The 72089-nt window shown below is 34.5% G+C and overlaps 1 protein-coding gene across 1 annotated transcript; it reads left to right on the top strand.

Moving 5' to 3' along the window:
• The first annotated feature begins 7211 nt into the window (after positions 1-7211).
• LOC142340268 (mpv17-like protein 2) lies at positions 7212-35165 on the top strand. The gene is made up of 3 exons (XM_075390837.1): positions 7212-7807; positions 31598-31730; positions 34905-35165. Exons 1-3 carry the CDS (start codon positions 7543-7545, stop codon positions 35116-35118), a joined length of 612 nt encoding a protein of 203 aa, XP_075246952.1. The 5' UTR covers positions 7212-7542; the 3' UTR covers positions 35119-35165.
• The last annotated feature ends 36924 nt before the right edge of the window (positions 35166-72089 follow it).

Raw genomic sequence — 72089 nt, forward strand, 5'->3', positions numbered from 1 at the left:
GCCAAATCCTCACGCACCTTCAATCAAGCTAAAGCTAGCCTCACTAAACAGTGGCTAGATACTAATAGAGCCAACCGCTCGCCGTTCGTTTGAGAGCAATTTGCCCGACGTTAGTCGGTTATGTTTTCTCTATTGGTTATTGGCAAAAAGCAGTGTCGCGACTGGTCTAGTTTTATTTTTGATATTCGAAATTAACTCTGACAAATTGCTCTCGAACGAAGTTTTTGGCAATTATTTTAGTTCTGCTGGTCTTTTTATGCAGCGTTAATTATGCAGCAAATTTTGTATGCGTTATACAATTTTTTGGCTAATTTTTTTCTGACAATTTGACTTTTTCTTCCTCGAAAACTGGATAAACAGACGGAGCCTGTAGGGCGTTGAGTTGCCGACCAGTTTTCTTAGAACCGTACGCCATACAAGTCTCCGAAAATGCAATTTTCCGAAATTATTGAGGGGACATTTTCCGAAATTATTGAGGCGTGGAGCGCATTTCATAGAGTTTGTCAACCCAACTTTCCTCTCCCGCTCGAACCCTCCATGATATCCCTCATCCAGCGAGCTTCACCTCATTCGACCCTTCACACCTGCACACGCTTGACCCCCCCCCCTCCGCCCACTCCACTTTACCACTCAACCGAAGGACCCTTAATAACCCCAAACTGATCACCTTAACTCCTCATCACCCAACCCCTCCACCGCACTACTCAATTCTTTTAATTAAAAGCTAGCCTCTCTATGGTGGAGTTTGCCACTGACAAAGCCAACAGCTTGCCATACGACTGAAATCAACTTGACCGATGCTAAACGGTTACGTATATTTTTAACCATGTTATACGCTTTTCGGATCTTTTCTGTTCCGCCCCCAGTGTTTTCTTATCCCTAGTTACAAATTATATGTTGTTATATAGCACGTTACTATGTAAGAAAATAGCACGTGCGCCTGGGGTCATAAAAGATTTATGCTCACTAAACAGGGGGGACAGAATAGATCCTGGTTTTCTTCTTCTTCACTTTTTGTCGGCAAAAAACAATTCGGAAAAAATAGCGGGACCAAATTCAAAAAAGACGTTTTCTCTCTAAAAAGTTATTGTGGTCAGAAATATCAATTCGCTAATGGGACAGACTGAGTAAAGGACTTTTAGTAGAGATAGAGTACGCGTGTCGACATAACCCTGCCTCTTTGCCCCAAACTGATGTAACAGTAGCGGGTAAAAGCCTATGGGGGTAAAACGATGTAAGATTAGGAGGGTAAAGGGGGTAATGGGGTGTAATTGGGGAGTTTTAAATTTTACCGCTCGAAAATTACCCCACAAAATGATGTAGGATTGGGTGTAATTTTAGGGGGGGAACGATCTAAGATAGTGGGGTATGGGGGGTAATCAGGAAATTTTAGGTTTCTCCCCAAAAAGATTTAAGATTTGGGGAAAATTAAGGTCTTTCCCATTATAGCCACCACCCCCCCCAATGAAAATATAGCCCCTATTATGTTATATTTACCATGATTGGGGGGCTATATGTTATCTGACCACTGAGCTGGGGGGCTATAATGGGAAAAACTCAAATATTTCAGGGGGTAAAACTATGCAAGTTTTGGAGGTAGTTTAAGGAGGGTTAAAACGATGTAAGATAAGGGGGTAATGGGGGTAAGGGGGTATTGTTACATTTACCCCGAACTATTACCCCCAGAGCGATGCCCGGGTAGTGAGCAATTTTATGGGGTAAAACGATTTAAGATAAAGGGGTAATAATGGGAAAGTGCAGCAAGGGGGAAATGTTAGAATTTACCCCCCCCAAAAATTATGATCAAAAAATCCAGCCTTACGTTTCGTTCAGTGTTATAAATTATCACTTATCATTGATGTCATAGTGATAGTCTGATAAATTTTAAGAATTACTTCCACTGCAGAAAGGCACTCAGATAACATATGATTCAACTGATAATAATAAACCCCTTACCCCACTTGTCTTGCATGGTTTTACCCCCTAACTCTTACAACGTTTTAGCCAGTTACCCCCTACTCTTACATCGTTTTATCCCCCACTACAACTCTACTGTTACATCGTTTTAACTCCATTACCCCCTACTCTTACATTGTTTTACCCCTCATTACACCTCTACTTCTACATCGTTTTAACCATCATTACCCCCCTACTCCAATCGTCTGTCCCCCATTACTCCTTACTCTTATTATCGTACCCCCAATCCTAAATCGTTTTACTTCCCCAAAAACTACTCCAGTCTTTTACATCTTTTGGGGGTTTAAACCTAAAAATCCCTCTCACTCCCCATTACCCCACTAACCTTACATCGTTTCACCCCTTTTATTTATCTCAATATCTCACATCTTTTTGAGGGGTAATTTTTGGGGGGTAAAACATGAAAATCCCCCCGTTACCCCCATTATGATTAGGGGATAATTTTAGAGGGGCAAAACGACGTAAGATTAGGCCGTAATGGGAAGTAAGGGACGAATTTATAGATTTAAGATAAAGGGGTATTGAGGATGTAAGATAAAGCGGTCATGGGGAGTAAGGGGCGATTTTTTTAGACTGAACCCCCAACATTTACCCCCCAAAAGGTATAAGATTAGGGGTAGTTTTAGACGGGTAGAGTGATGTAAGAGCAAGGTGGCAAATTGTTTGATTCATATACATAGGATGGCTAATATTGGGCAAGCATCGGTGATCTGAGGGCTAAAGCGAACTGGCTCAGGGGACAAAGGTTGTGGGTTCTAGGCTGTCGTTCTGTGACTATGAAGGTAACACGATGTAAGAGTGGGACTGCCGAGGGGTTAAAACGATGCAAGAGGCAATGGCGTATTGGGGGGTAAAACAACGTAAGTGTTGGGGCTAATGGGGGAAGAAACGACTTAGGAGTAGGCGGTAAGGGGTAACACCCTATTAACCCGTAGTCTTGCGTTTTCCCCCCATAACCCCCCCCTACTCTTGCATCGTTTTACCCCCATTACCCCCTTACTCTTACAATGTTTCACCCCTCAAAACTTCCACCCCAATCTTCCACCAGTTAACCCTCCCCCCCCCAAAAAAAAATTACCGCCTTACACCCCACTCCTACATCGAATTACCCCCTCCTCCCAATAGCCCCCAAAACGATGTAAGTGTTTTGTGGGAAATTGGCTAAAAATTCTCCCGATTACGCCCCAATCCTACATTTTTCTTCGGGTACGAATTGGACACGGGTATAATAGAGTTATTTCAGCGTCTCACTGACAAGGTGGTGTTGGTTACTCACAGTTTGCACGAATAAATTTGACTGATTGGTTTATAAAGATCAGTTCTTACAAATAATTGTTCTCCAAAATAATTACATTTTTTAATTGCTCTCAAATGAAGTTTTCAGCATTTGTAACGGTCCTGTGGTCTTTTTTAATGCAGATCGTCCGATTGACAATTTTTTGTCTGACGCTGTTGACTTTTCGTCATCAAAACCGGGATAAACAAGTATAACCTGAAAGTTATTAATTTCACTAGTCTCTAAGTACCTAAGAGCGATTCACCTAAGCAGTTGTAGAGACGTAAACTGATGATATGAAGGGCGGCGCTTAAAAAATTACCCCTCCCCCATTAAGCCCCCACCCACTTTCTCCTCCCACCCGCTTTTTCCTCCCACCCGCTTTACCGCCCTTCCTCCTCCGAAATTCGTGTAATTATTTTTATTATTTTAGTTTTAGTTTTATTATTGGTTATTGTAGTATATAATAACCTCTAATGACGTCATTTGAAGACCCCTTAGTGAGTTAAGTTACTCCCCCTCTCCCGACTGAAGTGGGATGCAATAGATTCGAGCTCCTACTATTCGGCTATTCCTTCGAAAGCAATTTTTTCGACGTTAGACGGTTATGTTTAAAAACTGCTTCTCGCATATGACGCGTTTTCTTTATCTTAAAATTTGGTTAATCAGCAATAGTCTTCGCGAAATAGTTTTTTCGTTTGAAGAAATAAATGTGGTTTTTGCACTACTTTTGTGCCAATGGTTAAACGAAAATTACAATCTATGTCAGCAAATGAGGAAAAATACCGGTAGTTTTTTTGTTGTCATAAATCTTGCATTAATGGAAAAGTTTTAGTCATAAAACTTCCATTTTTGGAAAAGTTTTAGTCATAAAACTTCCATTTTTGGAAAAGTTTAGTCATAAATCTTCCATTTATGGACAAGTTTTAGTCATAAAACTTCCTTTTTTGGAAAAGTTTTAGTCATAAAACTTCTTTTTTGGAAAAGTTTTAGTCATAAAACTTCCTTTTTTGGAAAAGTTTTAGTCATAAAACTTCCATTTTTGGAAAAGTTTTAGTCATAAAACTTCCTTTTTTGGAAAAGTGTTAGTCATAAAACTTCCTTTTTTGGAAATGTTTTAGTCATAAAACTTCCATTTTTGGAAAAGTTTTAGTCATAAAACTTCCTTTTTTGGAAAAGTTTTAGTCATAAAACTTCTTTTTTTGGAAAAGTTTTAGTCATAAATCTTCCATTTATGGAAAAGTTTAGTCATAAATCTTCCATTTATGGAAAAGTTTTAGTCATAAAACTTCCATTTTTGGAAAAGTTTTAGTCATAAAACTTCTATTTTTGGAAAAGTTTAGTCATAAATCTTCCATTTATGGAAAAGTTTTAGTCATAAAACTTCCTTTTTTGGAAAAGTTTTAGTCATAAAACTTCCTTTTTTGGAAAAGTTTTAGTCATAAAACTTCCTTTTTTGGAAAAGTTTTAGTCATAAAACTTCCATTTTTGGAAAAGTTTTAGTCATAAAACTTCCTTTTTTGGAAAAGTTTTGGTCATAAAACTTCCTTTTTTGGAAAAGTTTTAGTCATAAAACTTCCATTTTTGGAAAAGTTTAGTCATAAATCTTCCTTTTTTGGAAAAGTTTTAGTCATAAAACTTCCTTTTTTGGAAAAGTTTGAGTCATAAAACTTCCTTTTTTGGAAAAGTTTTAGTCATAAAACTTCCATTTTTGGAAAAGTTTTAGTCATAAAATTTCCTTTTTTGGAAAAGTTTTAGTCATAAAACTTCCTTTTTTGGAAAAGTTTTAGTCATAAAACTTCCATTTTTGGAAAAGTTTTAGTCATAAAACTTCCATTTTTGGAAAAATTTAGTCATAAATCTTCCATTTATGGAAAAGTTTAGTCATAAATCTTCCATTTATGGAAAAGTTTTAGTCATAAAACTTCCATTTTTGGAAAAGTTTTAGTCATAAAACTTCCTTTTTTGGAAAAGTTTTAGTCATAAAACTTCCTTTTTTGGAAAAGTTTTAGTCATAAAACTTCCTTTTTTGGAAAAGTTTTAGTCATAAAACTTCCATTTTTGGAAAAGTTTTAATCATAAAACTTCCTTTTTTGGAAAAGTTTTAGTCATAAAACTTCCTTTTTTGGAAATGTTTTAGTCATAAAACTTCCATTTTTGGAAAAGTTTTAGTCATAAAACTTCCTTTTTTGGAAAAGTTTAGTCATAAAATTTCTTTTTTTGGAAAAGTTTTAGTCATAAAACTTCCATTTTTGGAAAAGTTTTAGTCATAAAACTTCCATTTTTGGAAAAGTTTAGTCATAAATCTTCCATTTATGGAAAAGTTTTAGTCATAAAATTTCCTTTTTTGGAAAAGTTTTAGTCATAAAACTTCCTTTTTTGGAAAAGTTTGAGTCATAAAACTTCCTTTTTTGGAAAAGTTTTAGTCATAAAACTTCCATTTTTGGAAAAGTTTTAGTCATAAAATTTCCTTTTTTGGAAAATTTTTAGTCATAAAACTTCCTTTTTTGGAAAAGTTTTAGTCATAAAACTTCCATTTTTGGAAAAGTTTTAGTCATAAAACTTCCATTTTTGGAAAAGTTTAGTCATAAATCTTTCATTTATGGAAAAGTTTAGTCATAAATCTTCCATTTATGGAAAAGTTTTAGTCATAAAACTTCCATTTTTGGAAAAGTTTTAGTCATAAAACTTCTATTTTTGGAAAAGTTTAGTCATAAATCTTCCATTTATGGAAAAGTTTTAGTCATAAAACTTCCTTTTTTGGAAATGTTTTAGTCATAAAACTTCCTTTTTTGGAAAAGTTTTAGTCATAAAACTTCCTCTTTTGGAAAAGTTTTAGTCATAAAACTTCCTTTTTTGGAAAAGTTTTAGTCATAAAACTTCCATTTTGGAAAAGTTTTAGTCATAAAACTTCCATTTTTGGAAAAGTTTTAGTCATAAAACTTCCATTTTTGGAAAAGTTTAGTCATAAATCTTCCATTTATGGAAAAGTTTAGTCATAAATCTTCCATTTATGGAAAAGTTTTAGTCATAAAACTTCCTTTTTTGGAAAAGTTTTAGTCGTAGAACTTCTGTTTATGGAAAAATTTTAGTCATAGAACTTCCATTTATGGAAAAGTGTCAGACATAGAAATTCCGTTTATGGATAAGTTTTAGTCATAAAACTTCCATTTATGGAAAAGTATTGGTTATAGAACTTTCATTTATGGCAAAGTTATAGTTTTTCCAATCTTTTAAAACTTTTTTGATTTAGGAAGTCAATGGTCCATAATATGAAATTTCTATGATTAAAACTTTTTGTCAACCCGGGCCAATAATATGCTATCATAGGTACTATCAATTATTATACATACGCTAACTATCGAAATGAAATCGTCTGTCTAATTAACATGGGTAATTAAGAACACCTGTTTAATTAAGGACATGAGTAATTAAGAACACATGCTTCAACATACACCATGAGATATCGTTTTTTCAAAGTTGGGCAAATTATCACTCGATGTATATTGACAAATTCGTATAACATCTGGTCGATAATGTAGGTGTCATTCAACTTAAAACATGCGCCAGCAATACACAGGACCAGTCTGACCAGGACCACGCTAAATTTAGCCTAAGTTTTAGAAAGTTCTGCCGCAATCTTCATAATAAACATTGAAGTAATTAATTGAAGGTCAGCAGGTCGGATAGAAAATAATTTTACGCGCTGGCTTTACAATTTTTGTAGTTACTGAAGTTTTGTTGTTTCTCTCGCGGTCGAGTTCGATTGAGTTCATATTGAATAGAATTTCTGTACACAATTTTACACAATTAATTTTCAAAGGTGTAAAACCAAATATTATTTAAGAGCCACTAATTAGCATGAGTTGCTCAAATGCGACTATTAAACGAGCGGACGGGACATAGTAAATTGTAGCTTAAGAAAACCTTTTAACACCTTTGAAAGCCTCAAAAACAATTATAAGACAATTAGTTGTTCGTGGCTATTGTCGAACAAAATTAATATTATTATTTACATTCTTGCTGAGAAATTCTTCGTAATAAGATAATGGTATTTTATTCACCTAATTTTGACTGCCTAAAATTTACTTGACATTGATAGCATCAAAAATATAAATCTATGGTTGGAATTGTTAAATACTTTTGGTTACCTTGGGTTTCAGAAAACACAAAAAATTCCATTGCAATATTCCATTATGATTTATAGAATAGTTATTTAGATAGTATCTGCAGTTATCAGTAATTTACATTAATTATCAGTTACTAATTAGCTTGTTTATCTATTTACAATGGCCTGGAGAAAAGCGTTTTCTGGGAAAATGCTTTGGGTCACAAACACCGCTTCCTCATTTGCACTCTACTTTTTGGGCGATGTGGTAGCCCAAAAAATAGAGTCCTACCGAGAATTGAACCCAGGTGGCCAGCTTAGAAAGCAGACGCTTGCGGTAATGGCACCAGTTGATTGGAAAAGAGCAACCCGAATGGCATGTATGAGTTTTATAATCAGCCCGTGGCAAACTGGATTTTATTTGTTTCTCGACAAAAGACTTCCCGGTAAGTTCACAAACCACTCGTTCAACAAGAGTACGTTTTAAGCATAATTATATTGAGCTCGTTGGTTTTTTGTTGTTTGGTTTTTATTGGACCAGCCAATTAGCCTTCTACTGCAGTTATTTTTTCCGCCTTGTTTCCCGATCCATACAAGATATAAGTCCAGTTGAAGCAAAGGTTGAAAACTGGATTCAAATTCGAACGCTTATTGACAGCAATACTGCAAAAACACTAATAATTAAGAACTATTGTTGGAATTGTAGTTTCTGGAACATTCAAGACATTTAAGACACTAAATAAAAAAGCATATATTTTTTACTAAAATGGTTTTAATAAAAACGGTAACAACAATCATTAGATAAACATTCAGTGAGCATACATGTAGCTAATTTTTCTTAATGTTAATTCATATGATACCACAATATTTTTATGGAACGTCAGGCCCATATATTTTGATTATTTTTTTTTTACAAAATCTCGGACTTATATTTGAGAAAAACAAATCTTAACAGAAGTTGTTAATTAAAGGTTTACCATTTTCTCCTATACTCCTGGAATATGTTGATTTTTAAATATCCTTAAAAAAGGCGGATGTTATAGCTTTTTGTTTAAGGCACTTGGAAGCCATTGAGGTATAGTTTGTACATGAGTGCCACCTACTTGTGAACTTTCCTAACTGCAGACTTATTATAAATAGGCTGAACTCAAAATTTTTCTGCGTAAAATTCAATATATTTTTTGGGAAAAAATGCAGCTTTTTTAAATTTCGTCATTGGATTTGTCTTTTCAGATGGAAGTATACGTACTGTTTAGAAAATGGTTAAGTTATTTATTTTTTAGTAAGATTACCTTTTTTTGCCAAACTTTTAAGGTTTTCTGTTCAATATCTTCTATGGTTTGACTTTTCCAGGAATATTCGTTTACTCCATTTAGACCAGGTAACTTGATACTCTACTCTTTGAAGTCATTCAAGAGATCAACATTCAACTCTAATTAAATTCGCGGGCTCTTACACTTTACAGCTAAAATTCTTTTTTACGGAGGTCAATTTATAGAACAATTCGCCCGTCAACAGTCCGTTGATTAGTAAAGAAAAACTTAAAATATCCATTTTTTTCTGTTAAGATTATTTTTTCTTAAGTACATTAATAGAAATTGGGCTGTCACGTTTTTCAAAATTGTGCTAAGCGGAATTGTGTAATGACAGCTTACATTTTGTTTCCATTTTTTTACGTGAGTTCTTATTTTATGCTATGAAAAACAAGCAGCTGTCATTACTTGTCCTAAGAACCGCTGCTATCTTTTAAACTTTCATAAGGGGTAAAATTCTGATTCCGTACCTGGTACTAAGTGACTACGGTTAGAGTCAGAATTAAAATCAAATACTTATCCATTATATAAATATTAAGACTTGTTTTTCTTTTTGATAATGCTTGCCAGAAAAAGTTTAAGGTTAGCTCCAGATCTAGACCGTGGGTGGATATGAAAATGTCATTTAATCTTTGTCTAATTAAACTGAACATTTTGTTTTTTGTTCAATACTTTCAGTTTTTATGTTAATTATAGAGTAAATCTCGGAAAAAGTCTACAACCTTATGTTTTATCATTTTGTGGAAATGTACGCCATTTTTCATATTTCCAAATTTTTAACGGGCATTTATATAATTTTACTTTCCCAATTCCCCTTTTCAAAACGCTGACGAAAATGTAATTGGCATCAAGTGTTTTTAAACTAATTGTTCCTAATACATAGAATTTTAAACATTGATTCCAATTTTATGTGTTTCAGGGTATACAACTTCTGTTAATCCAGTTTCTTTGATCTCACTATAGTTAATCTAGGTAGTCATTTTTTTGCTTCAGTGCTATGGATAAAATTTTTAACCAGGTTTTACAAAAAATTAGTATATCCGATATTGTAAATTTATGTTGTATCCCATAGACTGACTGCAGTTTAGTGGAGGTTACAAAACTACTAGACAGAGTTCAATCAAATATAAGTTTGAGAAATGTAAAAAAGTACACAAAATGATGATCATATGCATGTTTTTTTTGTTTTCCATTGTTTAAACCGTAATGGAAGTTCTTATTTTAAAAGAGCGTTAGAATTTGACTAGTAATTGTGCATTAAAAAAGATCCAGATCTTTCGCTTTTACAAATTTTTTGTAGATGTTTTGAGTGTTTATGGTTAACGTTAAGTACCTCCATTATTATTCAAGTAATTTGTTTGTCACAAATTTTTCTTCATAAGTTAGGGGTGGCTTATATTTATCACAAAATCTAAGTTGTTAGTCTTAGAAATGCTCGCTAACGATTTTAGTTTTGTTAGATTATTTTTTTTCGGTATGAGATGTTTTTTAATCGAATCTTAGGAAAACAATAAAAAGTTGTGAATGTTAGTATTTCACTTATGTCAATACATTGGTTTCATCTACAGGTTTGCAACAATTTTGCGAAGTCTTAAAATGATCATTCGTTTTATGCATACTAAGTTTTTTCGAAGAAGTGATTTTTTTCAATGCTGGTGTAGATTTGATTTTTTTTGTCTGTGTCGTAATGGTATACGTGAAAACTAACCTGCTATACGATTGATAAAAAAACGAAAACTGTTCTCTAAACAAAATTCGGTTAAATATGTTAACTGATGCTTTTTTGTAAACATGAAGTCAACTTTAGTTTGGAAGCTTTATTTTGTCAAAAAATTATTTCTTTGGTTGAAACTATCTGAGAAAATTAAGGCTGAGAAAATTTTCTTACTGGATTTCTCTCCGTTTTTACAATTTTGTGAATATCATCAGAGAGAGTTTGCTTCATATGTTTTACACTTATATGATTTTTGAACACAATTAGGAGTCAATTTTGAGAGTATTTCCTTCACGTCAATAAAGTAAAGAAAATTAGAGTCTACTACCTTTAAAGCTTCAAATTTTTTAAAACTCTCTTAAAGGAAAATAGGCCAAAAACTTGCTTAGCGCTCAACGACTTTTTTTCAGGTGGGGCTAAAGCTATACTCTTATTTAAGTCACTCTAGGTAGCCATTTTTTTGCTTCAGTGCTATGGATAAACTTTTTAACCAGGCTTTACAAAAAACTAGTATATCCGATATTGTAAATTTATGTTGTATCCCATAGACTGACTGCAGTTTAGTGGAGGTTACAAAACTACTAGACAGAGTTCAATCAAATATAAGTTTGAGAAATGTAAAAAAGTACACAAAATGATGATCTCATGCATGTTTTTTTTTTGTTTTTCATTGTTTAAATCGTAATGGAAATTCTTATATTAAAAGAGCGTTAGAATTTGACTAGTAATTATGCATTAAAAAAGATTCAGCTCTTTTGCTTTTACAAATTTTTTGTAGATGTTTTGATTGTTTATGGTTAACGTTAAGTACCTGCATTATTATTCAAGTAATTTGTTTGTCACAAATTTTTCTTCATAAGTTAGGGGTGGTTTATATTTATCACAAAATCTAAGTTGTTAGTCTTAGAAATGCTCGCTAACGATTTTAGTTTTGTTAGATTATTTTTTTTCGGTATGAGATGTTTTTTAATCGAATCTTAGGAAAACAATAAAAAGTTGTGAATGTTAGTATTTCACTTATGTCAATACATTGGTTTCATCTACAGGTTTGCAACAATTTTGCGAAGTCTTAAAATGATCATTCGTTTTATGCATACTAAGTTTTTTCGAAGAAGTGATTTTTTTCAATGCTGGTGTAGATTTGATTTTTTTTTGTCTGTGTCGTAATGGTATACGTGAAAACTAACGTGCTATACGATTGATAAAAAAACGAAAACTGTTCTCTAAACAAAATTCGGTTAAATATGTTAACTGATAGTTTTTTGTAAACATAAAGTCAACTTTTGTTTGGAAGCTTTATTTTGTCAAAAAATTATTTCTTTGGTTGAAACTATCTGAGAAAATTAAGGCTGAGAAAATTTTTTTACTGGATTTCTCTCCGTCTTTACAATTTTGTGAATATCATCAGAGAGAATTTGCTTCATAAATTTTACACTTATATAATTTTTGAACACAATTAGGAGTCAATTTTGAGAGTATTTCTTTCACGTCAATAAAGTAAAGAAAATTAGAGTCTACTACCTTTAAAGCTTCAAATTTTTTAAAACTCTCTTAAAGGAAAATAGGCCAAAAACTTGCTTAGCGCTCAACGGCTTTTTTTCAGGTGGGGCTAAAGCTATACTCTTATTTAAGTCACTCTAGGTAGCCATTTTTTTGCTTCAGTGCTATGGATAAACTTTTTAACCAGGTTTTACAAAAAATTAGTATATCCGATATTGTAAATTTATGTTGTATCCCATAGACTGACTGCAGTTTAGTGGAGGTTACAAAACTACTAGACAGAGTTCAATCAAATATAAGTTTGAGAAATGTAAAAAAGTACACAAAATGATGATCATATGCATGTTTTTTTTGTTTTTCATTGTTTAAATCGTAATGGAAGTTTTTATATTAAAAGAGCGTTAGAATTTGACTAGTAATTGTGCATTAAAAAAGATCCAGCTCTTTTGCTTTTACAAATTTTTTTGTAGATGTTTTGATTGTTTATGGTTAACGTTAAGTACCTGCATTATTATTCAAGTAATTTGTTTGTCACAAATTTTTATTCATAAGTTAGGGGTGGCTTATAATTATCACAAAATCTAAGTTGTTAGTCTTAGAAATGCTCGCTAACGATTTTAGTGTTGTTAGATTATTTTTTTTCGGTATGAGATGTTTTTTAATCGAATCTTAGGAAAACAATAAAAAGTTGTGAATGTTAGTATTTCACTTAAGTCAATACATTGGTTTCATCTACAGGTTTGCAACAATTTTGCGAAGTTTTAAAATGATCATTCGTTTTATGCATACTAAGTTTTTTCGAAGAAGTGATTTTTTTCAATGCTGGTGTAGATTTGATTTTTTTGTCTGTGTCGTAATGGTATACGTGAAAAATAACGTGCTTTACGATTGATAAAATAACGAAAACTGTTCTCTAAACAAAATTCGGTTAAATATGTTAACTGATGCTTTTTTGTAAACATGAAGTCAACTTTAGTTTGGAAGCTTTATTTTGTCAAAAAATTATTTCTTTGGTTGAAACTATCTGAGAAAATTAAGGCTGAGAAAATTTTCTTACTGGATTTCTCTCCGTTTTTACAATTTTGTGAATATCATCAGAGAGAGTTTGCTTCATAAGTTTTACACTTATATGATTTTTGAACACAATTAAGAGTCAATTTTGAGAGTATTTCCTTCACGTCAATAAAGTAAAGAAAATTAGAGTCTACTACCTTTAAAGCTTCAAATTTTTTAAAACTCTCTTAAAGGAAAATAGGCCAAAAACTTGCTTAGCGCTCAACGGCTTTTTTTCAGGTGGGGCTAAAGCTATACTCTTATTTAAGTTACTCTTATTTTTAAGTTTCAGCAATTAAAAGCCTGCAATGTGTAATTCATTACTCACCCTCTTCAAATATCTTTCTTGAAGATTTTCATAATCAGAGGCCACTTTTAATCGAGAGCAATGATTGCTAAGTTCAGTAAATTATACAGTGCTCAGAAGTTCTCATTGGAGGGGTTGAGACCAACTGAAGATATAAAATTATGAGTAAATGATAATAGATGATCTGTTTAATATTAATTGAACTCATTATTGGACAGAATTTTCGTCCAATAAACAATTATTAATTGCAAAACGAAATTTAAAGCAATGTATTGGTCTTTCTTATGCAAGATTTTTGCTTGACCGTTTTGATTCTTCACGTCTGTGATTACTTCTTTTCGCATAATCTATTATTTTCTCTTATACACAAGTGTCAGCAGCCGAACTCAAGTGGCGGCAGTTCACTACAAGAAGTGTCAAAATTGGTGTAATTCTTTGAGCTCTAATTATTATTAGGGTTATAATGATTTATAATAACCTCGTATAACTTCATTTTGAGGCCCCTCAGTGAATACAGTAACTCCCGCCTCCCCTGACCGAATAGGACTGCAACACTAGCAAACTTTTATAATGTTTTACGGTAATCATCAATCTATAAACACATATAGTAAGTCCCATAAAGTTGCAACGCAAGCGAACGTTCGAAAAGCTCGAGGCATGCAAATGAGCATCTTTTGGCCACACATCTGCATGTTTTAAAAATGAACTTTGACCTTTCAAACGTTCGATAGCGTTGCAACTTTATGGGACTGACTATAATCGTATGGTTAATCTTTTTTCCTACCGTAGCCAACAATCATCCGCGTCTATTTTAATTCCTCAATTGTAGTACGTGATACAATCCCTAAATTCAACCCGATTTTCAATTAGGTCTTCTCTTTTCTTGAAGCTGCATACGATTTAATAATAGTTCAAATAAAAGCAAAAAAAGCGCAATCTCTCGTTTCGAACAGTTGACCTTGCTTTGTTCATTTGTTCTTAAAGAAAAAAGGACAAATTGAGAGAGAATTTTAGCTTTCCTTTATCTCGTTCTTAATTCTTATAAACTTGGATACTTTTAACAACTTTGATAGATCTTAATTAAGCAAGATGATGAACCAAGAGGAGTTCAATTCGCATAATAAAAATGAACAGTACCGAGTTTATGCAGATTTATTTTTAAAAGTTGGAGAAAAAGACTCAATTATCAAAAAGTTTGTTTATTCGGCTAGTCAATTTTTGCTTACAAAAAGCAGTCAAATGATGATCCAAAGTAATCAGGTAAAATCTCGAACCAAAATAACCCCTCCATCATTCAAGAGGTTCGTGTAAGACGTTGAGAGCCAAAAGAGGTCCCCACAAAAACACGAAATCTTGTTATTGGAAGCAGTCTGGTGAAACATTTGGTGGGGGGGGGGGGGTTAGTATTATATCAGAAGATATCTGCGTATATGATTATCGAGGCTCAAAAACCTGTGAAACAAAATGAAATTGTAAAACAATTGCCCAAAACAATGATCAAAACAGTTCTCATTCAGGACGGGACGAATTCAATTCTGAAAGAAAACCATGAAAACGTTGACAAGTTGTTTGAGAAGTAAACACGTTTGGTTGATGTGACAAGAAACCCAATAACTCCTGAGAATATTGTACTAAAGCAAGTGCCACCAATTCGTAATCTGCCAAAAAACGATCATATTAATGAGCGCACTAAATTTTTAATGATAAAATAAGTGCAGGTGATGAAAATTACAAAGCTGCGAATGTGTACGACCTCATGAAAGCCATGCCAAGCTATTATAGTTTGTATTATGACGATTGGAATTTCCATTACAAACAAGGTGTCTTTTTTTAAAAAAAAATGTGTGCTTTCTCAGTTGCTGCCCACATCTAATAATTTAATAGCTCTGAATCCAACGTAATCCAAATCAAGGTAATCCAACGTAATGCAAATCAATACCCAAAATATCGCAATCGTTGGAGACAGAGTTACAAATGTATGAGAGGTCAATACTAGACGAGATAATTGTTTTGCTAAATATTCTTGGTTTCAATTGTGTTGTTTCATTTGTATTGTTACAGAATGAAGCTTCAGTTCCACAATATTTTGCTTCTTATTTTTGTGTGTAATCACATCAAAAAGAACTGTGTCTTCACTACTACACAAATAAGTCTTGAGAGGATGTTATCGTGCCTGTCTAATAATAATGCGTATCCAAAAAAGAAGATCTTAACCTGCCTGTCAAGGAATTTTTTTTACTCTTTGGCTGTCATTACATTTCTTTTGTTTTTGTCAAGTGACGTAGAATTAAACCCAAGACCACCTCTCATTTACACGGAGTTTACTAACCTTAATAATAGATAAAACGATCAAATAAAGTTTCTACATCAAAATTGTCAAAGCGTGATCGGACAAAGGATTCTTGTTACTGAGTAAATAAAAAGAGCAGCGAGGATTGAAATGCACTATCCAGCGAGAAAGTATTACGTCATAATCTCTTAACCATGTAAGCCTTACGAAAAGAATAAATGCACACAAAATACGTTCTATTTGGCATAGAAAGCTCGGAAAAAGTTCGTTAAACATAATTTTCGTTGAGCCTACTAATATACTGAACCGATTGCGCTCTTTTTAGGCTTAATATTTTTATGTTTCGAAAACGTATCGGTGACCAATCTGAGCCGAAAATTGGCTCAGACAAAATACCTGCTAGCAGATACAGCTAGATTTGCCGGGCCATTTAGATGTGCTTATTGCCTTGACGTTACGTGAGACAGCTGTTTTATACTTGTTGAATTTAAAACCGTTACATACTCGATGAATAAAATTCTGATTATCTGATTATTGAGTTTTATCAGCAATATTTTTGATGCCGCGACGGGCTGATTGATGTGATAAACTTATTGATGTGATAAGGTTTAGACAATGTTGATACCGTCTGGTGCGTTATTACTACTTTCCATTAAACCATCAATATCCTATTGAACAGAACTTAACACACGTCAGCGAACCGAGTTCTTGGCATTTAGATTTACAATCAAACAAGCTGACATATTATCATTTATCCTCTCAATTCAATTTATCTGTGAAATTGAGGCTTCCATAAAAATAGTATTTGTGCTTCAATTTGTTATTTGTTGAAATTCGTTTGTATTAGAGCTCTGTTTCATTGTTGAGAGTGCTCTACGTTGAGTTAGCGTCAAGCATCTGTGACAATATTTGACTCTGCGCTAAACATTACGAAGTATTATTGCCCGTCTTGACCTTTTTTAGCGCTTTGAGCGTACGGATTCCAATTAGCTCTTTCATTTTTTCATCTTGTGTTTTGAAAAGTTACTCGTGGTGTGTCAAATAAGAATATAGAACATTTAAATTCTCTACTGGATTTGAGTTTTGTTCGATTGAATAATTTTACATTTTGGAGAATTCGATGCAACCAGAGACCGAGTAACAACACAAAAGATATGACTATGCGATTCTGAGCAGCACATTGGGACCGAGAATAAACTGTAAGACTCATCCAAAAACTTCACTTTCATAGAAAAAAAAACTTCTGATTGTTGTCGTAAATTGATATTTTAGAAACCAGCAAATCTAGCAACCCCCCTTATTTGTTTGGTTTCATTTCCTATAATCTGATTTTTTTGAATAACGGTCACCGATAACCCACCCCTTACACTTTTTTTATTGAAAAAACATCGAATTTGAAAATTTTTGGTCAAAATTTTGGAATTGACCAAATCGCGCTAATTAATATTTATTGGAATGGGTAAAGTCTTATACGAAATAAAAATCATGCGAAGCAAGAAAAAAGTTTGAAAAAATTGACCAGATTTGAAAAAAAATGGGAAAAAATCTATCCGATCATTCTAGCATACTTATATAGTAGTAAGATAGATTAAAACGTTGTAAAAACAAGTTTGGTCTAGTTTTTCAAACTTCACAAAAAGATCAAGTAACTGATTTTTTTTTACAAATAAGCGCTTATTCTTGGTAACTCGTGAAAATCATGCATTTAACGTCAAGGTTTGGAGTTTGAGCAAAGCTCAAATCAATTATGTTGTAAAAACATTATATGGTTTTCATATTAGCTGCAAGTTCACTTCATCACGCCATAAAAACTTTGCCTCAAGCGTTACAAGACCATTATAAAAAAGGAATTTACGCATTACCGGGTCTGAGTTTTAATCCTAACGCTTTGAAAGTCCGAAAAACCGCGCAATTTCAATTGAGCCACTTCTTCCGTGAAAAAAAGAGGCTAGTTATATGGCATGATGTGGTGAACAATTCATTGTCCCGTCATCGCAGTAACAACAATAAGCCTTTAACACCTTCGCAGCTTATTGAAGTGCTTGAAAAGTATCAGGAGCGCATAGAAGCTATAGTGTATTGCCCCAGAGAGGGAACTCCTGATATTTACAATCAGCTCAAGCGTAGTACTCTAGTTACCATCCATTTAGTGAAAGACATTGTGTCTAAACGTAAACAGAAAGGTCTTAGTTTACTTAAAGAGTACAGAGCATTACACCAAAGGCCTGCGCTTGAGCTGAAAACACTCACTATAGTCTTAGCTCATAAGAACAACCTCCGGTCCTTGATAATACTCTCCCGACCGAAGAAACTTTCAAAGCGCCGTCGTAAAACGCTTCGCACCCGTCATGCTTTCGAGGAGGAGGAACTCACACAAGCCTTTGATAACCTGAATGTCACTTAGTCTTGCGCTGTTGTGGGAGTCTACCCGCTGACTGGCGGTGTGACTTAGTTAACTCACGAGTTACGGGTTAGTTTGTGGTTGGTTCTCTCCGATAGCGCTTTACAAAACGTTTCGCTCTCCCCATTCTTCGAGTTTTTCACTACCGTCCGTTTTCCGCAGGTTATTTGGTTTCATTTTCCGTTTCCGTCCTTTTGTTTCCTTGTCACTTTGTTTCCTTCTATCTCCCGTTTATCTGTTGTATGATGTAGTATGTTGAGTTTCTGCTGTAGTAAAATTTCTCTCTGCTAGGATGTTGGTTTGTTGTGTAGTCTCATTCCTTGCTAGGGTGTGACTTAAGTTCATTCTGGAGTTACGGCTGGTTTGTTTCGTGACTTTCACCACACTGGTTTGCTAGCAATTTGTTGTAGCTTTATTAATTTTTGTAGTATGCACTTTTGTTGTCTGGGTAGGGTGGTTTGCTAGGGCGTGACTTAAGTTTGTTCTGGAGTTACGGCTAGTAAAGTTCCTGACCTTTTCGACTTTTGGTTATACTACACTGTAGCCGTAAATTGTTTCATGTTTAATGTTTTGATGCCGTTGATAAAGCCCCCATAATGTTTTGTGCTAGTGTACCTGGCAGTAGCTCGTCTCCTTCTTTCTAGGGTGTGACTTAAGTTTATTCTGGAGTTACGGCTAGCTTGTTTGGTTGAGTTTGTTGCTGTGGTCTGTTAGCATCGATCTTCCCGCCTCCTCGCTTGTGGTTTCCGCCCCGCCCGCGCCAGTTTTCCCGTTTCGTCGCGCGCCATCCGCCCGACGTTTCCGCATCCGCCCGTGCCAGTTTTCCCGTTTCGTCGCGCGCCATCCGCCCGACGTTTCCGCATCCGCCCGTGCCAGTTTTCCCGTTTCGTCGCGCGCCATCCGCCCGACGTCTCCGCCCCTTCCGTGCCGTTTTCCCGTTTCGTCGCGCGCCATCCGCGCGTCGTTTCCGCCCCGCCCGTGCCATTTTCCCGCTTCGTCGCGCGCTTTTCGCCCGACGCTCCCGTTTGTCCGTCCGGTTTCCCGTTGAGTCGTGCGTTACTCGTTCGGCGTCTCTTCCCGTCCGTCCCGTCTCCCGTTCTGCCCCTTTTCGCGCTTCCTGCGCACCGTTCTTTCTTTCTTTCGCCGGGTACTATTGTACTCGACGAAAATCTTTGCTCTTTGGCGGTTTGCTAGCCAAACCGTCACACTAGGGTTCGGTATAACCCCTTTGTGTTGTGCTGTTGCATGTGTGTGTACTTTATATTAGTAGCAAATTAAACTTGTGGTTCCTTTTTTTCTTAAGATCATGACAACTTTGCAGGACAAATTCAACAAACTTTATAGTGCGAGGGCAAAATTAGAGGCTAAACTTAATAACATCTATGGTGAAATTAACAATGCTGTTGATAAGCAAGACAGGAAAGTTAAGATCGAACGTCTGCTTGTGAAGTGAAAAGACGCTTTTATTAGAGTAGTTGATAAAAATGAAGAGCTCTTTGATCTGGCACGAAAGACTGAAAATCCAGATGCTGCCTGTAAGAACCTTGCAAAATGGTTAGAGACTGTAACAAAGAAAACTGATGAGTTCATTGCTGCTGCTCGAGGGTATATCAATTCGGTCCATGACAAAGGAACAGCAGAGCAGTATACCTCTCACCATTCAAAATCAAGTTCACATATGACTTCCTCAAAAAGATCAAGTCAGCGTCAACGAGACTTAGAACTATCAAGACTAAAAAGGGAGGAACTTGAGAAACAACATGAGGCAAAGCTTCGCACTGCTAGACAACGTCTTGAAATTGAAAAACAAACGAAATTGCGGGAATTAGAAATTGAACAGCTTGAGGAAGATCATCGCAAGGAAGTAGCTGCTGCAGCCCTTGAAGAAATTGAGTTGATGACAAAATCATCAGCGGACGGGTCTGGTACAGGCAAAATGAGTGGGCTCTTTACGGAAAGAAGTTCAGTCAAGAGCAAGAAACTTGTTCAAGATTGGGTTAATTCGTCACCAGCCGGGAACATGGCAGATGTTGCAAACGAACCGAGTTTGCACTTTTCTGGTTCCATCGCCCAATCCAACCAAGCAATTGTCCAACGACCTTCTTCAGCTCAACTTCGAAACTCACACTTCAATCTCAATACACATGGTCAAGTTGAGGCCAACATCAACCTCCCTGTCCATGAACCAAGTAGTAGAACCAATGTAACCAATGATGCACATGTTGCAAACAACATCATGCAAGAGCAGCGACAGCCTCAATATACGCCTCCATCACCACCAATAAACTTTGGTATGCCAACTCAACTAAACGCCCCAAACACAGCCCGACAACTGTCTCAAGCAACAATGCACTTCGATGGTTTACAGTTAGATCATCAATTCCCTCGCAGGTCGAGCATGCCGGGACAGTTGAATTTAGTCAGCCCTTCGCGTTCACTACCTTTAAACACACTTGTTAATGCTCCGCTAGCACTTAATCCGCAACAAGCACACATAAATGTACCAGCCCCTCCATCCCCCGTTCTACACCCCGCACCACCGCATTTTCCGTTAATCCCACCAGCATTCCGCTTTCCTCCTTCCCCGCCACAAGCACTCCCACTACAAGCCACTAACCCCGTGGCGAATAATGTCAATCTGTTACCCCATTCTCCGCCTGCACCATTCATTTCCTCCGCAAACAATTTCGTACCTCAATTAAATCATCCACCACCTCCACAAAAGAGTTTTCAGCCCCAAAACTTTGTGCCCATAACCCACGCACCTCCTGTTCCTCCAGATCCAAATGTCTGGCGTTTTCCGGCAGCAGTCCCACCTAATGCATTACCACTTGTACGTACATCTGCAAATTTATACACCGTACAACCGGCCCCGTTAATCAACCCTCATATATCTACATCGCACCGCTCCCCTCATGCACAAGCAGCAGCAGGCGCTCAAAATTACGTAACATCAGACTTAATGCAAGCGAATCCATTTAGTTCTTCCACAGGTACCGCCCCCATCTTTGTCACTCCGATCATTCCGCCAACGTATGGAGCTACCGTTCCGAACCCGTTGTGATGGGGTGGCCCGCCGCATCCCACACCTTCGGCTCCTTCTTTGGACTCTGCGGATTTGATAAAGCAGTTGGCGGACGCAATTACTTGTAAGAAGAACGATCCACTGCCCGAGTGGAAGTTGTCACAATACAATGGTGATCCCCTGCAGTGGCACGAATGGTTTGGACAATTTAAAAGCGCCATAGACGCACAGTCCTTGACTGATGATGTCAAGTTAACATACTTAAAAACTCTTGTAACTGGAAAAGCTAAAACCGCCATCGCTGAGTTCGCATACTGTGGTGTAATGTATAAGGATGCACGTAAGACACTCGAACGTGAATTTGGCCAACCACAGGCAGTAGTCAGTGCACACTTAGAAAAACTCAGCTCTTTTCCACCACTAAAGATGCACAATAGTGATAACATCATAAACTATTCTGCAACAATTTCAAGTCTTGTTGGGTTCTTTAAATCACTTTCATATGACGCAGACCTTAAGAGCGCCTCACTTCTCAACACGGCTGTGCAAAAATTGCCGCCCAATCTGAAAGAATCCTGGTCACTCTTCACAGTGAAGAAACATTGGGTTAAGCCAACACTCCTTGACTTCAACGATTGGTTGAAGGAGAAGGCCGAGGCACATGATTTAATGAAACAAACTTCATCGAAGGCAAGAACTGAGGATAACACCAACTCAGTAGTAAAGACCAAAGTTGCCTCAAGAACTTTTGCTGCTAATACACAAACTAAGGGCACTCAGAGACCAGCCTCAACATCGGCAACGCCTGCAACCCCTCGCTGCATTGCGTGTAAAGGTATCCACCGCATCTGGGAGTGTAGGGTATTTAAAGAAAAGTCTCCCACTCAGCGAGCAAAGGTAGTGGCTGAAGCAAAACTGTGTTTCTCATGTTTGAGAGAAAAGCATATGTTCAGGCAATGCCCAAACCCCAGGAAATGCAGGAAGGACGGTTGCAACAGCTCCCATAACACACTTCTTCATGGAGCTGAGAGGGTGTATCCACCAAAATCCCCTTCAAACAACAACAACATTAATTCTAATGCTGGCGCAAATCAAAGTAAACTTCCTAGTGTCCAATCATCGAGTAAGACCACTACTTTGTCATCTGTGAGTAATGTGAAAGGCCTCCTTCAGGTGACTGAATTACAGTTGAAGAGCTCCTCCGGTAAAGATACCACGGCTTTAGTTTTGTGTGATACCGCTTGCAGTAACTCTTGGGTGTCCAATGATCTTGCAAATAGACTTGGTTTGCACGGTACAGCATTGAAATTAACAGTCAAGGGTATAAATACCGAGGAGGTCGTAAACACTAAGTTAGTTGAACTAATTGTAACACCACGCGACAACCAAGCATTTGAACCATTTAAAGTCAGCCCTTACGTAAAGCAAAATTTGAATGTAAGTGCCGATGTCATTAACATTAAAGCACTTCAGGAAACATACCCGCACCTAGCAGTTCTAAACCCAGTTACATATTGCTATGGAAACATCGAGATGATACTTGGACAGGATGTGTATCATGCCATCCGCCCGTTAGAGTACTTCGCTGCCGACGAGAAGTCCTCGCCCTTCGCTGTTCGCTTGCCCATAGGTTGGGTTCTAAGCGGCCCTCTACCGTCTTCTTCAGGTTTAGTCTCGACTTGTTTCAAAGCTAATATGGAGCAGGATTTTGAACTAGCTAGTCAGGTAAAATCTTGGTACGACATGGAGTCGTACGGCGCACTTAAGCAAGTAGACCCACGATCCGCCTCGGATGCACGTGCGCATGAAATTCTTGAAAATACCACCGTGCATAATGGAAAAAGGTACGATGTCGGAATGCTATGGGCTGAAGATAACATCGAACTGCCCAACAATTATTTCTCAGCGCTTGTTCAATTAAAGTCTTTGGAAAAGCGGCTCACGAAAGATCAGACATTAAGGGAAAAGTACTCGAATACCATCAAAGAGGACTTAGACAAAGGCTACGTAGTAAGGGTCAAAGATGCTCATAAGGTGGAAAGTCGCTCGGAACGAGAGTGGTACCTACCACACCATCCGGTTGTTAACCCGAACAAGCCGGGCAAGGTTCGTAGGGTACTAAACGGAGCAGCTAAATTCCATGGCGCATCTCTTAATAAGTCATTACTCACCGGACCTGACTTACTGCAAAACCTAATCAATGTACTCCTACGGTTTAGACAGCATCCATTTGCTGTATCCGCTGACATCGAGGGAATGTTCCTTCAGGTTGGAGTGTTACCATGTTATCAACCATCATTGCGCTTTTTGTGGCGGGAGGACCCCACATCAAATGTTGTGGTACACCAGTATACGCGCCACATCTTTGGGGCAAAAGATTCGCCCACCTGCGCCAACTACGCACTTCAGCGCACGGCACGCGATAATGCTAAGGAGTACCCAGAAGCTGCGAAAGCCGTCCTTGAGAACTTCTACATGGACGACTACTTGGACTCAGTGGAATCCCCCGAGAGGGCCCTCATTAGGTCGAAGGAATTGGTACATCTTCTCCATCTAGGTGGGTTCAAGCTTACTAAGTTTGTAAGCAATGTACCAGATCTGGCTGACCGAATTGATGGGTCTGCTCAATCTACTGAACCGAAGGTCATCGTTTCATCAAAGGAGGAATCAATGCACGTGCTTGGGCTTAAGTGGGATCACAACAACGATACTCTGGTTGTGAGTAGGGGTACTAACAGCACCATCACAAAAAGTTTAACACAGCGCTTGGTCTTAAGTCTTGTGTCAAAGGTCTACGACCCAATTGGTCTTGTCGCAACTTTCACTCTTGGTGCTCGGTTAATCTTGAAAGACATTTGGCGTGTCAATGGACAAAGTTGAGATGACGAGTTACCTAAAGACACAGTTGATAGATTCCTTGCCTGGTGTATTGAACTGCCGCGGTTAGCTGAGATCACTATACCGAGAAGTTACTTTTCAGGACCATTCCAACATCTTGAACTTCACATGTTTGGTGATAGCTCGCAAGACGTATTCAGTGCAGTAGGTTTTCTTAGGGCTCAAGTAACTTGCCCCTCCGGGGAGATTATAACAGAGCTGGCGTTTGTCTTGGGCAAGGCCCGCGTCGCACCTATGAAGGTAATGACAGTTCCTAAGTTGGAATTACAAGCCGCTCTCCTCGCTGCCCGTTTAAAAAGGGAAATCTGTCAAGCATTAACGGTTACTGTGGACAAAGTCTTTATGTGGACAGATAGTACAATCGTCTTGCAGTGGATAAACTCAACAAACAAACACCCCATCTTCATTGCAAATCGGGTCAGTGAAATCCTGGAGAACACCAGCGTTGACCAATGGAACCACGTCGCCACTTGTGATAATCCGGCAGATGCTGGCACGCGTGGTATGTCCGCTGAAGTTTTGCAATCAAGTAGCTGGATGAGGGGCCCTGACTTCTTGAGAACTAAGCAATTCCCTTTTCCGCCAAATACTGACGTCGTTGATAACATCAAGCTCGGCGCTGTAACCAAGGAACAAGATGATGACTCCATCTCATCTTTAGCCGCATCCGTAACCAAGCCCCCTAAGGAACAAAGCATTAATCTGATCCCGTTTGATAAGTTCAGTTCTTATCAAAAATTACTTCGTGTCACCGCATATGTGCTCCGTCTTTTACCATCTCATGAAAGTTACCGTACCGTATACGGCAGCATAGCCGACCCTGTTGAGCTTGACGAAGCCGAGCGTCATCTCCAGTACTTGGTTCAAGGAGAGTCCTTTAATACTGAAAGAAAGGATCTTCTTGACAACAAATCCGTTAAGAAGAGCAGCCGCATTGCTCAGTTTACTCCGTTTATTGGACCTCGGGGTCTAATCCGTTCCTCTGGTCGACTCCGACGGCTAGTGGAAATTGACTTGGACACTAGGCATCCTATCGTGCTGGATGCGCGTCATATTTTTGTTAAACTGTTTCTGCGGCATACTCATTTGAAGAACCATCATCAGGGCATCGACTACTTAAGGTCAAAGGTACAAGAACGTTATGCCATCCTAAAACTACGTTCCACACTGCGTTCCATCAAATCAAACTGCGTCTTGTGTAGAAAGTTCCGTGCAGCAACCATTCAGCCTATCATGGCAGACCTCCCAAAGGAGAGACTCGCATACCATTCTCCTCCCTTTACCAACACCGGGGTTGATTACTTCGGCCCATTCTACGTCACAGTTCGTCGGACTACCGAGAAGAGGTGGGGATTTCTCTTCACTTGTCTCACTACTCGTGCTGTCCATGTTGAAGTTGTACAGTCCATGGACACCAGTTCCTGTGTAATGGGAGTGGAGCGGTTCGTCTCCCGTCGGGGTACTCCTGCTATGATTTGGTCGGATAATGGTACGAACTTCATTGGAGCGGAGAAAGAGCTCCGTGAATGTGTGGGAAAATGGAATACGCTTAACATTGTCACCGAACTTGCACATAAGGGCATTAGGTGGAGGTTCAATCCACCCAGTGCGCCACACCAAGGTGGCATCTGGGAGAGGCTAGTTCGAAGTTTTAAAAGAGTACTGTACACTACCCTTGGTACGCGTCGCCTCACAGATGAGGTGTTGAACACTACTTTTTGTCTGGTCGAATACGCACTAAACTCACGTCCCTTAACGCCCGTAAGCGCCGACCCGTCCGACCTAGGCGCAATAACACCTAATCATTTTCTACTCGGTAACCAAGCAACCAGAATTCCGTCCATCGTTGGCGCCGACGAGTTTGATCATCGTAAGCGGTACGCCCGTGCACAGTCATACGCCAATGCAATTTGGGCACGTTGGCTCAAGGAGTATGTACCTGCACTGAACCGTAGATCTAAGTGGCAGACGCCTGCCGAGCAGCACCTCAAGGTCGGTGATTTAGTTTGGATCGTTGAAGAAAGCAACCCTAGGGGTTACTATCCAACTGCTAGGATTGAAGAACTTCGGTACGGCTCCGACAGCGTCGCCCGCTCCGCCGTCTTGCGCACGTCATCCGGATCGCTCGTCCGCCCACTCGTTAAGCTTGTACCGATCCTCCCAACATTTTCTTCCGGGCCGGAGGATGTTACTGAGTAAATAAAAAGAGCAGCGAGGATTGAAATGCACTATCCAGCGAGAAAGTATTACGTCATAATCTCTTAACAATGTAAGCCTTACGAAAAGATTAAATGCACACAAAATACGTTCTATTTGGCATAGAAAGCTCGGAAAAAGTTCGTTAAACATAATTTTTCGTTGAGCCTACTAATATACTGAATCGATTGCGCTCTTTTTAGGCTTAATATTTTTATGTTTCGAAATCGTATCGGTAACCAATCTGAGCCGAAAATTGGCTCAGACAAAATACCTGCTAGCAGATACAGCTAGATTTGCCGGGCCATTTAGATGTGCTTATTGCCTTGACGTTACGTGAGACAGCTGTTTTATACTTGTTGAATTTAAAACCGTTACATACTCGATCAATAAAGTTCTGATTGTCTGATTATTGAGTTTCATCAGCAATAATTCTCCTTGAGATATTTCTGTCTAACCAAGGTGACAATTGTATTTTGGGCTTCTCAGAAACGTGGTTGAAATCAGTTAACAAAATTGCGTTTTGGTCGATACACTCAGAATGCTCAATGTCCTTCAGATGCAACCGACGTACTGATCTTCAAGAGAAAAATAAAGGCGGTGGTATTCTTTTGTTCGTTCCGAAAAAATTTTATCCAAAAGCATGAAATGATCTAGAGACAATGTCAAAAGACCATTTTGAAAGTATTTGGGTAGATTGTAAAATAAACAAAAACCCGGGTTTATAAGTTTGGCTTACTGTCCAAAAAACACCAATTAATTTTGTTTTTGGACAAACTAGCCCTGAGTTTAGATAGAGCAGCAACTTAAAATAAAAAAAATTTTCTTCAAGGTGACTACCAATTTAACTACTTTGATTGCAATAAAAAACTTCTAGAAACTCTGATCTTGCCGTACGGTTTACTGAATTCAAAAACAACTTTAGCAACAAAAGAAACATCAGGGACGAAGTCGCTAATAGACTATGTTATATGCAAAAGTTTCTTAAGTTCCCGGACTCCAGACTCGATTCTCAAAAGTGATCGCTTAGCCACACTTACTTTAATTGGTGAAATTGTTAAAATAAAAAAGAGGCTAAGAAAAGTGTTTGATAAAACAAAGTACTCTAAAAATGCTTTTGCCCTAGATGTTGGAAAGATAAATTGAAGATCATTTTATATATCAGAAAATCTTGAAATCATGTTTAAAAACTTTTGTTCGTCAATGGAAACGGTAATTAAACAGCATGCTTCACAAAAGACCGTCTTCATACGCCATGACAAGCCTAAACTAACACTACATCAACAATGGATATCAAAAAACACAGTAAAAAGTTTCCAAAGACATCAAATATTAAGAACAAAAACGTTTTGAAGTAGGAAAATGAAAAAATCTGCTAGATGTGTTTCACAACTTAAAAAGTGAAAGAGAAAGGTGGAATTTTATCAATGGATTCAGAATCAGGGAAAAAACAAAGACAGAAATACCAAGACTCAGAAACAGTTTTGGAACGGTTTTGATCAATGATATTGGCAATCTTATCAACTATAATTTTTCATCGTTGGGTAAATATTTTGGTGAAAAAAAACAATATCAATTCTGTAATAAAGCCGCATGCCACAGTAACAAACTTATTGTCATATATACGAGAACTAAGGAGATATTTGATATACTCAACAAAAGCTTGGGCTTTAAAAATGCAAAAGAACCCATAGCTGAACCACTCTGTTTAACCAATTTTTATTTGAACAACTTTTTCCTAACGACCTTGAGCGTGACTACGTGTTGCCTCTTTTCAAAAAAGATGATTCTGAAGATCTGATAAACTATCGAGCAATGTCGCTCACTGGAGCTCTGGCTAAAATTTTTGAAATGCTTCTTCGAGAACAATTATAAGCTTATTCAAAGAAGAATAAGTTGCTTACAACAGCGCATTTTGGATATAGAAAAAAAATGTCAACTGCAGATGCTCTTTTTTATTGCACTGAAAAAAATCAGATATGATCTCAATAAAAACATCGTTACAAGAGCTTTTTTAGACCTAATTTTAGCTTTTGATTCGATATCACGACCTATTCTTTTACATAAAACTAATTTTTTAGGTTTTAGTGAAAAAGCAAAAACAATTCTGAAATCTTTTATAGAAAACCGTGTTCAAAATGTCAAATTCTCGAATTATGAAACGATTTGGATAGCACTTAACCGTGGAGTGTCACAAGGTACTGTGCTAGGTCCATTGCTTTTCAACATATATGTGAACGATATGAAAGATGATACTGATGTGATTTCTAATATAATCCAGTACGCTGATGATAATTTAATCTTTTGCAGTGAAAAACAGTTTTTGAATCGAAATTACATCTTGAAAAAAGTATTGCTAAACTCAATCTCTTTTTCAAAAAGGAGTTAAAAGTAAATTAAAGCAAAACGGAATACAATATTTTTGGAGCCTCTAAAAGGAAAAAAATCGAAGAAACAGTTGTTAACAGATGTACAGTTCTCGAGAAACAGTTGTGAAATACTTGGGAGTTCATATTGACTGTAATCTTTCTTTCTATGAAGAAATAAAAAAAGTACCAAGAAAAATGGCTGCTGGCATAAAGGTCATTCAGTCCATCAAAATTATATTTCCAGAAAAAAAACTAGATCTGCATTAATCAACGCTTTTGTTTTAGGTCATCTGCATTACCCAATTTTTCCGTTCGCAGGTCTTAAAAAATCACTTAGAGTTACTCTAAATAAACAACTGAAGTGGGGGATAAAAGCATGTCTCAACAGAACCAAATTTGACAGGACCACTGATCTCAAGATCAAACACAAAATCTTACCAGTAGAATACCTCATAAAGTATTGGTTTATTATTTATTTTATAAAGCTTCTAAAAGCAGATCTAAGAGCTTTCGATGAACTCAAGTTAGCCACCCTAAGTGCTAAAATGAATGACCGTACAAACAAGCTGTCATTTTATTTCTGAAATGAAATTCTAGAAGACCCAACGGTTTCTGAATTGAATTCTACTCTCAAAATTTTCAAGTTCAATCTTAATTTGAGTTAGTTTTAGGGCGTGTTCTAAGAAATGTTAATTGGAGGACTAACATTTTTCTTTTCTCCTTTCTCGAAGATGTTAATTGTAGAATTAGCAATTTTTAAAATTTTATTATAATTCATCTCTCTTAATTTGTTGATTTTTCAACACATTGTAAGTTTAATAATTTAATACAATTTCAAATTTTCCTAACATGTGACGTTTGTTTCATTCACAATTCTTAGCACTACATTGCCTTTAAACTATGTTCTGTATTTTATGGTTCAAACACAATGGAATTAACAATGTTTTTTATAGTTAAAAAACCAAATCATTACTTGAGATATTGCGCTAATCGTTATTTCTTCCTGACGTGTATGTTCGATTTTTTTCACCCAGGCCTAGAAGTAAAGAAAACAGCCAACACTTTTCAACGGGAGCCTAACAGTAAAGTAGTAGCTAGCTGCCATCTTCTTTTGTAGTCAGGTAGTCAGAATATTCATTTTAAAATTCCATGCCGAAAAAATTAGAGGGTTAAGGGTTATTTTCATGCAGGTTTAGAGGACAACATCTTGCTTGCAACAATCTACTATAATGATCCGTAAGAGTTACCTAGAAAATTTCTATTTACCGTAAAAGCTCTAGACTCTGCCTTTTGTTGTGACACTGCAATTCATGTTTAACATTGTTCTTAATAATGATATGACTCATTCCGTTTTTAATAGCCGCACAGCGATAACTGGGGCTATTATTGGCCTTCTCTTGGTTTTTTAGAATTAAAAAAATTTGAATTGTATTAGGGCCCTGTTTTTTTTTGGTCGTGATTTTGTTGTGATTTTGGTCACGCCGAAACAGGAAGTTGAGCGAAAAAGAGTGGTTTTGCGGCGTGCATTTTTTTTGCTCTAATTTTTAAGTAGAGTGAAAAAACGGTGTCTGAACAAAAAATCGCTTTCTCGCGAGTGGTTTTGTTCACATGTGGCTATTTCACTTTGATTTTTATTGTTTTTTCGATATTATGGATCGGATTTTTTTCCAAATGGTTTTCCCAATCCATTCATAGTTCATTCTAGGCGTAGTTTTTTTGTTTGATTCAAATTTTCATTTCGCGCAAGTGTTTTTTTTTTCACATGCATTATTTTGATATTGATTTTCTGTTTTTTTAAAAAATTTTCTTTGAATACCTACTTCGGTCACTCAGGTACAAAATTTTTTGATAGCGATCAATACTTCTTATTCTGGAGGTATATAACCGGACTTGAACCTAAACACAAAGATATTGATTGAACTTCATCCAGTATCATATCTGATTCAGTATCATCATCTTATTTGATAGCCTGATCCAGTAGTTTAGAAGATTTAAATGAAATTGTCAGCATTTGATCAATATTGAGGCATCCATATCGATCAATAATCTGATAAGACTTCGAGCATTCTACAACAATACTTTACTTCTATTTACCAACGCTTGAAAAAGAGCTCAACCATTTAGCTGCCCAGTTCGTTGCTTTGTTAAATTAGACCTCAATTTCGCTGTTAAAGAAAATCAACAATAAAGTTAGGCTCGATGACTAATTTTGAAAGTTGATCAAGCAAGAAGTCATTTTTTCATACTTTTTCAAGTGTCTCACTATTTTTCAAGAATTCACGTTTCATATCTCACTAGACTTTGAACTTAATCAGTTTTTCGCTCACTTTTCACACTTCCCTCGAAGAGTTCAACCTTACAACGTGGTATAAAATGAGCAATCAACTGTGCAAACTTCTTGGAAAAAATTCTTGGAAGCCTTAAGGCATCTTTCTTGGAAAATTTTATTTGAAGCCCATTTTTTTCTCTTGAGACAAAGCATACACTTTTCAAAGCTAATTAAAGAGGATAATTGAAAACAGGAAAGAGGCACAAAATATAACAACTTCGACAAAGAGGACTTTTTTAAGGTCTATAATTGAGTCAATATACAGAAATTTCGCCATAAATTGCTCATTTTTCTAAAAACCATAAAGAGTGACAATGAGGTTTCACAACAGAGCCGACTGACGACCTCTGCGATCCATTCGCTAATACATTAATATCAAGGAATTCAGAAAAAAATATTATTTAGGTTGAACGATTATTCAATTGTTGGATTGATTCGCTGGACGAGAATTGTAATGTTACTATAATTTTTTAATTGAATTCTCTCTTTGAGTTTTGAACAGCGAAATTGGGGTCTAAATAAGTTAGAGTATAGTTCTGGGAAGCCTTCGGCAATTCGAGATCAGCCTCGGGCGCAAGCGCCCTCGTTTTTGAGCTCTAATTGCCTTAGGCTTCCCAGAACTATACTCTAATAACATATAATTAACCAACGCTTAAAAAGAGCTCAACCATTTAGCTGCCCAGTTCGTTGCTTTGTTAACTTATTGGACGGTTTTTCAACATCAGGGGACAGGAAATCTTCTTGTACGTCTGCAAACTAATTCTTGAAAAATTTACCGTTACCAATACTCCAAACTAAAACTAAAAGATTTCAAACTGTACTCTAGTGTGGTTTGTTTCAGGTTTGACGGTGAAGACGATTTTCTGCAAAATCTTTTTCGACCAACTGAACGCAGCTCCGCTCTATATGTCTTTCATCACTTGTCTCGCGTATCTCGAGGGAAACACCTGGTCTCAATCAGTCAATCAGTGCAAGTTAGTACCCAGGTTGAGGTTCCAGACTTAACCTACCTGTGATCAGACAAAATTTCGAACACACACACACAACTGCGCACCGTGACCTTGAATTACACGGTCTGGAACACTCTTCATCTAAGGCAGCTGTATCAATAGGTGTTACAATTTCAACAAGTGTTACAGTGGGGGGGGGGGGGGGGTGCTTAGTATAACAATAATTGGCGTAACTCCTGTTTTCCTATAATCATTAAAAAAAATAGCCTGTCTTCCTTATAGCAAACAAGTGTCTTGATATCTGTAATGATTATAAAGGTTTGCAATCTTGAACTCAAAGCCCGATTATACTCCAAAATATTTAGAAATTATCTATAATTGTTATGCGTAGAAAATGGGCATGAGTGAACCAGCAGCATCATAAACCACTAAACCAAAAATTAACTTATATTAATGATGATTGTTTTTCCTTTTCAAAATTGAGCAAGAAAAAGCAGCACTTTATTATTACCACTATGTTTTAGTTGTAGCCGCTAAGCGATAGCGAGACTATTTATTATCGAATTAAGTTTACGAACCAAAGGGTATTTATGGTGATCTTCAGTTTTTACCACTCGAAGAGGAGTATAGGAGAAGTTCTTTTTAAAACCAATAATTTCAGACAAAACATGAAATGTTTTTTAATTACCACATGATAACATTTTTGTTCAGCTAATGCAGTTCTTTGTTAATCAGAAAATTTACCCGGTTTTTGTCAACTTTAGTCGCCGATATCGCAAATTTCTCCGAGCACTATTTTGGGAATTTTTCTTGTGTCTGATTATTTTTTTTCCAATTCATTGCAGTCAGAAAAACCGTTACACAATGTGTATCGAGAATAGTTGTTTTCAACCCACAAATTTTAGTAAATTTCCGATTTAGAGAAAAATTTTCGGGTTGATCGTTTTCTTTTTTGTTGATCCGCGTTGCACAAAATTTTGTTTTCGAAGTTCTCTTCTTACAGCTAAGAGCCTGTGGTTGTTTTTTACGCAGTACTCCTATCTATTCGAGCATTTGATTCAAATTTCTTTGTTTCTTTTTATTTCCAGAAGTCTTTTGGCTATTGTTGTTAATTCGTCGACTTCCCTATTTTTTGTTGCGACAATTCATTCAAGAAGTGCAACTACTTTGTTCCGTGAATTTCATCATTCTGCACGTGAATGTGTTTGTATATATATATATATATATATATATATATATATATATATATATATATATGTATTAATGTATGTGTGTGCATGCGTGTGTGTTCATCTCTCTCTGTGTATGTGTGTGTGTGCGTGTGTGTGTGTGTGTGTGTGTGTGTGTGTGCGTGTGTGTGTGTGGGAGGGAGGGAGAGAGAGTGTATGTATAGGGTCACTTGTCATGGCTTCTGGTATAGGTTTTCAGGTCAATCGCTTGATTAGCTTCTGATGATACATGGCTATGAAACATGGTATAATATATCTTTATCAATAATTTAAAGACGTTGGTGTTTGAATTTTCAAATAAAGATATTAGGCAATCTTAATCTCATATCTCAAATTGCAGTTTAGTTTTCTCTTTGGTCTTATTGTTTTTTTTAACTGGCGGGGCTCTGCAGTATATTATGAAGTGGTAATATGCTGGGCTATTTGAAATATTTGATCGGTTGCGATAGATTCATGTCAAGCTGCATGTGTCACTAAGGCACGGTCATGTCCCTCGAGAAACCGTCAAACATTCTAATCTAATTTTAAAAACTATGTCAGGTTTCTATTAACTTTCTGTATAAATACGACGGTTATCTTGCAAAATCTTGCAAGGAGATATTTATTTCGTAACACTCTTGCAAGACTCTGGTTTGATTATTTAAAATACTTTAAGATTCTTGCAAGAATGTGGCTTGATTATTCTTGGGCTGACCTTTCCAGCGTTTTCACAACTGATTTTTTAATAGTCCGTAACTGCCATGACAGAATTTCGCGTCATAATCTTACTATAATAACAATGATTTCAAAATTTACCATCAAATGGTTACGCTTCAACCATACAATTGAATATCAACGCTGAATCTATATCTGTTTTATGACTTCGCCGAAAGTTGATGTCCGAGCCATTGAAACTATAAAAACCTTTTCTATGGAAGCAATGGCACCTCTTATCAGATCATCGTGCGACCCAAATATTTCGTGCGACTCTGGTGCGACCCAAATGGTCTGATCAGAGCAGTCTATGGTAGCGCACCTAAACCTAGGCATCTTTTTGCTCATGCAGGGCACCGATAACTCTTTTGGCCACGAACTTATTAAAACTGAAGCAAAATCATGTTTTTGGCAACCGAGCCTGGATATAAGTTTTCTGTTTGTCGACAGTGCCAAAGTAGACGAAAAGTGGTTTTGCTTTGTGTATATTTCTTTAACTAATCGCAAATTCTTTTCAGTGGTTTTTTGATATAAATCCTCATTAACACAGACTACAAAGCATGGAATTAGTCTTATCTTGAGATAATTGTTGAACACTTTTTGACGTTTTCTGGCAATGCTGTCTTTAGTTTTTTTTTCGAAATAGAATCTCTCTCTGCTTTTCTGAACAAAAAGCCATCATTGCTACTCCTGTTTTAAAAAATGAATTGTCGCCGAAACCTCATTGTTAACATAAAATGGTTAAAGAGATAATTTCCTTCGGCATGTTATGGCAAGAATGAGGCCATAACTTTCAGTTTTTGTCTAGTATCTGAGGTGGTTTATTACAGTAGGGCGATGAAATTAAATTTTTAAATTCTTTTAAAGGGTTACTTCTGTTGAAATTGAGACTAATGTTTGTCTATTCAAATTTTCGTTTTTCAGAGTGCATTTTTTCGTTAAAACCAATATGACATTTTATTGTAAGTATGTTTAATATGTGGTTATCAACCCGGGTTTATATATGACATTCTATGGTAAATATGTTTAATTTATGGTAGTTAACCCGGGTCTAACTTAGAGCGTCTTGCTAGCTATTTTATGATGACCATCAGTTTTGGACTGAAACTTCCCAATTTTATAAAATTAACCTCTTTCTATCTACTATTTTCCATTTTTTTCACCGTCGCCTATATCAAAGTACAAAAAAGTTTCATTACTTATAAAATGAAAACATTATCATCACCAGCCGATGCTAAGCAATACCAGAAGTGAAACAGTTTTTGCCGTGTTTCAGAGAGAAGTTCGTTCCAATTTACGCGCTGGATCTGTGCATATGGCCGACTGCTCAGTTTGCTAACTTCTACTGGGTGAAGCCAGCTTTCAGGGTGACCTACGTCAACATTGTGACGTTCGCATGGAACATTATATTGTCAATTTGTGTACACAACAAAGAAGAGAAAGTCGGTGATAACCAGTCTAAAAAAACTAAAATAATATATTGCAATTGATGTTTTTGATGTGTTTATCCTGATTTAATTTACTTTTTTTTGCGAAATCAGTTTACTTCATTCGCGTGTTGAGGAAATTTGTTTTTCACTTGTAGGAAATCGTTGTTTTTAAATCGTTTTCATTAGACAAAAACGATCAAAGACCTTGCGTGGTTATCGTCGTTTTGTTCGTTATTTCGTCGTTATTTTTATGTAGGAAATGATCATTTTGTCAAAAAACGACAAAAAAACGTGATCACCGCTCGGATTCGAACCATTGTACTCCCAGTACATTAGTTGCTGCACTAACCCCTGCGCTATCAGGTCATAATCCAATTATGCCAAAACGATCTAATAGAGAAAAACTAGTTCAAGAGCAATTAAACGACGAAAAAACGATCAAAAAACGACGATTTTTTTGAAAAAAAAACGACGTAAGAAACGACAAAAAAGAACAAAGAAACGATCATTTCTTACACTTAAAAGACGAATTAAACGACGGAAACTAATAAAAACGAAGAAAACGACGACAAAACGACGAAAACTATAATTTCTTACAAAATATTGTCGTTTTTTTTCGTCGTTGTCCTCAGCACGGGTTTTTTTCTTTCTGATTAGAGTTTCTCCATCCGACAAACTCTCCATCATGAAAAAAACAGGCGCACAGAGGTCGGATATGCGATGTGAACGTACTCTTAAAAGGCAAAGGTGAGCAGAAATCTTGAGTTTGAGCAATATTCGACTTGAACAGTCAAGTGCACTTAGACTGACGCCATAAACCTGAGTGACCTCCCCCAAGACTATTAGGGACCAAAACAATCTCTAATCACACCATTCCAGTTAAAATCACCTTTCCATACCAAAGTGACATCCGATTAGACCCCTTTTCAAAACATAGTGGACTCCGATGAGACCATTCATGAACAAACTTACCAATTCTACCATCCAAGACCAAAATCACCTCCACTCGGACTATTAGAGAACAAACTCATCTGCAATCAAGCTCTCCGGAACAATTTAGCCTCTTACAAGAGCATTCCAGACCAAAATCATCTCCAATCAGACCATTTTAGACAAAAATTACTTCCAATCTGTTGATTCCAGAAAAAACGTGATCACAATCAGATCCTTCCAGACCAACATCACCTCCGATCACACCATTCCAGACAAAAGTCACCACCCTAAATCAGACCATTCTAGCCAAAGTGACCAATAGGACCAATCCACCCCAAAATCACTACATATCAGTCTGTGATAACCCTGACTATAGGGTACAATCGTGCTGTGAATCCACGTAGATTTAGATGTATGGATTCGAGGTGCGAATCCAAGTTTCCAACGTCAAATGAATTGTTACTTTTAGAATTGACCACAATCGCGATGCGAATGTAGACAGATTAAATGAGGATGGATTTCTCCTTCAAATCCGCTAAGATTTTGTCTAGTGGAAAAGAGATTAGATTGCGAACAACTGAATTCAATAAGAGGATTCAAAAGAATGAATAGTTGAGTAAAAGTGGGCGGTGTGAACGGTATGAAATAATGACTTTTTAGTCGGCGGTAATTTATAGTTATGTGAATACTGACTTTTAGTTTTACAAGGACAAGTATAAATTAATTAAGTACATTTTAATAAATGAGAACTAAATTATGGTACAACCGTACCACATATCCTGCGCTGAGCGAAAAATTTTAAACTGTATCAGTATAAAATTTGGAATAATATTAAAATATGTACTGGTTATTATAGATAGTATACATAGTGAGTAGCAACAAATGAGTACCGAAGAATTAATGTAATTGAGTCTCGAATGTAAGAGAAAACTAACATAACGGAAACTGACAACATATGCAGTAAATTTTATGCACGCGATATAAATTAATGCACAAACGTGATGCGAATCCATCCAACTTATAATACGCGAATTATCGTTACAAATGCAACATCAAATTAAAGGGATGTAGAACTAACACACATGTAGAATTAAAATTGAACAAAAACACGAAAGTAATGGAAAAGCGGGGCAATTCCGAAATTATTTTAACAATTACAGATTGGAAACAATTCAATAAGTTAACAATGAAAGTTTGAAACAGTTTTAGTTTAAATTTGGTTCTCCGCATCAAATACACTCATGCTAACTTCCCGAGCGTAATCTTCATAGTTGTACTCTTCAGGAGACCAAGTTCCCACTGGTGGTGGTGCAGAGGGGCTTGCAATTGTCAGTTCATAATCTGTATCAGGAACTGGCGGCCGTGTAGCTTCTTCTTGAAGAATTGTCTCAATCACCGGATTTGTTCGTTTCGGTTTCTTGGAAACCGGAGCTGTTGAGTCGTCACTGACCGAATTGACCGAACTTTCAAATCCTTAATACTCTGGGGCTCGTCGGTTTCGTTTGGTGCTAGTAGTTGATGGAGATATGGTTGAAGACGTTACTGAAGGGGCAGCAACAGACGATGCATTTGATGTATTCAGGCTCACCGATGTGTGACGTGACCGTTTTCCTCCGGCTTGGGGCTTTCGTGGTTTTCTTGCCGACATTGCTTTTGAGATGTTACTATTTGCAGATGACGCGCCCGATGCTGCATCTGACTGTGTTGGGTGGTGTCGAATTTTGATCTCCCCGCGAAACTTTTTCTTTAAATCCTTCGTGTGCTGTGCAATTTTTTCTTCCGTTGTTTTGTCGTATGGGAGGGGTCGACGTTGCGCGTATTGCTATAATTCGGTGTTCCGTTCGGCGCGAGTACCGAATTTAGCAATATCGCTATTGCGAACACTAACTTCGGGTACTCCTGGTTCTTTGATGACGGTTGTCGTATCCGATGTACGAACAACCGTACTTCCTGGCGCCAGTGTTTCCCAAAGACCGCGAAGGTCTCTTTTTGATCGTTTAGTCACCTTGCGGGCAAGCTTCAAATCCAGTGACTGTTCCGATCTGGGGATGGGGTTATTTAGTTTTGGGTGTAATATGAAGCGAGAGACAGATTTGTTGTGTTCGCCGTTGTAGCGGCGTCCGGCGTCAACTTGTGCTCTTTGCATTGCCTCTTCAATTAGAATGTCGCTTCTGTCTCCCGTCACCAATCCATTGTCATCCAGGTAGTCCTCAACAGGGACAGTATCGGCGTCTAAATAGTGGTGAAGAATGTTTTCATATGACAGATTAGATGATTTAGGTGTTGTACTTATATTACTTAGTGGTGTGTTTGGCTTTCGTCCGAAATGTGCTTGGAAAGGTGTTACATTTGTTGTCTTTTGTTTACATATACGTAATTGATATACAATTGACTTTATTGCTTCTTTAATTGTGAATGTTTTATTTCTATTGTCTAATTTCATGCAGCCTAAGCGTCTTTTAATTGTTTGTATCAAACGATCCACTAATCCTATGGCTCTATGATCGTTTACAGGGGCAGGTAGTATGTTAATATTATGTTGTTTGCAAAAGTTTTTAACTTTATAACCTATTAAACATCGTGCTTGATCTAGTCTAATATTTCGGGGAACACCGTGGATTTGAATGTAATCGTCTAAAAACTTTAGTACATTTGGTCCATTTGCTTTATCAAATACTTCTACGTCATCTCGTAAAGAGAATGAGAATTTTGTAGAACCAACTACTAACAATTTAAAGTGAGATAGATAAAAAAACAAATATCAATATAAATTTTAGGCAACCTTATAAATAACCTTTTTAAACTAAATTAAAAGAACAATTGGACAAAAGTGGTCATTTTATATGAACAAAAAATCGTTGACTTATTTTAGAAATCTTTGGTGGCCTACCATTTCTGACAATACACAAATCGTTTTTAACTTTTGGTAACAAAAAGGTATAGATCTCAAAAAATAACAAAGGGAAAAATACTGTGAAAAACCACTAAATTTCTCTGTGTCATCTTAGTCCTGAACAAAGTTGTTTTGTTTTCTGGTAGCCATTCCAGAAAGCAGATCAGATTACCAACTCAGATTTCAATAAACGGACAATTTCTTTCTCTTCTTTAAAAGTAATTAGACTCACTTAATAGACTCACTTAGAATTCACCTAATGAATTCTAATTAGATTCTTCTTTCACCGCGAATGAGTTTTTGTCGGTAAGAAGTCAGTGTATTGATTGACAAAATGCGGAGTTTAACATTTTTTACCCAGACACAATTAAAAAAATTTTGTTACGACCCCCTTTGTTGGGGGGGGGGGGGACTATATACCCAAATGGTTTTTTTCAGTTAATTTTGGCCGACCGATATTTTCATCGTAGAGAAATGGGAGTAGCATCATTAAAAACCTCGTCCAGCGTAGAATTTGAAAATAAAAGTTTTTCGAATTTCGTTTTTTTTCGAGGATTTATCGAAGTTTAAATTTTTGTGTGAACACGTGATATTTCGCAAGATTTTTTCTAATGAAATTTTAAATCAAAAATACATTTAAAGCTTTAAAATCAAACAATTCAAGCTATTGAAGCTTTACCATTGAAGCAAACTGTAGCATTTTGAATTCCGTTGAAAGCTATTGAATTTAATCGCTTTGAAACTACGAGTTTTTTTTTAAAAAAATTCGTTGTTTCAACACATTAGTTCATAATTGTTGTTTTTAAAGTCATTTTGTTACACTCAAAACAATCCCGTTGCTGCTAAAAATTAGATGAAAGTGAAAAAAGGATTTACTGAATAGAACAATTTTTAATTGCTTCGAAACTTTTCTCTCGCATTTTTTTTGTCATTGCTGTTTTTTGCCTTTTGTTTACGTAGTCGTAAAATCTTTTCTAAATCTGAGAGTTCTCATAAGATTCTGATTAACGATTGATTCAACTTATTTAATGCATTAGTCGGTGTAAGATAAAGGTCTTAAAGTTTCTGATAGATGTTTTCAAAAGTTTTGAAAACTTTCAATTTTGTTGTTCTATCGTCAACGTTTAAGTACTCTGAGTATTTTGAGGTACAATTCGCTTCCTTATAGTGCAAGCTGTAACGTGTTTACTGATATTATGTCGTAGCCGTTGTTTGTTTGTCGGACAATATGCTTTTTCTTAAATAATTTTTGAGTTGTCAATGTTTGTGTTTCTTTTTGTCTTCTTTTGGCAAATCCGCCTAATATAATATAGCCCACTGATCTTCAATTGAGACCCGTTGAACATATTTAACACTTCAGTATGATTTTTACTGAGTTAGTTTAATTTTCAGTTAAAAAAACAATCAAATAATAGCTAGTGGTTTCAATTACCTAAATAATTTGTGTTTCCGCAAAATGTTGGTACTTAGCGCTTTGTCTGATTGTAAGCTGACGTTGTCACTAGGTACCTTTAAATTTAGATATTGAGTTTTTGCCGTAAAAATTGTTTTGGTTTATGCTTGTTTTGTTGTTTGTTTTTTTTTCTCGTAGTCGTATTAATGGTAGATCTCAGGAGCGCTCTAACGCATGACATTATGTAATTCAATTAGAAGTTTGGGTGAGGTGGGTAGCGATTTCTTTTAACTCAAACATCTGTATTTGATTATCTCTTGATTTGGTTGACAATTAAGTCAAAAATGTAAATGAGCTGGGGTCGGGACTTCATGTGCGAATACACATAAGCGAGTCCTCTTGGTTAATTTTTAGTCACAAAAACTTGATAACCTTCCAGTTAGTGACACAACTATTCGAGAGAGTGATGATTTCATAATACTATCAAGTTATATGGTGATCTTGAAAGTTTTATGTCAATATTTATAATTTAATTATACAAAAAGGTTGGCGAATAGTCTGAGTATTGCTTTTTCAGTCATTAAAAGCACATATCGGATTTTCTCTCACGTTTTTAAAAACATAAATCTGTAATTATAAATATGTTTTTTTTTTCAAAGATGGACTGGTACATATCGAATGAACATAAACCAGAGAACGGGGAAACGTTTTCTGTTTAATATAAAAAATTGACTTGCATGTCACCAGACACTTGAAATTGAGCCTCGATTGTATTGTCACTACTGCGCCCTGCATAAGAATTGTTTCATTTTCTCCCCAAACAACTTGATAGGATATTGGAATGGTCGGACAACAAAAATAAGTATCATAGAATTGACAGAGCTGAATAAAAGTGAAAACTGAACCAAAATAAATTCCGTTAAGTCTTCGTATTGATTGAAAATAAAAAATTCACCTCTGTGTATTTTTACTCTGTCAACAACAGCCTCTGGTGGGTTGAAGATTCCATTATATGTTTTGTACAAAACAATGGGTGACCAGAGTACCATCCAACAAACAGAAAGTAGCAAAAATGCCCTGGTCAAAGTTGCATCCCGAGCGCTGGTTGAGCTTTCTGGGCGGTCTCGCAATTTGATAGCGATCAAAACGTAAAGAACAAGGTTCACCAAAATTGCGGGCAGGTATAGAGTTCCCATTAAGATAGCTTCTATGACATGTTTGTGGAGAGTAAAGAGACAGTTCCAACAGTTCGCTTTCCCGACAGATCTATCGGATACAGTCAAAAGCAGCTAAAATGTCTCTGGAATTGGTCAAGTAATACCTGCCCAGGTTGAGGTCGCGCTCAAAATCGCCTCTGATCAGACCGTCCCAGACAAGTGGGACCTCTGATCAGACCGTCCCAGACCGAAGTGACCTCTGATCCGACAAGTTCCAGACCATTGTCCAAACGAAAGTGAGCTCGAAGCTTTTTCCAGACCATGTAATTCGAGCGCTCCGGGAACATGTGTGCGCACAAAACTCGTCTGATCAGGGGTCACTTCGCTCTGACCACCTGGACCTGGGTGATTATGCTAGACAATGATGAATTGTCGTCTCAATTTCCTATTGGAAAACTTTGGAATAAGATTTTATAGTAAAAGTCAGCAGTTTTAACTCTTTGGTTTCTAAGCTTTTGTTCTTCACTGACGTGTTTCACATACCTGACTTGATGACAAACAACGTCTTAGTATAATTTTAATAGTCTCTTCCGCTTAAGAGAAAACTCTTCGCTTAGAATGAGGCCTTGTGAGCCTAAAAGTGTTCTCCCAGAGTCTTCTCTGGAGTTGAAAGGTTGCTGTAACCAATTTTCAAGACGACGCCTTTTAATTAATCGCAAAATATGAAAACAGTTAATTTTTCTAGATGAATTTCTATAATCATGCAACAGGTTCTCAGAAGTAGTGGATAAAACAAGGAAACCAACCACCAGTAAAAGTTGACCCTTTCTCCTAACGCTAATCGCGCATGTCGAATAGGGCCAAATTTTACTGCTTGTTGGTTTCCTTGTTTTATCTACTACTACATATTCACTCTAAGTCTAACATTAAATTAAGAAATGGCTTAATTCTAGAAAAAAATAATAAGCTCGTTTGCAAATTCACCACTTTTTCGTTTTTTCACACTTTTATGTTAAATCTTTCAGCATATTCCTCGAATCTATCTTTGGTATGTGTATATCTATATCTATGTAAATAAATACATAATCTACACTTAAAATTTGAAAATCTAAATCCGCTGATGTGTTGATTTTCACTACACATAATACAAGTTATATATAGACTAGGATCATTATAATATATATTCATATGATTAATATAATCTCTATTCTTAAAGTAACCGTTACAGTTATAACATTCAAATAAACTATCTAAACATTTATCACAACATTTTCTCCATGATTTATCTTTACAACCACCACATTTTACTGATGTAGACATTTGTAATTCGTATGTTTTCAAAAATGAATTTTTTGTCTATAAAAATAAAGATGTCTTAAGTAGAAAACGTAAACTTTTGTTAAATTTGTGATTTGGCCTTTGAAACAAGGAAACAATTTGTCAAACACAATTTGAGTATTGAACACTTAAACAGGGCGAGAAAGGAGTATGAGTATGAAGTGGAAGATCCACAAAGCGGTTTCACCGATGAAACTAGGGAAAGGGTGTATAATTCAGATGAAGATGACTACGTTCTCAGACCTAAAGATCTACGAAGTAGCTTTGCTAAAAATACTAAGAATATTATTAAAACTAAAACTGAAACTAAAGCTAAAACTAAAACTGATAGTGAAACATCGGTGAATTTGCAAAAAAACTCCGTTGAACCGCTTCGCGGATGGTCAAAGATCCATGGTGATAACAATATCTACACCAGAATTAAGTATGAGTGTAAAAAATGTCATGAAGAATTTAGGAATGAAATAGCGCTAACTACTCATTCATATAGTAATAATCTCAAGTATCTAGAAAACACAGAATGCTTTGACATAAACTCTAGCCAGAACATGTGAGAATTTTATTTTACTGATAAAGCTGGAAATTAAATTGAAGACATAGACGAAGCCATAAATAACTCTTTAGAAGAAATTAAAAAATGTTACCAGTATAGAAAAATTAAGAGTTTTAAATATAAGATCACAGCTGAGTGTGAGTTCAAAAAGAGAACCAAAGAAGAAGTTAAAACTACTAAAATATTTTTCAACACTGACTATATTATTAATAACGCAATATATGAAAATGGAGACTTCACTCAATGGTTAAACTTTGAAACGGAAATATATGAGGGTTTTGGCTATGACTTTGAGTTTCTCGGATTAAAAATATTCAGATAAATATTGAACCAATTAAAGCATCTATTGGTAAATATATAGATTTAATCCCCCGATCTCAAAAACTCTCAATCAGTATTGAATATACGCAACTCCAAATATAACTGCTTGCAAAGGGCTATTACTGCTTGGCTATATCCTGCTATCGATCCGCGAAATGGTTTTCTCAATAATGCAATACGCGCGAGTAAATATATAAATAATCTAATTGAAGCACGACAACGAGACGAAAATGATTTTTCTTATATAATGAGAATACAGAAATTGTACAATATTAATATTTGGGTATACACACCTTGTGGTGGGGGCAAAGTAGAATTGTTTAAACCAGTGGATGAATTTGATAAAGATAGTAAAGATGTCAGAACATTGGTTTGGGGGAATGGGCTAACAGAACACTGTGCTCCAATTAAAAACATTGAAATCTTGTTAGATCGACCAAATAAAAATAACATTAAATATTATTATTGTGATAGATGTACATATTGGTTTGATTCACAAAATAAATACAACAAACATGAATCTAACAACTCTTTCAAATCCGAGGTTGTTTGTCCTAAGAAGAAGAAAACTGTTTTTATAAATGAACACAAACATCAGAATATAAAAAACATTATAACTGCTGATATAGAATGTTGTGTCACCAACGTCTCGACCTCAACTAGCAAATATTTAATAGCTGAACACATACCAATAAGTGTGGGTTACATCTGACAGTGTAATTTCAAATACTATTTCGGTCTTGATTGTATCAAAAGATTTGCTAGTGATCTATTAGAAATAGAAACTGAGAATAACTTCAAGCGCAACAAACAATTGATATTTAATGAAGAACATAAATTATATCATGAAACTTATAACACTTCTCATATCTGCAGTAAAACATGTATTAATAAAGTAAGAGATCATTGTCATGAAACTGGTAAATATAGAGGGCCAGCAAGTAGAATATGTAATCTGAGGTACAAACAACAAAACTTCATTCCCATAATATTCCATAATGGCTCTGGTTATGATTTCAATCTATTATATAGTGAACTCTTTAAAAAGAATAATGATAAAAGAAATGTAGATAACATACCACTAGCTGCTAATAAGTCTAAGATGTTTAGCATCGGCTGTCTCAAATTCTTAGATTGTTATAACTTCTTAGCTATGCCTCTAGATCAAATGGCGAAGATATATGGATGTAAAACTAAAACATTATATCCGTATGAATACTTTGGTTTGGACTCGTATGATGAAGTTATAGGTAATCTAAAAATAGAAGACTTCAAATCCTCTCTCTCGAATAAATTACCAACACAAGAAGAAGTCCATATCTTTAATAAAGACAACAGTCATAAAACTGGTAAAGATCTAACTATAGAGTATTTGCAAAATGATGTGGAAAAATCAGACTACTGCATGAATGAGTATGTTCAACTAAGTATGAAAGAATTCAAGCTCAATCCTCTACACTATGTAAGTCTCCCAGGCTATAGTTTTGATTTTTGGTTCATGTCAAGCGGTTTAACATTAGATACATCACAAGATAAGCAAATGCTAGATGATTTTGTTGGAGCAAAGAGACGTGGTATATGTGGAAAAATGGGTGAGAAATATAATAATAACAGAGATGGTAAGTCCATATGGTACATAGACCCAAACAACCTATACGGCTATTCAATGATGAAAAAGCTACCTGATAAAGATTTCAAGTTTACTACTACATCTCTAGATTGTATATTTAATACTCCAGTTGATAGTGATCACGGTTACTATATAGTTTGTGATATTGATTATACTAATAGTTGTACAGATAGAACAGAGCAACTAGCAATAATGCCCCATAAGAGAAAGATAAATGATAATGAATTGGGATACCGAGAAAGAGAGAAAGGCAAAACAAAAACAGAGAAGTTTATCTTAGACCAAAACAACAAAACAGACTACACGGTTCATTATAGGATGTTAAAGTTCTATATTGAGATGGGTGTAAAAGCAACTAAAATAGATAGAGTAATTAAATTTAAACAAGATTATATATGTAGAGATTATATATAAAACAATACTAATAAAAGAGCAACAGCTAAAACTGAAGCAGAAAAAGATGTAAGGAAATTAATGAACAATTCATTGTATGGAAGAATGTGCATGATTCCTTTACACTTCCATCAAATTAAATTTTTACACGACGAAGAAAAGATTATGAAAAGTACAAGTAAACCAACATTTAAAAATATCAATAGATATAGAGATTATAGCCAAATCGAATATATAAAGAAAAAAATAGAATATGATTCTCCAGTATATGTAGGCGTTACTATCTTAGAATTAAGCAAAATACACATGTATGATGTATTCTATAATATTCTTCAACCATCACTCAAAGATCTAAAACTCCACTAATTGGATACTGATTGTTTTGTATTGAGTTATACTGAAGGTAAATTTAGTGACGAGCACATGGATCTGTCCAATCTAGATTGCCCAATCAAAACTAATAATAAAGTCCCTGATAAATTCAAACATGAAATAGGAAGTAATGTCATAGAAGAGTTTGTGTCACTAACACCAAAGACATATAGCTTCAAATACTACCCAAATAAAACTAAAGAGAAAGGAATAAAAAATTGTATCAATGCTAAACAGGAAGAATATTATAGTGCACTAATGTATAACACAGAGAGAACTGTAGATGAAAGTAGAATACAAGAAGTTGGTGATAACATGACAACAAAAAAAGAAGTAAGATTAGTCTAAACACATTTGATGATAAAAGATTTTATGTAAATAACATTAAAAGCTATCCTCATGATGAGAATCTATATCTATTCAAAAGAGATTTAATAAATAAAATCTGAGAAGCAGGTTGGGGAACCAAGGCCAAAGCCCCTCCCTGATTAAGAATGCATCAGTGACACTGCTTCGCAGATCATTAGATGGAGACAAAGACCTATTGGTTAATATTATTCTAGAACTAACCATTAATGATGATAGAAAGTTGTTTGAAGCCGCTATTACGCTATATAGTGATTTATTGTAACCATAAGAAATGACTAAACTAGAAACACTTATAAAATTAAACAATCTAGAAAAACAAAACAGAAGAAATAGATTAGAAGATAAATTAAAACAACAAGAATATTATTGTGAAATAAAAGAGTCATTTGATCCTTTAACTAAAACACTAAATGCAAACAATGAACACAATCTATCATTAAGTGAACAAACATTAAGAGCAATAGATTGGCAAAATCAAGAGTTAGATAAACAAACTAAGATGATCCAGCAAGCTGGTTTCCACTTTAATGAAACTGCTTCTCGGATTGGTGAAAGCACTTCCAAGATTAATGAAACGCTAAAGGGGACTATAAAGGAAACTCAAGATATAGCCCCAGTTTTTGTTGATACAAAAGACAGCCAAACTTCTTCATGATATGGGGGGCTCAAACTAATCCTCAATGAAAATTAGAACTCGTAGAGTTACCTACTAGGAAATATAAAATGAATGGTGTTAATATAACTCTAGAGCGGGGTGCATTTTTAGTTAGGGATAATGTATATGAGTTTTCAGAAGGATTCACTGATTTCCTTACTAAAGCAAATGTAACATATGATGAGAATATTGAGGAAGATGAAAACAAAATTAAAAGGTTTTTAAAGGATATTAGATAAGATGTAGGAAAAGGGGATAAGAAAAGCGCTAGATATAGAACAATAAAACGTATAATGGGGGTAATAGATGATGTATTTGGCAGGGTTTAAATAGCAACCCCAACCCAAATAATCAACGAAGTTGCCATTTAATTGGTTTAGTAGAAAGATTAGAATTATTTATACTAGAAACAAAAGCTGGTCATGATGGATTATATGATGAAATGCTAGATATATCTAAGCAACTATTATCTATGAATATTATTAATCAAGAGCAACTTGATAATTTTGTTTTTAACTATGGTAAAAAAATAAAGGTGGAAAAACAACAACAACTATTAGCTAAAGAAGAATTCAGTCCTCAAAAAACAAAGTTTAGAAGAGAAAGAATAATACCATTATATAAAGATGAAACATGGTCAGCTGATTTAATTGATAAGTCATCTCTAACTAAACACAATAATAATTATAAGTTTATATTAACTGTTATAGATATATTCACAAAAGATGCATAGGCTATTCCATTAAAGAATAAATCTGGTTTATTTGTAACTAATGGTTTTAAAATAGTAATAAGTGAACATCAACAGGGTGGCTCTGAAAGTCGAAAACCAGAAATATTATGGGTAGATAGAGGTAGTGAGTTTTACAATAAAACATTTAAATGTTCACTTAAAGAATATGAAACAAAACTATATTCTAATTATGGTGATATAAAGGCTGTGTTTATAGAGAGATTTAATTGAACATTATTACATATAATAAATAAACCAATGTTCATCAATGGTGATGTTAATTGGGTAAATACACTAAATGATGCAGTCATAGCATATAACAATAACATTCATTCAACAATTAATATGACACCAGTTGATGCTTTTAATAATCCTGATAAAGTTAAATACTATGTTAAATCTACCAAAGCAACAACAAAATTTAAAGTTGGTGATTATGTTAGAAATGCATATAAAAGTAATATCTTTTCTAAAGGTTACACTTCTAATTGGAATAGAGAACTATTTAAAATTAATGAAGTTTTGAACACACAACCGCTAACATAAAAGATAGAAGACATGAATGGAGAGATAATAGAAGGTAAATATTACGAACAGGAATTATTAAAATCCGAGTTTGACTTTGAATCTAATAATAAATTTTTAGAATCATAAAATATATTTTTAAATAAAAATAATGACAACAAATAGATTTAACCTAGCGAAACATCAATGGTGAAGCATGACCGGAGGTCGATCGGGGAACCCGCTTCTTGGATCAACATCAACAAACAACTTAACACTAAGTAAGGCTTCTGGGTTATTCCTAGAAGATAATGATAATATTGATATGAAGGATACCTTTAAAATTATAAATGTACACCCTCTGATAGATGAAAAAGATGTTGTTAATAAAGAGTATTGTGACAATAACTTATTATCTTCTAATAATAAAACAGATAGTTTAAATAAAAATAACTGAGCTAAGAAAAGGTGAATTTGATAAAGTCACAACTAAAACATTATAACTAAATGAAACAAGTTAATGCTGAATTAATTAATGATTTTATTGAATCTGCCAATGAAGTTAAAAATCCTGTTAGTTTTTTGTAATAAAGTTGCCGCTGATACTATCTCTAAATATAATCAATTAAAACAATAATTTGATAATAATAAGATTAATCAAAATATTACTAACATACATTTAGATGATATGTTTACTAACGATCTAAGGGGGTTAAAAGAAGTTAATAAAGAGACTAATTCTTTTATAAATGAAGCCCTTTTAAAGAATAAAAAGACAATAGTACAATATATAGTAGCTATATTACTTGAAAGTAAACTTATTAATAACAAAGAACAAGCAAGACTAGAGATGCACTATGATTTTAATCATGAAGATATAATGAGAGATTTTGATAGTTATTTCACTATATTGTTATAACTATAAGGAACTGCTTCGCAGATAGTTTCTTTCTGTAAACAAATACAAAGATGACAAGAAATAGATTCAATCAGGCTAAACATCAATCAACAACAACACCAACAAACAACTTAACACTAAGTAAAGCTCAGGGTTTATTCCTAGAAGATAACGATAATTTCGACATGAAAGATTATAAATGTACACCCTCCAATAGATGAAAAAGATGTTGTTAATAAAGAGTATTGTGACAATAACTTATTATCTTCTAATAATAAAATAGATATTTTAAGTAAAACATAACTGAACTAAGAAAAGGTAAATTTGAAGAAGCTAAAACTCACCAACTAAGTGCAAACATTATTGGTTTACCATCAACTACAACCAATGGAGATACTGTGCGGGTTGATGGTGATACAATTGAACTAGTTTCTCTTAACTCATCTAATATATCCACATTAGCCAATAAGTTGACTGAAATTGAAACTAATATTGTTCATTTTTGCAACCAAGTTTCAGCTGATACCATTTCTAAATATAATGAATTAAAAGTAGAGCTTGATAAAAATAAGTTTAATCAGTCAATTACTAATTTTCAATTAGGTGATGCATGTGTTGATAGATGGATAGGTTTAAGAGAAAACCATATATTAATGATGAAGATATATTATATTATTTTATCATAGCTATATTATTAGAAAGTAAGCTAGTAGACAACAAAGAAAAAGCAAGACTAGAGATGCATTATGATTTTATACAAGAAGATATAATGAAAGATATTGAGAGTTATTTTGCTACTGAAAATGAGTCAACCAACAGCACCGAGTGAGAGATAACTTTACCCAGATCTGTCATCTGTATCAGAAAAATTGATAAATGAAAAAATCCGAGCTAATAATAAATTTAACAACAATATTAACATTATAAAAGATATTAGAGATTTTTATGAAACTGAAACTAATAACTATAATAAGAAGTTAAGTAGATATAAAAATTTTATTAACGTAGCTGAGATAACAGAAATACTGTTATCATCAATAGCAACAACGGCAACAATAACATCAGTTGCAATAACAGGTATAGGATTACCTTATTCTATACCAAAAGCTTTTGCTACAGCAACTGTTCGTCGTTCATTATCAAAAACAATTAAAACAAAAATAAGAAATAAAATTATAAAGTATTCACAGATGTATATTTTATGTAAACAGTTTAGCGACAAGTTTAATAAACTATATACTAAATCAATGAATGATAATTAAATAGATAATAATGAATATAATGAATTTGTCAAGGTATATGAAGAATATAAAAAGAATCGGCGAAGCCGCAACTCCGTTGATAAAAAAAATAAATTTAGTGTTTTTTAGATTAAAGCTATTAGTGCTTAGTAATAACAATGTTTTTAGTAATAATAATATTAGTATTAAAATTTATAGATAGATATAGAGTTTTAACTGAAACTATAGTCTTATTGTTAGCCATAACTAAATTATCTTTTCTTTGTACCTAAGTATAAACCTCTTCCTTTTGTATTACCTTTATACCTTCACCAGTAGTTGCAAATTTAATTAAATCAGGTGTGGCTGATAAAGTAGCTCCAGGGTTTCTAGATGCGGCTGCACTTCCTATTTTACTTGCTATTTCTAATGCTCTTACAGGATTATCAGAAACATTCTTTCCGAAGTTAACTGTAGCTTTACCAACACTTTTAAAGAAATCTTTCAATCCCTCAGCTTCTATTGTTGCATCAGATACTGTCAGTGATTTATTCCTTCTACATTTAGTGCATGATCCTTTTAACATTTTAGTACCTTTTGAAGTAATAGCTCCACTTATATTATTAGTTCCACTATAATGTCTGCCACCAACACAATAAGAATTACTTTTGAACTTATTTAAAAGACTCAATTATAAATATAAAAAATAATGGAGGATAAAAAGTATAACCCTTTTGTTGTTATTAAATCTAAGCCTAAGGCTAAACCATTACCTAAGGCTAAAATTAATCCAAAGCCTAATACTGAACTTGAAGCTAAGGGATTGACTCTAGATAATAAAAGGAAACTGGATACTATTTATGCTAAAGGTTTTGTTAAGACTCGTAGAAAATAGTTTGATTATCATTGATTTAGTCATTGATTTAGTCATTGATTTAGTCATTGATTAAGTCATTAACTCTAATTATAATTATGATACAATATCAACCATCTTATTACCATCACTATTAACACTAATAACCTTTCTAGTTAACACTAAAGCATGACATATAACATCTGCAACTGCAGCACTGAATTTAAAATTAAGTTGTATCGGTTGTGGACCTGTATGATCTCTTTGATATCTAGTACCAAATACATATATTCTATAACTTCTTTTGAATGTTCTATGATTTATATATGGTTTTATATTATGTGGTAAACCATTGCAATCTTTATTAAAGCTAACAATCTCTTTAAAAGCCTCATTATAATTATTGGTACCATAATTAATATTCATTCTATCCTCGGGATAAAACTTACTACCAATCTTACAATAACATTCAGTAACATTCATTATATCAAATGTACTTGCATCATGAGTTTGTTCATTAACATTATTATTTTCAAAACCAACTATTATATATTGTGGTCTTTCCATACCACTTTCCATAGCTAGATCAAACAAGAAGTTAGTAGCATTGGATACATTCTTATAAAACGTCTTTCTTTCATAATAGCTAAAGTCTACTTTTTTCTTTTTACTTAAACCCTTTTGCACAATAATTCTATTGTCATTACTAGGATCAATACTGGGCACACACCATGATATATCTCTGGTATCTATATTAGCAGCATTAGCAATAATCTGCATCAGCACCAGCACTAACTCTAAATAGAGCTCTATCATTATTATTTTTTTAAATATTAGTTTAAATCCTAAACCATATATAATCTTTTCTAAATCACTTACAAAACCAAATAGATCACTCATCTTAATCATCATATACATATGACCTCGTTCTGCGGCAAAATGGTTACCTTTAAGTTGACTATCTCTATTGCCTTGATTTCCAACAAAACCACTATTATATTCATCAACAGTACTAGTTAATAACTTTTACATCAATAGATTAGGATGGCAATGATCTATATATTCAATAGTCCTACCACCACTAGTTTCAAGCTTAACTGAACTAAATAATGCAATCATACCACAATTAACCAATCTGATATTAGCATTAATAGCAAATACACCACCAGCATCATCGAATACAACAAATTCTATCACTAGATACGAATCAAGCAAATTTAAATGATTCTCTTCTCTATTGAGAATGATATTAATATTGGTATTAACCGTATTCATTGTTGCTAGATTATTAGGTTTATATTTTATAATCTTACTTTTGTGTATATCATTATTATAACTATAAGTTGTATCCAAATTAAAGTCCATGTTTATAAACCAAAAATTTAACTATAACTCTAACTATCAGGGAACCTGCTTGGGGAACCAAGGGCGGAGCCCCTTCGCAGATGTTTCACCATAAATAAAATCTAATATTTGAATATAAAAAATGACAGAAAACCTAATTCTATATGAACTACAAAAGACACATGAAACTCTAACTAAAACTAAAGAAGAGCATACACTTAACTTTAGAATGATAAAGCCAACAGAAAAGCTTAACTTTAATGAACTTTACAAAAATAAAATTTGGTTTAATTAGATTATCAGTTTATAATTCGGTGTTTAATGTGAATAGAGGGAATAATCAATTCTTATATAGTGATAACAAAGCAATTACACCAGGTGCATATGAATTAACTGAAATAGCAGAATTAATAAAAGAAGAAACTAATGGTAATGTTATAATAGAACCCGATAAGAATACAATGAAAAGTTTAATGGAAATAAAATAAGGTGCAGTTAACTTTGATGTAGAAAACGCAATAGCCTCATTACTAGGATTTAGTAAAGCAGTTTCTAAACAAGGTACATATTCATCTCAAAAGATTGTTGATATTATGGGTTTTAGTACTATTAACATCCATTGTAATGTGATATCTGGTGTTAAAGATAATGGTAATAACACAGACATACTATATAATTTTACTCTAACAGAACCACAGGCTATCTAATAAATATTATACCAACTAATATCTTGTATCAAAATGTAACTAAAGATAGAATAGAATAGAGTTTCATATCTGGGGATGTTTTACTTCCATGTTTTACTTTACATCTGGTGTAGAAACAAACTTAAACCTAAACTCAGACTAAACTACAAAACTCTCCGATCCCAATTAATTCTTAATTTACCATTAATATTTTTTTATTTTTAGTTCTATCAATGACAATATAATTAAAAGCCTCTTTCCATATCTTATTACGTATATTAGCAAAATCATTATAACAAAGTTCAACATTATTAAAGAAGTCTTGATTTACAGATATTCGGACTTGACCTCTTTGTTCAAATAAAATAAATGGATTACAATTATCTCTAACACTCTGTCTATCTATTGTGAATAAATTTTGATTAAGAAATATCATATTGCAAGTATTATGTCTACCTCTGCAAAAGTATTCATAAATAATTGGTTCTTTGGCTCTAACATCATCGAATATCAATAGTTTCTTTAGGTCTTTTGGTAGTTGATCGGGAGAGGGTAAATCTTTTATATCTTTGTTAAACTCGACATCTGCTTTATGATTTTTTCTCTCTACACCTTCTTATTGATCACCAGTAGGAGCAATGATGTAAAGCTTATCAAAGTATATTCTAGCCAGAATTAGTTTTTTTTAATAAGAATTTCTTGCCGCATTCACTAGGACCAGATATTATACATCTAAAGTTCTCTGGGAGTGTAGCTTCAGTAATTATATTATCATCAATTAGCCATGATTGTAGATCTTCATTTATATTAACATAGATTTTGTTACTAAGATCAACGAAGTTGCTACTACGTGGATCAGCATAACTGCTTCGCAGATCGGTGAAACCGCTTCGTTTAACACAGACGGAGTCTGTTCGCGGATATTCTTTGTTGTTAGGTTTAACCCTTTGATGTTTTTCATCAAATAGATATATTAAATTATCTTTACTATTATCATTAACATTATCATTATCATTATCATTAACATTATCATTATCATTATCATTATCTTTATCATTATCATTATCATTATCATTATCAATATCCTTAACATTAACGTTATCATTATCATTATCATTATCATTATCATCATCATTATCATTTTTATTAACATTATATTTATCATTAACATTACAACCTAAACAAAAACACTCATTATACATTCCTGGATATTTACATTGACTAACTAGAATAATCAAAGCATTGTTAATTTTAAATCCTCTATCAATAAGATATATCATATATAAGAAATAAGCCTCACAATAAGATTCATCTTATTGTTGTATTCTTTCATTAGAGCCTAGATCAACATATTCTTCCAAAAATGACGGTGGGCTCTCAACACCAAAACTATCAAAGTAACACACAGGACCACCTTCTCTTCTTATAAGTACAACCCAATGTGTACCATCAGTTGGATGTAGATTGACAATAATGTTGAAGTTAGGTTCACTTGTGTTATCTAAAGTCTGATCTCTCATTGTTATTTCAATTGAAGTTAGACTGATCTCTTTTCCTATATCTTTTATTCTGATCGGGAGAGGGTAAATCTTTTATATCTTTAAAAACTCGACATCTGCTTTACGATTTATTCTCTCTACACCTTCTTATTGATCACCAGTAGGAGCAATGATGTAAAGCTTATCAAAGTATATTCTAGCCAGAATTAGTTTTTTTTAATAAGAATTTCTTGCCGCATTCACTAGGACCAGATATTATAGATCTGAAGTTCTCTGGGAGTGTAGCTTCTTTAATTATATTATCATCATTTAGCCATGATTGTAGATCTTCATTTATACTAACAGAGATATTGTTACTAAGATCAACGAAGTTGGTACTACGTGGATCACCATAACTGCTTCGCAGATCGGTGAAACCGCTTCGTTTACCACAGACGGAGTCTGTTCGCAGATATTCTTTGTTGTTAGGTTTACCCCTTTGATGTTTTTCATCAAATAGATATATAAAATTATCATTAACATTATCATTAACATTATCATTATCATTATCATTAACATTATCATTATCATTATCATTATCTTTATCATTATCATTATCATTATCATTATCCTTAATATTAACATTATCATTATAACTATCATTATCTTTATCGTTATCATTATCATTATCATTATCATCATCATTATCATTATCATTATCATTATTATTAACATTATATTTATCATTAACATTACAACCTAAACAAAAACACTCATTATATATTCCTGGACATTTACATTGATTAACTAGAATAATCAAAGCGTTGTTAATTCTAAATCCTCTATCAATAAGATATATCATATATAAACAATAAGCCTCACAAAAAGATTCATCATATTGTTGTATTCTTTCGTTAGAGCCCAGATCAACATATTCTTATAAAAATAATGGTGGGGTCTCAACACCAAAACTATAAAAGTAAAACACAGGACCACCTTCTCTTCTTATAAGTAAAACCCAATGTGTACCATCAGTTGGATGTAAATTGACAATAATGTTGAAGTTAGGTTCACTTGTGTTATCTAAGGTCTAATCTCTCATTACTATTTCAATTGATGTTAGACTTATATCTTTTCCTATGTCTTTTATTCTGATGTCACTCATAGCATTTTTATCAATATTAAAATTTTTATTGAATTCCTCAAACGATAGGATAAGCATTTTTAATAGGTATAAAAATGGAGACAGGTAGCGCAGTTTTAATTTTTTTTTCTTAATTGGAATTTGTTATATAATATATGATTCAATACCAAGTAAATATGCAAAACTAGAAGAAAGCTTTGGTGGATTTATGAATAGGAGTCTAGTTAGATTTGAATATGAAAAGTCACCATTACATACCTTTGTTTATGGTGGAACTGGTACAGGCAAAACATATTTTATTAGACAATACTTAAAGCTATACTTAGATCCGCAAAGCGGTTACACCGATCAAAACCAAAACCAAAACCAAAACCAACAGCAAGACAAAAATATAATCATAGTATGTAAAGATGATAGAGATTGGATAGATCCTCAGACTGGTGAGTTTTATATTGGATTAAATACATGCGATAAAAATATGATCACATCAAAAAATGTCTAAATTCAAAGATAGTGTAATTGTTCTTAATGATATGGGTGATAAGTTAAATAAGGATATAGCTTATTATTTCACAGAAGGAAGACATTATAATATTCAAATGATTGTAATGTGTCATAAACCAGCTGAAATAATAAATACAGCAAGAATGAGTTGTGATACTATTTATTTAACAACTTATAATGGAGCTGATCTATTTTAATGAAATATATAATTTTAATGAAATATATAAATGTGAACATAACTTCAATAAAATAATAAGTGACTTAAACAGTAACTATTATAATTGTACAGACGGGATGTCATATGAACTTCGTTATGGTATAGTTAAATAAAATAGGAAAGAGAATAGTTTTATTATTATTGATAAGAATAGAACTATGATATATGACTCGAGAGTTGGTTTCCTTGATTTAAAAGCTCTTAGTTTAAAGGATAAATTAGAAAGTGGAGATAAAGATAAACATATAGCATATATGAAACCACTCATGATAAATGCTACAGATAGAAATACTATTAATCATGATAGTTATCAGTTCTATTTTAATAAACTTCTTGCATTAAAAGGTATGAAAATGCAGAATGATGTTTTAACACAAGAAAAAATTAAAGCAAATGGTTTGGATTAATATCAACTATTTCAGGAATTATAAGTCCGGAAGTTATGATATGAAATTATATTTATCCTGATACAACAGTAAAAACTGCTGGAGTTGTAGCGATGGGTGCAAGTAGTATGTTAAATAGAGCAAGTACATTAGGTAATTGTGGTTACGTAGAAGATCTGCAAAGCATGTTTGAGAACCATGAGCAAAGGTCGTTCGCAGATGATCTACGAAGTAGCTTTGCTAATACAATCCGCGAAGTAGTTACACCAATAGAAAAGCTAAAAGAAGAATATATAGATGAAGAGATGGGAACCTTAATTAGAAAGGGACAAAAATGTTTAAACAGACTATATGGAAATAATGAAGAATTTAGAGAAGATATTATAAATTTTGTTCGAGATAAAACGGAATTAGACCTCCATGTGATTTTTGATAGAAGATATAACACTAATACACTCAATACGTTAGGAAAAGAATATTTAGCTAAGTGTATCCTGTTTAAGATAATACTAAACATTTAATTGAAATCTTGGCTAAATTCGTGGATCAGTGAATGAACTTTGTTCGTGGTTTACCAGACTGCTTGGCAAATTTTGACCTATTATAAATGGCTATGAAATGTTTAGAGTGTAAACATAAATGTGGACTCCCTTTAATTTAGCTTTTCCTTATTCAATATATCATGAAGATAAAATTAGTAAATGTGCATGTGGTGATAAAACATTAAGTGGTATTTGTATGAAAACTGATTGTTCTTTTAAAGATGAATCTGGCTATAACTCTAGCTCTAGTATTAACTCTAGCAATAGTATTAACTCTAATTCTAGCATTAACTCGAACTATAACTCTAACTCTAACTCTAGCTCTAACTCTAACTCTAGCTCTAACTCTAGCTCTAGCTCTAGCATTAACTCTAATTCTAGCATTAACTCTAACTGTAACTCTAACTCTAACTCTAGCATTAATTCTAACTCTAACTCTAACTTTAACTCCAAAGTCTTAACTAGAAATTGTAACAAATGTAATTCTGTAAAACCACTAACTGATTCTGATGAGAGTAAGTATACTTGTAGAAATTGTACTTCAGCTAAAGTTAATTGTCTATATTGTCCTTCTGTAGTGAGATATGATGGGATAAAGGCTCATGTAAATAAACAACATGATGTAGAATAAACTAGAGGATTTAGTAGAAATTTAAATCCTCGAAGAGCTATTACCCAAACTGGGGAAAGTTGTTCGTGTAAATATTATAATTTTGTATCATTTCTTATTAATAATGGAATGAATATAGAAAAAGTAAAAGAAAATATACATTTATTGAAGAGTATACATAGTTTAAAATAAAAAATGTAGAAAAATAAAAAAAATAAAAATTTATTAAAAAATTTAGATAATTTTAAAATTTACTTAAAAAGAGGGAAATCACTCTTTAAGCGCGATAAATAGTGATTTTGTACTGGGGCATCACTCCTATAGGGGCGATTTTGCTCTTAAAGAGTGATTCGCTCTTAAAAGAGGGATTTCACTCTTATATTGAAATTTTATAAATTTTTTGTTTTTGGAAAAAAATTGATTTTTTAAAATGAAAAAAAAAAATGTAAAATTAGCTTTCTTTCTTATTTAGCAACCACTAATAGTACATTAAGTCGGACTATAATTCAAATAAGAATTAGTTAGACTATCACTCAAATATGTTGCAAATTATGCACAAAAAATTAACTGAAAGAAATTTGTGAGAAATGCTTAAATTAGCTTTAATTTTTCTCCACGAATCTGGTGAATATTCAAAGGGGGATATTCGAGTTTACTATTCCAGCATTTATGTCAATGACCATAACACTGGAGTCGTAGAACTTAAATTTGAAGATTTTTTTGGAAGATAACATTCATTACTAAATTTTGTTGCAATCTGAAATTTAAATCTCGTTATCTCGAAAAGTATCCGTCCGATTTAGTTCCTTCCTCTTGCATGTCTTATAAAATAGGTCTGTGGTAGTCACTGCCAAGTTTGCTCATTTTTGAACCCACTGTCTTGAAGCTATTTACATTTGAAAAATTCCCCCTTATATTGAGATTGGTTATAAAATTAAAAAGGTAGCCCCACTCCACCTCTTTGGCCTACAGACCTAATTCTCATACAGAGTGTGTATCCAACTAATAGTTATCCATTCACAAAGTTTGAATTTGATACCTTTTTTAGTTCTCGAGATATTGCTAAAAATCCGTATATTTTATGTCCAAGTTTTGCTATTTACTTCGTATGCCTTAATTATGCTTGTTTAATGAATGTTATTGTTCAAAATAGCTATATTTTGTGTAGCTAGGCGAACGGCATGGTGAATGGCCAAAAAGTGCCGTGGAGAATAAAGGTACCCACGTGGAGGATTATTCTAGAACATTCTTTGTGATGTAACCTGTTACGCGTTACTGACTAGCCAATCAGAATGAAGATTAGTTACTGGAGTTACAAGCTAGTGGTTGTTTCAATGCTTTATTTTTGTTACGAGCTACTGGTTGTTACAATCTACTGGTTGATACCATGCTACTGGTTGTTACAAGCTACTGGTTGTTACAAGCTACTGGCTGTTACAAGCATAGTTTACTTGATACTAAGTGAGACAGAAAATGATAGATTTTGAGTGAATATGTATCGGCGAATTTGCAAACGAGCTTATTATTATTTTCTAGAACTAATCCATTTCATAATTTAATGTTAGACTTAGAGTGAATATGTAGAAGTGGATAAAACATGGAAACCAACAAGCAGTAAAATTTGGCCCTATTCGACATGCACGATTAGCGTAAGGAGAAAGGGTCAACTTTTACTGATGGTTGGTTTCCTTGTTTTATCCACTACTCTTAGGTTTTTCCAATAAAAATTTATCTTTTCAGACCATACACAAACAATTTTTTTCCTAATTTGATATAGCTTGAGTAGATCGTCCGTGGAAGAGGCGATGAGAACGAGTGATAGCAAAACTAAATTCAAAAGGATGAACGAACAATACATATGAAGCAAGAACTTCTCTGAGGTTTAAAAAAATGCAAGACGACTCGTAAGAGTCTGTATGTTGCTCAAAAATTCCATTAAGAAACTAATCCTGCTAGTGAACATGGACAATCAACAGACAATAGGGTACAGAGGGTAGAAAATCAATCGATTTCTGACAAACAAATACTTATTCGATACATCAAAAGTAACCCCAGTTCGTGAGTTTACATGTTCTGACATAACTCATTTTAATAATTTGCTCGAGGCAATAGTTTCAACAAGATATCAAAAAATTAAAGGTCATTAAATTTAACCGATAGCAGAAAGTTTACTGTTACCAGCCAACTCAAGGTTAAACAATTCAGTGATTTTTGTTGTAAAAGCGGCAAAATTTTCTTAACGCTTTCAGCACATTCTACCCAAATATTACATTTTTTCATTTAAAATTTGCTTCGATAGAAATTTGTGCTATTTTAGGGGTGAAATTTGGGCCGTTTGCTGTTTTTAGCGGTGATTTTTCTTTTCACCGCTCTCAACGCATTCACCGTTCTTCTTATATCTTTTTTGCAGTATTTTTTGCGGTGAAGATGTTTGGCGAATTTAGCGATGAATATTTGAATCATTTGCGGTTCTCAGCGGTGAATTCTTTTCCCCATCGCATTCAACGCTAAAAATAGCATTTTGTACATCTTTTCACCGTGTTCACCGCAAATCTTTTATTTCTTAAAGGATTTTTAGCGTTGAAATCTCGACCATGTTTTCAACGGTTTTCACAGACGAAATTATGAGAAACGTGATGATTTAAAATTCTGCTCCACAATTGCTACAAATGTGTTGAAAAGAATTTTCGGATCTATTCTGCTTTGACCCCCCCCCCCCCCCTCACCCCCTTCCCAGCTTAGTGAGCATAAATCTTTTATGACCCCGAGGCGCACGTGCTATTTTCTTACATATTAACGTGCTATATAACAACATATAATTTGTAACTGGGGTCATAAAAAGCACGGGGGGGGGGGAACAGAATAGATCAGAATTTTCTCCACTTAGTTGTCCAAGAATATCAGATCTCTCTACAAGAGGGATCAGAAAAGACGTCTAGAAAATTATTTTCATCAAAAATTTTTTCCGCAGTTTGTAGCGTTTAATCAGAATTGTTGCTTCTATTCCCATCCTTTTTTTCACCTGTTCGCTGCACAAAGTTTTTGGCAAAATACAGGGAGGCGATTACTACGTATGAGACTATATACGAACCAAATTATTGTTCACATATGTGGCCCACAGAAAGTCGCCGACAGTCAACAGGGGAATAAGAAGTGTAAAAATTGTTACAATTATGTAAAACTTGACCCTAAATTGGGTTTCCAAGTATGTTTGTGAAAAAGCTGGCATTGCAACAATTATGTAGCGCTCAATAGTCAAGCCCAGAATAGTAAACGGAGTGGAATACAGGAACGATTTTAACAGTAGCGTAAGAGGGTAGTACAAAGCGTCATAACAGGCCAACAGTTGTTGATGAGGACCGTTTTGACTCAAAGCAGGGCAGTCCACAAACTCAGGCAGAAATCTTTAACGAAAAACTTAGTTTTCGTACCATGATCAATTGAGAAATCACCGCATGGCTGTGATTTTGTTCTTTGATAGAAAATGAAAGCCCTGTTTATTAAATTTATTTTTTGCCACTTGTCTCAGCAAGTGACAAGTCTCAGCAAAAATTCGAGAGCTTTTGAGTTCGGAGCACTCCTCTCGAACTTCGCTTTTGTTTTGTTCAAACAGAATCTAACGATGCACCCCTATTGCAGTATTAGTCTTATAAAAATACCCAAATTGCTTAGTAGGTGGTCAAAATTGACCAAAATTACGCAGTCGAGCTTTCTTATTTCAATTCCAGCAAAAGGGTTCATGAGTCGAGCGAATATCTTTATAAAGGACTTCTTTGGCCATGTGTGGTCTTTTCATAGGCCTTTTTTGGTCGAGCGTAGTCTTTAATGAGCCGGGCAAAAGCCTTTCCTTTAGTCTGCTTTTTTGCAAATGTGGACAATGTTTATTTGTTTTGTTTTGGTGGTGCTTATTTTGAAACAGCAACGTAGCAAGAATAAACAGCATTGCACCAATGCAGTCCTACTTGAAACAGAGTTGAGAAACAGTCAAAAATTATTAACTCTTAAGATAACGCAGTTATCGCAGCTGGACTTTATTTCTGGACAAATACGTTGCTTAACTTTCTTGGCGTTAGCCATGCTGAAAATGTGGCAATATTCTGTTGTTTCATATATTTTCATAGACTTTTTGTGTCGAGTATGGCCTTTCATGGGCCCAGTTCTTCAAATTGCACTAGATGAAGTTAGTAAAATATGGGTTGATTTCAACAGAATGGCAATTGATGAAATGAGCAAAAAAACAATGATAGAACCAAACCAAATGCAGAATAAAAACAGAGGATCGCGACCCATGATATGACATTAACTCGACCCAATTTTTGTTTTTCCTTATTTTGAGGAAAAAAGACATAAGAAAAGGTTCTGATTTTAATATGCTCGACGCAGTTCTTACTCCTCCACCATTCCGGTCAAGTGAAACTCCAGATTAACGTTTTGTGCCGACCAAAAGTCAAAAGTGACAAACTTTTGGTCAAGCAAAAGTCTAAGCGGTTAATTAATTTAAGCAACTTTATTTTCAATGCTTTTTTTTGGTTCAGAGTGCTCTATTCACATCCATTTTTGGTCAAGCAGAGTCTTTTCTATGTCAAGGTCTAGACTAGGGACCAGTTTCTGCTTCAATGTGCTTCAAAGAAGAACTGCCATTACAGTGCAGAGGTATACCCAAATCGCCACGGGCAGATATGCCCGGTGTGTGTATCTCGTGTTCGTTTTTACTATGTTAATACATTGACAGTGGTACAATATTGCGGAAAATGGCCACTTTAGCAGAAACCGGCAAAATGGAAGGGAATATCGTATCCCGTGTTCGCAAAAGTGTCCTAATTTTAGCCGCGAAATACAAGTACAAACTTAATAACCTATTTTTCGCGCAAGTTTTCACGCATCCGCTCAATTTGAATATCGATTTTTCGCACGCAATGTAGCTCGATTTCGCAGATAATCCGCAATTAAGCCTAACTTAATCACTACTTATTTAATTAAGCCTAACTTATTACTACTAGTAGTTCTTTATTACTACTTTATTACTACTTATAGTACTTTATTACTACTTATTTCTACTTATTAGTACTATTTATTACTACTTATTAAAATTGGCCAATCCCACATTGATATACAAAATCTTTGATGTGCGAGGGATTTTTCGGAAAAAAATCAGTTTTTGTGGTAGCATGTATTTAAAGCTTTGAAGGCTTCAATTAAATCTTTATTAAAGTGCTTATTGCATGCTCAAAATGCGCGCAAATAATAGATATCTAAATTGAGCGGAAACGTGCTACAAGATTTGTTACCTAATTTTAGCACCGAATGTTCTTTTATTTCGCAAAATTGGCGGAACCCCTTTTGCGAAAAGTAAGATACAAAAGATGTCACCTAATTTCGTTCGTTGTAAGTAACTAATTTTCGAGCCAATTTTACTATGGCGGAAATTTTGGGGTATGCAGCTGCGTCGTAATGGCTCACCTGTTCGCTCAGCGAGGATAACATTCACCTATATTCCATGGTATTCTAAATTTTTTGCGATGCAACTGTGTCTTAATATTGACAACTTTAAAGCATAAAACCTTTGTATCCAATTCTCCATTCTCGTTATTCTGTTAATTCAGCATTTTTTAAATCATTTTTTCATCATTTGATGGATTCAATGGTTGACGCAAGTGGAAACCCAGGCTCTTCACGTCTTGTGAGTAAAAAGTACACAGATGACGAGGTAAATACAATAGTTTTCGAGTTGAAAAAGTTAAAAATTTTTCTCAAAAGCAGTCGGAAGAAATAACAAAATTTTTGTAACTTTAAGAAGGTAACAAAAAATTTGAACGACTGACTACGCGCTCAAGACCGCTATACCAGAAGGGAATCAATTTTTATCGTAAACCCCCTATTCGATGCGGGAAAATATAGCGATGTGAATGCAGAAGCAATGAAATTTTCTGAGAGTTTTTTTTTGAAAATTCAAGGTCCCTTTGAGAACATAAAGGCTTGTCATATACTGCCCAAAACTGGAAACGCGATGCAATTGCCGTCGGTAATCAGTTCATTCTTATGTTTTGATGACAAAAACAACATCTATTCAAAAAGCTGTCACCTCAAAAAGCAAAACAATCCCATCACTAGAAAGAAAATCTATATCAACGAACCCCTCCCTGAGATTGAAGCCATTATAGCCAACTAAGCTAAAAAATATGACATGATTATGTCAACACACAACTGTGTAGTGACAGTGCTGGTTGAGAAAGGCATAAACAAACTAAAGTTTTTGAGAGTCAACGAGCTGGAGGATCTTGACAGAATAAAAGTGGTTTAATGAAAACAAAACTGCAACAACGAAACGCCGGACAGGCGATCAGAGGAAAACATAACATCTCCGCCTAATAAAAAAAACAATTTGTCGATAACAATCACTGAAAAATCAAGCAAGGAAAAACAAGTTTGAGATCAGAATCAATTCTTTGTGTTTGCTTTGACTGCTGATGATTTAATTTATAATACTTATCGTCACAAGGACGGAAAAGATGTTCAATGTAGCCATTAGGGAGGTGTGTTTTTTTCTACTCTAAACAATACGAAAGCCAAAAACTGTTTCTTTTTCAATTTTTTTCTATTTTCGCTTTTTTCAGGCTGAGTGATTCTGTGTTTGCGATTTCCGCGGGCCGTTCTTTGCCTAGCCGCGAAATACGCGACTGACATAGGCAATGAATGTGAGAAATAACTCGGCTATTGCAGTGTCTATTTGCGATATCCGCGAATAAACACTTGCTTTTTTTCCAAGGGCAAATTTTAAATTTATTAAAAGAATAGAAGAAAGGGGGAGGGGAAAAAGTATAAAAAAGTTAAAATGGGACCTATCAGCAACCTGCAGACATGTTCTTACGCAAGACTACAGCAAACCAAAATCAAGGCCAGTTGCAGTAGTTAATTTTCTTGTTTCTTTTTTACATTTTCCAATCTTAGACAGATAGATGATTTTAAATAAGCAAACTATTTTTCTGCAGAACATTTTCCTTCAGAAAAATTTTGATCTGCTGAATTTTCATTTAGAAATTTTTAAATTTAAACCTATAGCCCTTTGTCTGACAGAAACTTGGCTTGAGCACCACGACGAAACGTCTCAATTCTCACTGAAAGAATATCGAATTATGCAGTTTCGAGATAATTAAAAGAGAGAATGGTGTAGGAATTTTTGTAATGAATGACTGGGATTTTGTTGAAGTGAAAAGATGCAGGCTCTTACAAAAAAGATCGAAACAGACCAGCAGCATTATCTGATCATTACTTGTATAAATATTGCACCTAGAGAACAAAACCTAGTGAATTTTCAAAGGCTAGAAAATTACTTAGATTCCTTACTAATTGATCCTGAAGATATACATATACTATGCGGAGACTTCAATAATAACTTTTTGGTTGATAGTGCAAACTTCCGGAAAAAAGTCACATTGCTGGCAGGAAAAAACTTCTCTATAGTTGAAAACATTGAACCAACACGCGAAACCTCGAACGCGAAACCTGCTTTTCATTATCTACTGAAACGACGTTCCATCTCTTCGAAAAGAAAGCCAGAATATACTTTATGCTGATGATACAGTTGTTCCTAATAAAAGTAGTATTGAGACTGTAGGGAAAAATCACGACGCCGCTCTAGCCGCAGTTGGGAGCTGATTTCATAAAAACAAATTGACATTAAACACAACAAAAACAAAACATATGGTGTTTGGAAAATGACGCAATCTAAATCAGCACAAAACGACAATTGATCGAGGAGAAATTGAACAAACCAGCTCTTTAGGTATCTAGTATTAATGTGGGATGGCCAGTTGAAACTCAAAGATTATTTTAAATACGTCACAGAGAAGCTTTTAAAATTTTCTCCCCTTTCTAGCTGATTACGCCTAATTTTTACGAGAACAAAATTTCTAAGAGCTTTTAAAATTTATGTCAAACCAATAGTAAAATACGGATTTTTGGTCAACGGAACTACTAATGATTTTTTTAAAAAGCAATCAACAAGTTAATTGAAAGAATTTGAAAATTAATTCTCTGGAAAGGTAATTACGAGTCAATCAAGCAAATACGGGTCCACAATTTGATAAGCTACGCCTCAGAGTTATATGCTCTTGAATTATTCAAATTACTAGTAAAACTAATTAAAAAGAAACCGCTGATTGAATTTTTTTCAACCACAATAGCGGACTCGGACCTGAATGAGATCATGAAAAAGAGAAATCGTGGACAGCATGTAAAAATTAGCAGACAAAAATTCGACAGTAATTCATTGAAATGTAGAGTTCTTGGGATGCTAAAAATGTCATTGAATTAAAAAAATTCTTTTATTGAGAATGTTAGAACAATAAAAGGGGTAGACAGAAAAGAATTTTGTCAAACATTTTTGAATCTTTATAAAATAGGTAACCAGGACTTGCTAGACAGACCTTTTCATGCTCATTAGAGCTTTGTTTTTGGCTGCTACAAAAACAGTTTCTACAATAATTAACCTCTACTAGAAAGGATAACTTTTCCTTGTTAAACAATTTTTCTCATTATTTCAACTAAAATTGCACAACTCTTTCGTGAGGTGCCTGAAAACAAACCAGATATGTTTAATGGCGACCTTGTAGTGTCGCAAATTGTAATCGATTGTATTTGTACAATGTATGTTTTTTTCTTGATTCTGTTTTTTGATAACGGCACTACAAACAATTTATTTTTATTAAGTGTTTTCAAATTGCAATCAGTTTGAAGATACGAAGATACGAAGCTTCAGTTATATTGATTCTCTGTTTTGAAAAACTTACAGAACGGTACAAAAAGCATTGTGATTGTACTAAAAACGATCAAATCTTTTTTGTTCGGCTAACCGGTTTGATCGTGGTTAAAAAGTTCTCAGTAAAAGCACTTGACCATGCATCACTTTTAGTCAGTGAAATAACACCTAGGTCAACGAAATAATGGATCTTTTCCGTTTGTGCCCCCAATACGTTATTGTTCCGACCCCACTTGTGGGGGGGAGGAACTATATACTCAAATGGGTTTTTTTTTGTTCCGTGAATTTTGGCCGATCGATATATTCATCGTAGAGAAGAGTGAGTGGTATCATTGAAAAGCTCGTCTCGCGTAGAATTCAGAATTAAAAAGATTTTTTCGAATTTCGTGTTTGGAATTATCGAGGTTTAAAGTTTTGCGTGAACACGTGAAGTTTGGCATGATTTTGTTCACTTTTCGTTCAAATTAAGCTATTTTCTATTAAAAAAATATCAATTCAAAATTACATTTTCTGCTATAAATGGAACATTCTTGTGATTCTAACAGACGAAAGGCCATAAAAGGGGTAGTTTTCGTCTCACTTAAGGGGTGATGTTTACTATAGAAAATCCTCGATTTTCATTTGAGAGCTGGATTTTTTAAAAACCTTTTCATGTTTTTTTTATTATTTTTTTTTCAAGTCACTTGGAGACTAGTCACATTTATTATCCAGGTTGTGTTCCTGACAAACCTCATCTACCGTCAAGTATTGCCCAATAAACAAATAATTAGTTTTTAAGGAATCGGGCAATTTTTATGGCTCCAATTCTGAGTTTTATTAATTTTTTTTTTAATTTTGATTCTTTTTTTTGAGATTTTAATGAGATTTTGTAGCCCTTTGACATAGATTCGTTGACTAGAATTGCAATACGCTTCCTAAAAAGCATTAAGCGAACCTATTTAGTAATTTGAGGGGACAGCTAATGGCTGTTAAGACTTGAAAAAAAATTTTCGAAAGAAAATTTTTTAACAAAATTTTTATTTTCTATTTGAAAGTTTACTAATTTTTCGGGGTCCTATGGCATAGACTCGATGACTAGAAAAACAATAGGCTTATTAAGGAACAGTAAACGAACTACGTAGTAGCTTGAGAGGACAGCTAATGACTGTTAAGACTTTAAAAATAGTTTTTCGGAGGAAAACTTTTTAATGAAATTTCGATTTACTTTTTGAATTTTTTATGAATTTTCGGAGTCTTTTCGCATTATTAGGGTTCAAAATAAGCCACAATGTAACATAATAAAACCCTGAAAGATATAGATTATCGTTTTAACGGCCTCGACACTTTCTTGAAGAAAGTAATTGAATTTTTTAATTTTGTCTTTAACTGTCATTTTTACCTTGTCATTTTGGTCGTATGAAATTTCCTTTATAGTGATAGGTTTTTTGGTTTTCATGGAAGAATAGTTGAGCCGATATTCTGATTTTATCAGATAGCTGATGGCTTTCCTGACTTTGAAAAGAATCGTTTTCCAAAACTAAAAAAAAATTTACCTTCGCAATTTTCTTTTTATTTTTCTTTTTGTTACCTAATCTCGTTAGTTAGTTACAGCTCAAATATGACATTGTGGATGTCAGGGGAAGGTGTCAAAAGGAATTAGTGTCCTCAAATTTTTTTAAAAAAAGAATTCGTTATGATCTTACTGGCTTCGACACCGGTTTTTCACAAAAAAAAATAAATTAATTTGACTTTTTTGACGTTCTTTTTGTAAACGTTAGACATATTCTGGATAACTGCAGGTCTCAAGAGGTTCCTATGGATGAATAAACGACCCTATTTGAACATATCATTATGTAATTAAAGTCTTTTTTGACTTCTGATGTAATTTTATTTCGAAAAAAATTAAAAGTATTACATACTTTTGCCCTTCTTTCTTTTTTGTCTACTTGTTACCTAGTCTCACTAATGAATGACCACATACTACATTTTTGGTATATGAGGAAAGCGCAATCAAATATATTTTGAGGGCCAAAATATGGCTTGAATATTTTGACAGCGTTTTCCGGCAAGTTTCAATTAATTTTTTGTTTGTTGTTTTTTTGTTCTTTTTAGCCGCTTAAAAAATGAATAAGGTCAGGTCCCGATGCCCTTCTATAGAAGCATTGGTTATCGCACGCCTTTAGGATATTTTACTTGATTTTTAACGGTTTTCATTACTTTAAAGTTAATAATTTAAAAAAAGAAAGCGAATTTTTTAACTTTACTGTTTTTGTTCTCTTTTGTCTAATTGTTACCAAACCTTTTTATGGACTGGTCCCATATCTTTTCTGGTGATTTTTAGGTTTATTTGTTGAGTCTTAGTTTTATCTGACGGTGTGTTGAATTTGTTATTAAGCTTGGTTTTTTAAAACGGACGTAAAATTTTTGATGTAATTAATGTTTGTTGTTGCTGTTGTTGTTTGATTTTGCTCTTCGTCTTGACTCGCTTTCTTAATATTGGCATATCACAGCAATCTAATGCATCAATTTTTACCCCACTGATTTGTTTGCTTTGGAGGCTATCTTATCGTTCATACATAATTTTTTTGAAAAATACTTGGGTTTTTTTTAGTTTTTTGGGATTCCAAAAGATAATTTTTGGGTTTTTCTATCTGTTCCTCATTTGGTAGACAATTATGCCAAAATTGTGGATGGGCGGGGTCGGAACCTTATGTGCCATCGCACATTACCGAGCCGCCCTGTTCTACGTAGTAAATCACTATGTAAAAATATAGAACGTCTGGGGGTTGCAAATAATATGTCTCAGCTAAGGGGCGGGGGCACAAACGGAAAAGATCCGAAATAAATTATGACACTTAGAACACATGCTACGAACAAAAAAATCAAATCTACTTCCAAAATATTTTAGAAGTTATGCGTCCCGTTACATTATTTATTACTAAAAACTCGGGTCTTTCCCATTATAGCCCCCGCCCAGCTTAGTGGTCAGATAACCTATAGCCCCCCCCCCAATAATTGTACCATTATGGGGGGCTATAATTTCATGGGGGGCTATAATGGGAAAGACCCGTCCATTCTTTGAAAAAATTTTGCACCAATACTCAGTATGTTGTTGATCTGATTGAAAGATGTTACTAGTACAAAAAAGGTGACAAAATTACGATTTGCATGAATTCTTAGTAGCCATACATGGATCTTGCACAAACTTGGAAGGAGGCAACGTTTTTGAAAAACTAACAAAAAATTTGAGGAGCAGCAATTTAAGCAATATTTTTCACACCATTGTTGTAATCAAGTCACAATGAGGTTTATGATTTGAATGATTTACTATTACTCGTTCTAGGATCATGGAAAAGTTAGAAAAATCTGGTAGAAACAGTCATCTATACCATTTTTGGAGCCCTCTACCAACCATCAATTTAATCTGACAACAATCTCAATCGAAGTTAGTGAAGGTTACATTAAACGTCTACAACTAAATATATACAAAACATTTAACAACGAATTCAACCCTCCATCAATTCATCTATTTTTATTGATTTGAAACCATTTAGTTGAAAACTACTGCTTTCGTGAATTAAAGAGAAGGTAAGATTAAAAAACTACAACTACTGAACGAAACGAGCGATCAATTCGGTTGAGAATAATTTCTTCGTGGTACTAATTTTGCGTTTTCATGTAGTTTTGTTTTTCGGATTAATTTCTATTGTTTTGCAATTTTTGAAAAAAATTGCAGCTGGATTAATTATAGCTCTCTAGAGAATGTTGCTCATAGTTTTTTTGAAAACAGGAAAAATCAAAAGAATGTTCGAAACCTAAAGGCTACAAGAGCGCTTCAATTTCTTCCTTGTACAAGACCGGGTCATTTATATGTCCACGACTCATCTAATACCGCTTCTCTTTTCATTTGTCTCACTCTGTTTTCTTGTTTGTTCACTCTTCGCTTGCTTTCCAGGCACCTCAGAGAGCTCTGTTTTGTGAAAGTTTTCGAAATGGCTTACAAGTATGTGCTTTTCGACAACATAGTTTCCAAAATCATTGTAAGAACAAGGAATCCTCTCTGAGGATTTCCTTGGATCCTGAGAGTTGTCCCATGAGACCGTGCTCTGAAGGATGCAAAGAGAAGAGGCAAAAAATAGCTCATTAGAAAAGTTTTCAACAAAAGCAAACTTAATTTTTGTCCAGGAGGAAAAATACAGCTGAAATATTGGAGACAAAGATATCACGAGGTAGTTAATTTAGATAACTTCTGCAAACCACAACAACTCAACAAGATCAGAGACAGAATGAGGTTCAAGAATCAACCATCGCTACCGCTTCAGATTTCAAACCGAGCACATTTACAATCAAAGCAAGCACATAAACAAACACAGTGAACATCTGTTATTGAATCTGGTGTTGGCGTACATTATTTCAGCTTCAGATATTCTTTAAATAAAAGAAGGTTACAACAGGGTAAATTTTTACGAAACATCGATGAATGCCACAAACTATCTTGAATTTTACCAAAAAGCTAATAGATTGTAGTTCAGAGCATAAAACCTCGCTCGTTGACTGTTAGCGAAGGAATAGCTTCTTTGTCGACTAGTCTTAATGTGATTTGGAAAAGGTTTTCAAATTTTCTTTGTTTCGCAATGTTGTGAAAAACTAAAGTTGACCGACCTGTTAGGGAACTTGAATCTGCTGTTATTTTTCAATTTACAACACTTATCTCTTCTTTTTGTGAACTATTGCTCTAAGTTATTTTGATAAATGTTTATTAGACATTGATTTCTTATAAAGAATTTAGAGAAGAGACGTCTAGAGCGTGATCGGGTTAACTTACAGCAGTCTCTTCCAAACAAATAGACAATATATGTGCCTATAAAATTAAACTCAAATGCAGGGTGAATTTTTCTAAGAGTTCCACTTTTGTTTTTCACAAAATTCTAAAACAAAAATATCCTAAAAATCAATTGGCGGGAATTTCATGCTCTGAACAGCAATCTATTAGCTCTTGGTGTTCATCAATAGCTATATGGAGCTCTGTTCACTTCTTTCAAATTTGTCTCGCAGTTTATAGAACTTTAGAGTTTAACGGAAAGAAATTTATGGATTTCATCGTCCATTCGCAAAATCATTAAGCCGTTGTATTCTTGTTTCACTGAAAAAGGTCAAAAAATGAAATA

Source organism: Convolutriloba macropyga, chromosome 5, assembly GCF_964194025.1.
Source record: "Convolutriloba macropyga chromosome 5, txConMacr16.3, whole genome shotgun sequence".
NCBI lineage: Eukaryota > Metazoa > Xenacoelomorpha > Acoela > Convolutidae > Convolutriloba > Convolutriloba macropyga.

Excerpts from the sequence above, each read along its gene's own strand:
- LOC142340268 (XM_075390837.1), top strand. The coding sequence starts at position 7,543 with ATGGCCTGGAGAAAAGCGTTTTCTGGGAAAATGCTTTGGGTCACAAAC. Across the intron at positions 7,808-31,597 it reads TCTCGACAAAAGACTTCCCG|GTTTGACGGTGAAGACGATT; the intron begins GTAAGTTCACAA and ends GGTTTGTTTCAG. Across the intron at positions 31,731-34,904 it reads CAATCAGTCAATCAGTGCAA|AGAGAAGTTCGTTCCAATTT; the intron begins GTTAGTACCCAG and ends GCCGTGTTTCAG.